The 61,626-nt window shown below is 42.3% G+C and overlaps 2 protein-coding genes across 4 annotated transcripts in view; both read right to left on the bottom strand.

The window, feature by feature from the left end:
• Window positions 1–1,217: 1,217 nt before the first annotated feature.
• Dmc1 (DNA meiotic recombinase 1) lies at window positions 1,218–35,922 on the bottom strand. 2 transcript variants are annotated; one of them, XM_050165751.1, is made up of 13 exons: window positions 35,872–35,922; window positions 35,227–35,271; window positions 33,728–33,874; window positions 30,160–30,242; window positions 24,971–25,023; window positions 23,174–23,215; window positions 20,972–21,044; window positions 17,098–17,189; window positions 16,548–16,621; window positions 16,312–16,426; window positions 14,891–14,951; window positions 2,472–2,588; window positions 1,218–1,287 (listed from the first exon to the last, which is right to left on the bottom strand). In XM_050165751.1, exons 1-13 carry the CDS (start codon window positions 35,920–35,922, stop codon window positions 1,218–1,220), a joined length of 1,023 nt encoding a protein of 340 aa, XP_050021708.1. The 2 variants fall into 2 exon arrangements, with proteins under 2 accessions (XP_050021708.1, XP_050021709.1); XM_050165752.1 differs by lacking the exons at window positions 17,098–17,189; window positions 20,972–21,044.
• A 13,594-nt stretch (window positions 35,923–49,516) lies between these two features.
• The window catches only part of Fam227a (family with sequence similarity 227 member A), a 40,802-nt gene continuing 28,692 nt past the window's right edge, over window positions 49,517–61,626 (bottom strand). For both annotated transcript variants that reach the window (XM_050165773.1, XM_050165775.1), the window contains exons 11-15: window positions 60,836–60,992; window positions 58,117–58,270; window positions 55,986–56,126; window positions 54,000–54,125; window positions 49,517–50,134 (exon numbers count right to left, since the gene is read on the bottom strand). In XM_050165773.1, coding sequence (XP_050021730.1) covers window positions 50,062–50,134; window positions 54,000–54,125; window positions 55,986–56,126; window positions 58,117–58,270; window positions 60,836–60,992 — 651 coding nt within the window. In that variant the 3' untranslated portion in view covers window positions 49,517–50,061. The remainder of the gene's footprint in view (window positions 50,135–53,999; window positions 54,126–55,985; window positions 56,127–58,116; window positions 58,271–60,835; window positions 60,993–61,626) is intronic.

Below are 61,626 nucleotides of genomic sequence, written 5' to 3'. Positions count from 1 at the left end.
CATTCCCTTCCCCAGTGTGCTGCTCCTTGAGGCAGGAATCACACCTTGTCTATTAGCATGTAGCATCTGAGAAACAGCAAATGACTTAACAGAAAATCAAAAACTTTTTTTTTTTTTTTCGAGACAGGGTTTCTCTGTGGCTTTGGAGCCTGTCCTGGAACTAGCTCTGTAGACCAGGCTGGTCTCAAACTCACAGAGATCCGCCTGCCTCTGCCTCCCGAGTGCTGGGATTATAGGTGTGCGCCACCATCGCCCGGCTCAAAAACCTTTTGTAGCAAATACCTTACTTTTAAGATTTTCATATAAGTTAACACAATAGAAAAGATCATCTGTAATGATTATAAATTAATATTTTAGTTTCTAAATATTCTCATATTTTAAAAACTAGACTTTATTCTGACAACCACATACACATGAAACCAATGTTCTTTTACAAATTTTGAGGGCTCTGTTCTAGATTTTATATTTAAATCATTCTAAAATTTTAAAACATGTTTTTATGTTCTACTCAAAATATAAAAACATGCTTTTTTGGATTCAATGTCATATAGCTCAGGCTAGTCTTAAATTCACTATGCAGCTAAAGCTGCCTCCCAAATATTGAGATTACAAGTGTGCATCACCATGCACAATTATCACAATGCATTTTTAAAAAGTCATTTCAACTTGACAAATCAAATGACTTAAAAGTTGGCTTACTGTTTCTCTCCTGTTGCTGTAAAGATGAATGTGCAAGCTTCCAGTGTGAAGACAAACAACTCCTTGGTGTACTCTAAACATTCCCCTTGCACATCTCCCTTTTGGGGAACAGCATCCAGTTCCATAGGTCACTGGTGCTGTTATGGGAAGTCTGGGGGAGTGGACACCTCTGAGCTCCTTGACTTTCTGTCTGCTCAGTGGCTCACTTTGAAAGTCAGAAGGAAGGGCACTGAGTACCTTTTCCCATACCCAACAGTCACATGTATGCAAATGTCTATCAAGTGATTCAAGAATATGTATGCATATTTCTGAATCAACACACTGTGTATATTTAGTTGGTTACATATCAGGCTGGAACTTTTAAGATAAATATAAGCTTTAAATCTTTTTCTGACTTTCCTTTAATAACACATGGGGGGAAAAACCAAACTCTTATTTCAAGATATAAATTCAAGACTGCTTTTCCATTTCTCCAGCTCCTAATAAGCACCAAGAAGCAATCTGTACCAATTCCCCACCTACTCCTTGGCATCCCCGATTCCTCCAGCAGTTATTGCGAAGGTGGCTTCATTTTCAGGCATCTCGGGGCTGCAGAATACAAGGGAACAGAAGTTTATAAAAAGCTCTCTTTCTATAAATACTGTGCACATGTCACAGTCGTCACGTTCCCATCAGTCTGAGTCTCCAGAGACACTGCAGTGCTGGTACAGCTAAATGTGGACTACAGCCCTTACCTAGCAGTGTTATCAACCCTCGCAAACATTTGTTAAACAACTCTATATAAAGTTTTGAATGTCAAGAAAAATTACCCCCAAACTTGGAAACAGGCAGGCAAATCAGGATAAACTGGGTGTTCTTTCAGGGTAGTTTGAGGCCTGTGGTGCAGATCCTATGTAGCTTGTCTGACTCTTTAGGCAGGCACCTTTCTACAGGCTCTGCTAACAAAGGGGGAGCTGCAAAAGGCTTTGAGATAAACTAGGAGAGTCCTGGGCACCTGCAATGGAAATCTGGTTGTCTAGCACATCCTTTAGTTACCTTGTTCTGTAAGGGCTCTATGCATTCTGAGTTGTCATTTAACTGCAAGCAGTGCAATTCTACCTGTTCACAGAAATATAAATTGTGAAGGTGGAATACCATTGACTACTGAACATTAATCAATGAAAAGTAATGTGACTTAAAGGTCTTTGATAGGGAGCTGGGCTGTGGTGGCGCACACCTTTCATCCCAGGACCAGGAGGCAGAGGCAGGCAGATCTCTGTGAGTTCAAAGCCAGCCTGGTCTACAAGAGCTAGTTCCATGACAGGCTTCAAAGCTACAGAGAAACTCTGTCTTGAAAAAAAAAGTCTCAGGTCCTCCATATGTCTAGAAATGAGCTGAAGCTGGACTATAGATGCATTTCCAGGACATTAGATAAAATCTAGTATTCCTCAGGAACTTGTGAAATGGGTTTTCCATTGGCAAAATGAATCTCTCCCCCCAGCTACTCTCCTCCTTATAATTCCTAGAACCTAACAGCCTTCAACTAAAGTAAATGTGATGTCATTGCTTGCTTCACTATATGCTCTGAATGTCAGAGACTGATAAATGTGACTATAGACTAGATCCCTAGTAGATAGTACATAGATGATACTTCCTGATCAGTGACATAATATTTAAGGAGGAAACTCAAGCAAATAGTATCTGCCAGGGAGTAAGTATAGTCTTTCAGGGGTAGCAATTTTGTTTAATTCAGATCCACAAGCACAGGATCTGAAGAATAAAGAAATATATACCTGTCATAAATCTTGGCAATCCTCAATTCTCCTCTTCCCTTTCGCAAGCTTATTCTTGTTGTTGAAGCATGAGCCAGAATGTGTCCACCAATGGGTTTTTTGGGATCTGCCTGGAAGCTGAATCAATAAAACATTTCTTCAGTTTCCATTTGGTTAAACAGTAATATTTGCAAGGAAGAGGTAGCCTCCATGAGTGGAATGGGAAGAATAGAGTGACTGTGTATTCTGTATGTGTGTGTAAGGATTTTAGAGGTCAACTTACGTGTGCCTTAGGAACCATCTACCTTATCTTAGAGACAGGCTCTCTCTGGAACCTGGTGGGCTTGGTGATTAGGCTAGGCTGGCTGGCCAGTGAGCCTGAGATTGGCTTGTCTCCACCTCCCAGCACTGAGATTACAAACTTTTGTCACTATGTAACTGGCTTTTTAGGTAGGTGTTGGGTATTAAATTCAGGTCCTCATGTTTACACAGCAAATACTTTACACCTGAGTGGTCTCCCTAGCTTCCAGATCTATATCATACAACAAACAGAGAGGCTTATTTGTAAACTGTGGAGGACAGCATTTAGAGCTATTAGCTCATTGCTATCTAGTTTAGGCTTCTGTGAGTCCCTGATAAATAGTTCCTTCTTTTGGAGTTTTTATTATCTATCTATCTATCTATCTATCTATCTATCTATCTATCTATCTATCTATCTGTATGCCACAGGCAATTGTGAGCTCGTGTGGGTGACAAAAATGGAACTCAGAGACAGGCGGTGGCACACGCCTTTAATCCCAGCACTCAGGAGGCAGAGGCAGGCGGATCTCTGTGAGTTCGAGGCTAGCCTGGTCTACAAGAGCTAATTCCAGGACAGGATCCAAAGTTACAGAGAAACCCTGTCTTGAAAAAAACAAAACAAAACAAAACAAAAGAATGGAACTCAGGTCCCCTAGAAGAGTAGGAAGTAATTGTAATTACTGAGCTATCTTTCCAGCTCCACAAGGACAGTTTGGGTGAAACTCTAGAAGAAAAAAAAAAGAAGAAAGAAAGAAAGAAAGAAAGAAAGAAAGAAAGAAAGAAAGAAAGAAAGAAAGAAAGACATCTCAATTGAATGAACTAGCTCTATAGTGTTTGCAGATCAATATCACATTTTTTTTTAAATTAATAATGTTGGACTCTAGCGTCCAAATACCGAGGAGGAGTCGCCCCCAGAGACCACCTCATACACCACAGCCAATGTAAAAGCATGAGGATTTTATTAATTCTGTCATGACAGGGTCCCTCAGCATTCGGGAAGCCGAGAGACCCCGAATAGATGGCACAGGCTACTTTTAAAGGAGAAGGCCACAGAAGCAAGGGGGGTTGTGATTGGCTTATTCAAAAGGGCTATTATCAATAATTGGCTGGAGAGCTGTTGCCAGATCAGATGAGGTAAGAGGTCATTTTGACCCCGTTTCCCAGGGGACCGAACCAAAACATACGTATATGGGTAATTGTTCAGGAACTGAGTACGTGCATGGGTAGCTGTTAGGTCCTTGGTTCCCAGGGGAGGAGGGGAAGCACTATGGCACAGAAGCTGAGAGGATTCAGAATTGTCAGAAATGGCTTCAGAATTGTCTTAAAGTCTTACAATAATTTTTTATGTACATTGGATTTTGCCTGCGCATATATCTGTGTGAGGATACAACATCCCCTGGAACTAGAGTTACAGATAATTGTCAACTGCCACGTGGTGCTGGGAATTTAACCCGGTTCCTTTGGTAGAGTGGTTGGAGTGGCCAGTGCTCTTAACTACTGAGTCAGTTCTCCAGCCCCAAGGTCACATTTTTTTTTTTAGAGGAGCACCTCTGAATTTTCTAGGACATATGGCATGTGGGTGGGAGGTATTTCATTGTCTCACATAAACCCTATGCTGCCGTACAGAGATGGTTCAGAAGGATTGATGTCATTCTTAACTGTGCTATGAGCACTGAACCTGCAACAATGATTTATACTTCTTTTTAGAATATATTACCCTGCCAGGCACTGGTAACACACACCTTTAATCCCAGCATTTGGGGGGCAGAAGTAGGCGGTTCTCTTTGAGTTCAAGGCCAGCCTGGTCTACAAAAGCTAGTTCCAGGAAAGGCACCAAAGCTACAGAGAAACCTTGCCTCGAAGAAAAAAAAAAAAGAAAAAGAAGAAGAGGAAGAGAAGGAGGAGGAGAAGGAAAAAAAAGGAGGAGGAGGAGGAAGAAGAAGAAGAAAAGAAGATATTTACCTCGATGGTGGTATTTAATCCCAGCACTTAGGAGGCAGAGGCAGGAGGATCTCTGAGTTTGAGGCCAGCGTGATCTACAGACTGAATTCTAGGACAGGTAGAGCTACATAGAGAAATCTTGTCTCAAAAAACAAAAACCAAAAAAGTATAATCTGTGTGTATCTTTGAAAGTGTATGCATATGTGTGTGTTTGCCTGTGGATGTGCAAAGGCCAGAAGAGGGTGTCCTCTATCACTTTCTGCATATTTGAGAGTGTTTCTCCCTGAATCCAGACTTCTTTTAGTTGGTTAGGATAGATTCCAGCAAGCCTAGTGAGCCTCCTGTCTTGTCTCCACCCCATCATTGCTGTTGTTACAGGCTTGCCTGGGACACCTGGCTTTTAATGTGGGTGCTGAAATCTAAACTAGTCCTTATAATTGTACAATATGTACTTGTAACAACTACATCATCTCTAGCCCCTGATTTATTTATATTCTGCCTTAGTAATATTATTCACTATATATAAATATTAGATAGGGTTTCTGTGTCTAGCTCTGGCTGTCCTAGAACTCAACTCCATAGACCAGGCTGCTCTCAAACTCAGAGAGCCTTGTGCCTCTGCCTCCCAAGTGCTGGGATTAAAGGCGTGTGCCGCCACCACGCAGCTAATTTTTTTGTAAAGATCTGTTTTAATGTATATATGTCTATGTGTGTGAAGTCATACCAGTTGTTTCAGTTATTTACTATAGTAACAGAAACCTAACAAACTTAACTAGAGTTGTACTCATTTTTACCTTCATCCAGATTTTTTTCTTGTTCAAGCAAGTCCTCTTATGCCTTGATGCCTTTGCATAAAACTTTACTTCTGAAATGAAAGCCCTCTCCCTTATGAGTTTAGTCAAGTAGATCCTACTCATCCAGTAGGTGCCTCCTACTAAGAACCTGCAGCTCTGTGGTCTCCTGCCATGCTGTGTATTTTCCTATTAGAGCATACTTGTGGTCTGGGGTGTAGCTCAGGAACAGAGTGCTTGCTCAGCATGTGCAAAGCATCCCAGCATCACAAAGAGAAAGAATCCTTCACTGTTACTTTAAATAATCCCTATTCATCTGATGTCTAAGTAAGTGTGTCATATGACAGTCTTTCATGAACACTACAAAGAACACTGAAGATACTTTAGCTCTCCTTTGTCTAGGTCTTTCTGGACACAGGCTTGTAACCTTTCTTTAAAGAAACTATACACCAAAGACTGTTTGAAACAGATTCTAAAAGAAATGCAAATATAAAGCTGGGCATAGTAACACACACCTTTAATCCCATAACTCTAGTGGCAGAGGCAGGTGGATCTCTATGAGTTCAAAGTCAAGCTGCTCTACATAGAGAGTTCCAGGCTAGCCAGGGTTACATAGTGAGACCCTGTCTCAAAGATAAAATAAAATTTAAAAAGAAAGGCAAATATAAAAGACACAGCTTTCCAGCTCTCCCAGTTGAAGTACCCCCCCCCACACACACACACTGGCTGTTCTGGAAACCTGTCTACAAACAGCAAAGTGGAGCTTCTAGATAAATAGTCAACATTTTTTCTTGGCAAATTACTGTTTGCTATTCCTAATGTGATCCCCTGCACAAGGGAGAAGAGGTACCATTGCCTGTCCTTGATAGTTCCAGGTGTAAAGGTTGAGTATTAACAATGTCATCACCACAGGCAGATGAGCTATATGGAGGGATTACTACAGGCTGTTCAAAAAGGCTGTGAAAACATATAAAAACACTATTATAGGGGCTGGAGGGATGGCTCAGTGGTTAAGAGCATTCATTGCCTGTTCTTCCAAAGGTCATGAGTTCAATTCCCGGCAACCACATGGTGGCTCACAACCATCTGTAACGAGGTCTGCTGTCCTCTTCTGGTCTGCAAACACACACAGATTGAATATTGTATACATAATAAATAAATATTTAAAAAAACACTATTATAGCTACAAAAAAGTTATCAAAATGATTCAAACCTTGAGATTGTATTTAATCAAAATAGACTATGAAATAATATCAGTCTTAACTTTGAATTTTAAGGCAATTTAAATTTTGTTTGCTTTATCAGAAATTCTGTGTACATTTGTGTATGGAATTTGTAGCCCTTAACATTTATTATGAAAGTCACCAACACTTTGACAATTTAATGAAAAATACAGAATCCCATCTAGCAAAATGAACACATATACACACACATGTAAAATTTTTATGTTAAGTTTAGGAGTGCCATTGAACCTCCCTCCTGACATATACAAATATGAATTATAATAATAAAGATTTACTGAGTCCTCAATGTATCAAAGACATTCTTTTAAGTCATCTATATTTCACTTTGCTTGGATTTAATATTTACTAATAATTTGGATTAAAAATTGGATTCTGCTAGAGGCCTATGTATAGGGAAATTACATTCACTGGTTATATGAACTTAAAATATAGTTATATTTTCCTTATCAGACTAGTAATCTGTCTTTTTTAAAAAAAATAGTTATTTATTATGTATACAATATTCTGTCTGCATGTATGTCTGCTCGCCAGAAGAGGGCACCAGATCTCATTACAGATGGTTATGAGCCACCATGTGGTTGCTGGGAATTGAACTCAAGACCTTTGGAAGAGCAGGCAATACGCTTAACCGCTGAGCCATCTCTCCAGCCCAGTAATCTGTCTTTTTGCCGAGTCTTATGAGCTAGCTTTATTTAAGTTTCCCCTGAGAGAATTTTCTGACCCAATCACATCTCTGCTTAAAGGCTAAGGGTCCTGAACAGTGGTCATTTCACTAGAATAATAAGTGTATCCCTGAAAAGTCTTTGGGAGTGGCAAGATACAAGTTTTCCCTCTGGCAGGTAGAGCCTAGTGTGTGTGTGATTTATGAATTAAATGTGAGTTCAAAGTCTGGTTTGTCAGTTCTGTGACCTCAGGAAAATTCTGTTTCTGACTCTTCGTGGACATAATAATGGTCCAAATGATAGACAACTGTAAGAATAAGATGAAACAATTCAGGTAAAGTGTTAGCCTAGTGACTATAGCTATTATTTATCTGCTTCTCTAATCTTGACTCAAACATGTACTACCTATTTACTTTACCCAGTTTCTTTCATGATAAAATGGGGAATAAGGTGGACATCTTACCTTTTAGGACTGTTGTGAGGACTCAAGATACTAAGAATGACTTATTGGGAGCTACTGTGTACTAGGTACCATGACTACTCATTGATACACATAGCTCTACCCTGACAGCAAACTTATCACTTAAGATATACTCAATAGGGGCTGGAGAGATGGCTCAGAGGTTAAGCACACTGGCTGCTCTTCCAGAGGTCCTGAGTTCAATTCCCAGCAACCACATGGTGGCTCACAACCATCTGTAATGAGATCTGGTGCCCTCTACTGACCTACAGGTATACATATAATAATATATGTATATTATGTACCCATGCACTGTATACATAATAAATTTTAAAAAGATAACCTCAATAAATGGTAGTTATTAAATAACCAGTTCAATTAAAACCGTCATCTTTCAATGAAACATAATCCAAGAAACTTTTCTTAGTGTCTGTACTTCCTGACTACTGCAGCAGTAACAGTCTTGAGGTGACGTACAAGAAGGTGGCATAGCACCCCGCATTCTTCCAGAGGGCTTTAATTTACATCTATTTCTGACCAAGTTAACAGCATCAGAAAGCCTCCCACGTCCCTCCTATAGCCTTTTACATTTTCTTCCCTTCTCTTTTCCTTTTTTTCTTGAGAGAATGAGGGAGCAGGTGGGGGTAGACACTAGGAATAAGGAGGAACAGAAAGATTTTTCCACTTTGGTTGAACAGGACATAGCATACTCTATCATTCTGATCTTCTTACTCCAAATTATCAGAGGTCATGAAGAATAGTTCTGAGACGAAATGAGATAGAATGGAAGAACACAGTGCGACTAAGAAGCACCAACTTCTTTTCTTTCTGGTTGTTTTGTTGTGGTGGTGGTAACACTGGTGGTGAGGAACGAACCCAGAACTTTGTGCATGCTATGTATGCCGGCTATTTTTATGTTAACTTGACACAAGCTAAAGCCATCTGAGAGAATGGAGCCTCAGTTAAGAAAACGCCTCCATAAGATCTTACTGTAGGCAAGTCTATAAGGCATTTTCTTAGTAATTGATGGGAAAGGGCTCATCCCATTGTGGGTGGTGCCATCCCTGGGTTAGTGGTCTTGGGTTCTATAAGAAAGTAGTCTGGGGCCGGATGGTGGTGGCACATGCCTTTAATCCCAGCACTCGAGAAGCAGAGGCATGCGGATATCTGCGAGTTCGAGGCCAGCCTGGTCCACAAGAGCTAGTTCCAGGACAGGAACTAGTAGTTCCAAAGCTACTGATGAAACCTTGTCATGAAAAAACAAGCAAGCAAACAAACAAACAAAAAAAAGTAGGCTGAACAAGCCACAGGGAGTAAACCACTAAGCAGCTACCCTTTATGGCCTCTGCATCAGCTTCTGTCTCCAGGTTTCTGAGTTTCTTTGAGTCCCTGTCCTGACTTCCTTCAGTGATGGACTATAATGTGGAAGTGTCAGAGAAATAAACCCATTTTCCCCCAACTTGCTTTGGTCATGGTGTTTCTTCACAGCAACAGAAACCCTAACTAAGACACTAGGCCAATACTCTTCTACTAAACTACATATCTCTGCCAAGGAGCATCAGCTTCAAAGTCAGAGATGTATGGGGCTCATATCCTGACTTCCTTAGTTTTAGTTGTATGACTGGGCAAACAGTAAATATTCTGAGCTGCCTATTTTTAAAAATTAGGAATATACATAATACCATCTTAAATTCTGTCAGGGTGTAGATCCAGGCTATAGGGCAAATCAGACAACGGGACTCTTGGTGCTTTAGATTTGAAGGGTCAAGGTGAAAATCTGCAAAGGGGTCCGTTGAGAAGATAAAGGCTGAATAAAACAGAATGAGGAAGAGGCTTTAAAATAAGGGAGACATGGGAAGAGTACATCCAAGATAGAATTTTAAAGAGAAGACTTGGTTTATTAAAAAGAGTATTGGGGCATGTTTTTAATCTCAACACTCAAACACAGAGATCTGTCTGCCTCTGCCTCCTCAGGCCAGCCTGGTCTACATAGTAAGTTCTAGTCCAGCCAGGGTTACATAGAGACAGACCCTGTCTCAACACATGTCCCTGAGTCCTGACCGAAAGAAAAAAAAAAGAATATGTTTAAGAAGTTTTGTGAGCCAGGCATAGAGAGACATGCCTTAGTTCTAGCATTCAGGAAGCAGGGGCAGGCAGACTGGTCTACATAGCAAGTTCAGGACAGCCAGGGCTTTCTCAAAAAGAAGAAGAAAAGAAAAGAAAGTAGAAAGGCGGAGAAGAAGGAAGTGGTAGTAGTTGCTATTATTAAGTGATATATCCATCCTTTCTGTCTGCTCCTAAAATATGCACGCACAAAAATTCAAAGCCTGCACCCTTCCATCTTTTGAAATTGGAGTTCTTGTTTGGTGGGGAAGGATAAGGAGAGGTGCAAATACATATTGAGACTGGCTTCATAGAAACTACAAGAAGGTGAAGAGAGTTGAGTTACATCAGGGTCACATGAGAATTACTTAAGTTTACACAGAATGGACGGGGTTCAAATAATCTAAACACTTTGCCTAAGATCACTATGCTAGTGACTCTAAACATATTACTTCTTCATTTAAGCTGACAATGTAAGCCATAGGTTGACATGTTTAATGAATAAGTTATACATTCACAAGACTGCAGATGTTCTGGATGGCTTTTTGTTTAAGAAACAAACATACCGGTGGCGGGCTAGTTGTCTTGGGATCTATAAGAAAAGCAAGCTGGCCAGGTGGAGGTGGCACACACCTTTAATCCCAGAATATGGGAGGTGGAGACAGGCAGATCTCAGTGAGTGTAGAGGCTAGCCTGGCCTACAAAGTGAGTTCTAGGACAGTCAGGACTGTTACAGAGAGAAACCCTGTCTTGAAAAGAAAGGAAGGAAGGAAGGAAGGAAGGAAGGAAGGAAGGAAGGAAGGAAGGAAGGAAGGAAGGAAGGAAGGAAAGCAGACACACAATAGTACATGGTGACATCATGGTCTCTCTTGGAGCTTCTTTGTCCTGGTGTGCAGCTTTCTTTTTTTTTTGTTTGTTTGTTTGTTTTTTGTTTTTCAAGACAGGGTTTCCCTGTGTAACAGTCCTAGCTGTCCTGGAACTAGCTCTTGTAGACCAGGCTGGCATCGAACTCATAGGGATTCACCTGTCTCTGCATCCCGAGTGCTGGGATTAAAGGCGTGCGCCACTATGGCCCTGCCGGTGTGCAGCTTCTTATGCTCACCTTCTGGCTTGTTATCTCTAGGATCCATCAACTGGATAGTGCAGTGCTAACGTCTGGAGCTGTAGCCTTATCTAGGAGCTGCTGCTCTGCTGTATCATACAGCCGCTCTTCGCCTCTATAATTTTGTTCTTTTTTAATACGATGTGCCATCAAGTATAATGCATGGGATACAAGCCTCAATTATTGTCAGTGTACTCAGGGATTCATACCAATTATAGTGATATTTCTGACAGGCTCCAGGCGAGCTGCAGCTTGGAGTTCCTCAACACCAAGAAACAAGATATTTTATTTATGGGAGGGTTTCTAATAGCATTTGAAATCCTTTAGTTTAAAACTGTCCCCTTTTTCATTTAGATGTGATAACTTTGTGCTTTATACAAAGACATGTATTTAATCTGTACTGTTATAATTTAATATACTTCAGAACATACTAATTATAGTGAGCCTGTTTCCTTACAGCTTGGCTAGGTGGAAGAGATGTTTCACAGCAGACTTACCCTGCAAAAATACTAGGCTTTGTTATCATCGCTGGCTCTCTGCTTAGCTCTCTTCATATAAATCTTTCCATTCTGCCTCCCCCTCCAGTTATTTCCTTTATGCCACCTCTCAAATCTTCTTTCGCTGTCTTACAGGAATAAGCTCAAGATGGTTTTACTCTTTTTTGAAATTTTTTACAAATACAAGAAAAAAGAACCTCTATCTGGCCTAATTTCCACTGATTTCTTTTACCTTGTAACTCTAGAGTGACAGTTTTGGCCTCCTCAGTGTTTTCTCCCCACACCTGAAGAGAGAACAGTGCTCTTTAACTTGTACTGTTTTATCTGAATGCAACCCACTTCCTCCCTCTGAGCCAATGAGTCATTTTCTCTTTTTAAAGCAAGCCTTAAAAATCTTCCATTTCTCTTTAGTTTAAAATTAATCTCTTTGTGAAGTACTTTATGTCCTGTGTAGAAAAGACACTTCATAGAGAAAAGATTGCTTTAAACACTAGAGGACTACACTACAGATGATGTGATGTGGGACATGGGCATACCGAGACTTTAAAAGCTTTAGTTAAATAGCAAAATCGATATCATTTATCTTTCTTCTTTATGGAAACAAAGGCTTTTGTCTCTTTCATTTGCTAATAAATTCTCAGAATCTTGTTACCTAGTAGATTTTCAATAAATATTTGAACTAATGAATGGTTGGTTTTCTTCTCAATCTTTTATATTTTGGAAGGGAGAGAAACTGGATGCACATGCTAAGTGCACATCCTACCACTAAGCTGTACTTTGTTCCCACAGTATTTTAGCTTTCTTTTTACTATTCACATAGATGATATTTTCTGCATTAGTTTTTCCCAATAACTAAGTAGAAAATACTCATAAAAGATATTGAAAAGCGGGAGATAGATCAAAATGCAAAAGATGCAGCAGTTTGCTAAAGTAAGCTTTTAAATGCCTGAAGAGGGCTGGAGAAAGCACAGTGGTGAAGAGCACTGGCTGCTCTTGCAGAGGACCCACATTTAGTTCCCACTGCCCACATGATGGCTCACAACCATCTGTAACTCCAGGTAATCTGGTGCCTTTTGTTGGCCCTATCGGGTACCAAGCACACATGTGTTGCACATACATACATATAGGCACTCAAACATATAAAGCAAATAAAAATGAATTAATAAATAAAATTTTAAATGTCCGAAGAGATGCACATTCATTTCAGGACAACTTAGGGAATTTGCATTAATGTATCAAGTATCTGTTAGTATCTATGCCTATGTTTCATTTTATATGCACCTAATAGAAGCAGTGCCTTGGTTTAATGCAAAATCACCTTGTTTTGCAACATTGAAGCAATGATTAATTTAGACAAGATTTATTGACAGGTGCTAAAATAAATGGTGAAATCTTATTGCAAAACATGGTATTACATAATCTGAATATCACCCACAAATTCCAGGACAGCCAGGGTTGTTATGTAGAGAAACCCTGCCTTGAAAAACCAAAGCCAACCAAACAAACAAAACCTAAAACATAAAAATAAAAACAATTTTTTAAAAAATTTTTAAGCCAAATCTCAGTATCATAAAAAATCTAACAAGATTGAGGAGCTGTTTTGATTAAAGGAGACTAGAGAGACTCAGTAAGTACGCGAAATGCATGCCCTTAGCTGAGGACCATGAATCTAAAACAACCTCTTTATAGCAATTATAAAGAACATGTCAGAACAACTAGAGAAACTTGGATATCAGATAGCATCACTGTTGATGTTAACCAGCATCTGTTAATTGTTCTGTGCTTATAAAGGAGAAATATGCTGAAATATTAAGTGGTGAACCATCAGTGTCTACAAATAATACTCAACAATCAGAAAAAAAAGCCAGACAATTCTCAAATGGTTCACACACAACAAATAGAATATATGCTGCCAGATGATGGTGGTGCGCGCCTTTAATTCCAGCACTCAAAAGGCAGAGGCAGGTGAATCTCAGTGAGTTCAACACCAGCCTGGTCTACAGAGTGAGTTCCAGGACAGGCTCCAAAGTTACACAGAAAAATCCTGTTTCAAAAAACCAAAAAAAAAAGTTAATATATGTCAATGCGTGTATTTATGGACATACAGGACTATATAGACCAGACAAAAATATTTCACAGATGTGCATGCCAGCATGCATGTTTATAAGAGAAAAGAGAGAGAGAGGAAGAGGGAAAGAGAGAGGGAGGGAGAGAAAGAAGGTGAGAGGAGGAGAGAGAGTGTGTGTATTGCAATGAAACAATACCCATTAGGGAATCTAAGAAAATGGTGTGTGCACTCATTGTGCTGATCTGTAAATTTTCTCTGGTTAAAGTTTTCTGAATAAAACACAGAAAAGCTTTTGAAAGTCATTGTGAACTTAGGGTTTTTCAGCTGCTTGTTCAGTCAAACATTCTAGATAGTGATAACAAACCTTCTTTCGAATTTTAAGCTTTCACAATCTTATTTTAGCTCTCTTTGCTTTGCTATTCCTTGCCATCTTTCAGAGAGCCATTGTACTCTTACATGTGGGCAAATACTTCAGTAAATTCTGAATATGTTTTGTGTGACTTACATTGTTTCTGAGTAACAGACCTTTCTTTGTGTGTGTGTGTTTTTAAGATGTCTCTTGTATATCTAATCAAAAGCCTAATTTTTCTTTTTAGTATAGCAGCCTTTCAATTTTTTTGGAATGTAAGCTTTATCTGCCTAAGATCATTTTCTTTTTTAAGATTTATTTTATGTGTACAAGTGTTTTGCTTGAATGTGTGCATGTATGGGCACCATGTGCATACCTAGTGCTTGCAGAGGTCAGGTGTTGGACCACGTGGGACTGGCATTATGAATAGCTGTAAGCTACCATGTCAGTGCTGGGACTCAAACCTAGGTCTTCTGCAAAAGCAATGCGTGTTCTAAACTGATGAACCATATCTCAAGCCCTTAAGTCCTTTGATACCCCCTTTGTCTTAGATCAAAGCAGGGCCCCTAGTACTGATGAAAATTGTTAAAACACTGCTTTATTCTATAGAGAATACAGAAAAAATAGGTTCTGAATAACAAACATTAAGTGCTATAGGAAGTAACAGTGCACTGTGTAATGAAGTGATCTGAGATACACTATGTCCTTATCAAGGCTGATTATTATTGTTGTTTAGAGACGAGGCTCCACAACATAGCCCAGTCTGATTTTGAGTTCACCATCCTCCTGCCATCATCGCCCAAGTGCCAGGATTACATGCATGAGATATCACACCTAGATAAGGTTGGTTATTTCTAAGTGATTTTATTCTATACTCTAACCTTTTGATAGTAATCTCTGCAAAATACAATACAGGGGCTTACGTCATTGTTGCTCCTGGATCTGCAGTCATTTGATTGGTCACAAAAACAGCAACATTATATTCTGCATAAAAATAAAATTAAGACACTAAGAGAAGGACAGTAAAAAATACAAAGTTCATTGTTTAGATTTCAGTTTAGGTTGGGTGGTGGTGGTGCACACCTTTAATCCCAACACTCAGGAGGCAGAGGCAATCAGATCTCTGTAAATTGGAGGCCAGGTTGAGCTATAGATCAAGTTCCATGATAGGAAGGTCTACACAGAGAAACACTGTCTTGAAAAACAAGACAAAAAGTAGATTTTGGTTTAGGAATCTTGCACCATTGAGTTTATTTTTTTAAACAAGCTCTTGTTTCTAGCTATCCTGGAACTCACTTTGTAGACCAGGCTGGCCTCGAACCCAGAGATCCACCTACCTCTGCCTCAACCGTGCTGGTATTAAAAGTGAGCCACCACTGCCCAATTTAAAATCAACCTCAAATGGAATTTTTTTTTTCAAGAGAAGGTTTCTCTATGTAGAGCTGACTGGCCTGGAACTCACTATGTAGACTAGGCTGGCCTCGAACTCAGAGATCTACCTGCTTCTGTCTCCCAGAGTGCTAGGATTGAAGGCATATGTCACCATGCCTAGCTTCCTATTTTTCATTAATAATAAAAAATACTGCTAAGCGGTGGTGGCTCACGCCTTTAATCCCAGCACTCGGTAGGCAGAGGTAGGTGGTGAATCGGTGTGAGTTTGAGGCCAGCCTGGTCTACAGAGTGAGTTCCAGGACAGGCTCCAAAGCTAACAGAGAAAACCTGTCTCAAAACAACAAACAAAACAGAAAAACAAGGCCAGTCAGTGGTGGCGCTCACCTTTAATCCCAGAACTTGGGAGGCAGAGGCAGGCGGATCTCCGTGAGTTTGAGGCCAGTCTGGTCTACAAGAGCTAGTTCCACGAAAGGCTCCAAAGCTACAGAGAAACCCTGTCTCAAAAAACCAAACCAAACCAAACAAACAAACAAACAAAAACCAAACGAAACAAAAAAAAACTTAAGGGCTGAAGAGATGGCTCAGTGATTAAGAGCACTGACTATTCTTCCAGAAGACCTGAGTTCAATTACCAGTACCCACATGGCAGCTCACAACTGTCTATAACTCCAAGATCTGACACCCTCACACAGACATATATGCAGGCAAAACATTAATGCACATTAAATAAAAATAAATAAATAAATAAATAAATAAAAGAAGAAAAATACTTAAATTCATCATTATTGTTATTTATATCAAAATTAGTTTTAGTTTAAACAATCATTTAGATTATCAAAGTAATTTAAAATGTTATGCTTCTGACATTCTTCTGAGGTTCTCTGCAAACACACTATCATAAACACAGTCAATAGATGCTATGTGACACTACTGTTTTATTTTAAAGATCTACCTTCTGAGATTTTTTGGAGTCGTGACAACATCTGGGCCAATTTTTGTTGCCTTTCAGCCAATTCCCCACGGCCACTGAAATCCACTCGAAAAAGTGCCATTATTGAGTCAACGATCTGCACAGGAGTAACATAAAACCAAACATGCATTTTAAAATAGAAGGAAGATGCTTGTTTATACAGAATAGAAAAATATGGTAAATAGCTCTGCCAGTGAACATTATTTAAAAGCTTGTACCAATAGTTTGAAAATGCCAGCTTCTTCATGAAACTTGGCTGCTACATAATCAAGTAGCTCCATCTGATGTTCACCTGATGGGAAACACAGAAAATGTTACAAAAGCCAGAAGCAGAGGCTAACTTAAGCTCGTGTTTGTGTTTTTCGGAAACAGGCAGATAAGAGTTCTTCTTTCCTCTCAACTATACTAAGTAAGGGCTGCATATTTCTGATTGAGCATTGTGGCAAATGGTACCTTAGCAAAAAAAAAAAAAAAAAGTTGCTCTGGGTGGCTTTAGTTCAGTGGTAAATCACATGCCTAGAGTATGTGAAACCCGGAGCCAATCCCAGCACTACAAGGGAAAATAGCTGACAGTTACTCTACATTTCAGAGAAAACAAATAAAGAATTTGAAGGTAGTTGAGTACCTTGAGGACTTAGCAGATGATACTATTTATGGACTAATTTGCAGAAAATTTAATGAAAACAGGTGAAAATGTTGTATCATCAGATGGTAAATTAGTGTTGTCACCTTTCCATAATCTAAGCGTAAAATGTACAGGGTTCTTACTAGTATAGGCACGGGCATAGAGTACATTGTCCAGTACTGCATCGTGGTCTACGTTAAAGCGATCAGCAATGTCACGAAGGCGATCTGGACGGCTGGAGTGTGGCAAGATTAAGGATCCAATAAACCAGTTCCGAAGAAAAGGTAGCACTGTGAGCAAGTAAAACAACTGAGACGTAACAAGTGTGTCCGCAGAGGCATTCTGAATGCTAGCCATCACTTCAGGACTCCCAGAGCCCCTCTCTATAAGTGTTTCAAAATATTTTAGGTGATGGTAGGAGATCACACATAATGGTAAAGCAGAAATTGAATATTAAGTTTTTAAATAAGTTTAGAAGCTAGTTGTGATGTCCTTATTTTATAAGGATACTGACAAAGAGTTTTGGCAAATAATTTAGGATGATGTAGCAGAATAGTTAAAAGGAAAATTAGAAACTAAGGTTCATAAGTCTCTTTTGTTCAGAGTTCTATAAAAATAGACTTATTCTAGAACAGTAATGTCACTGAGTTATAATTCAAGTCACTTCAAATTCTTCATTGGTTCAGAATGAAATAGTTTAACATTACACTAATAATGTATGGCAAAATAATTAAAAATTTGGTGATATGAAGTAAAGGGTCAAAAAGTAACCTCAAGAGTCTAAAAGGGATCTGATTTGATTAAGCAGGTTTTTGTTTTTGACTTTTATACACCTTCTAAAGAAGTTGGTAGTTTTCTGAAACTAGTACATTCTTGTATACCGCAAATGGAAGATGCTAATAATCACTAACAGGTAAACTACAGAGAAGATTTAATCAACACTTTATTCTCTGGCCTTTAGTGACTCTAACAGTGTTCCAAGTGGAATGAAAAACAAAAAATACATGTCTGTAGTTTCATTTCACTTTTATGTGCACTGTTTATAAAGCATTAACTATTGCCATGTGGTGGTGTTGCATGCCTTTAATCCCAGCATTTAGGAGGCAGACAGACCTCTGTGAGTTTGAGGTCAGCCTGGTCTATAGCGTGAATTCCAGGACAGCCAAGGCTATACAGAGAGACTTGGTATTGAAAAATCATAAATATAAAATAAAATAAAGGGGCTGGAGAGATGGCTCAGTGGTTAAGAGCACTGTCTGCTCTTCCAGAGATCCTGAGTTCAATTCCCAGCAACCACATGGTGGCTCCAAACCATCTGTAAAGAGATCTGGTGCCCTCCTCTGGCGTGTGAGTATAAATGGAGGCAGAAAGTTGTATACATAATAAATAAATCTTGAAAATAAAATAAAATAAAGCTGGGTGGTGGTGGTCCACACCTTTAATCCCTGTACTTGGGAGGAAGAAGCAGGTGGATCTCTGAGTTCAAGGCCAGCCTGATCTACAAAGTGAGTTCCAGGAAGGCCAGAGCAACACAGAGAAACTCTGTTTTGAAAAACAAAAACAAACAAAATTAAACAAAACAAAATCCCAAACAAGAGTTGAGTTTACACTGAGGGAAAATACAAATGAATCTCTAAGTACTTACTAACTGATTATCACATGGAATTAATGACCATATTACCCCATTATCAGTGCAGAGCATTATAGAAAACAAAAGTAATAAGAATTTATGTCCTAGGTAAGTTTAAAACTTACAAAGACAAAATATAAACGTAAGAAGAAAAATATCAAGAAACAGTAGTAAAGGTTGAGAGACCCCAAGAAAAAAAACATGAGAGATTTCCCTCCTGACTTTCCCCTTGCTCTCAACTATTTTCTTCCTGTTTTGATAAAGTCCAGATTGCTGATCTGCCAGAGTCACTCCTCCCTTTTGAGGAGCACTATTAGCCAATTCTTTCTAAAATTAGTGGAACTCCATCTGAGCCCCTCTTGCTGCAGCTCTAAGCATCCAATCCTCCTTTCCCAAGTCAGAAGGTTTCTTCAGAGACTTCTCATGCCCAGATTTCTCAGCATTATGAAAACAGTTCTTGGCTTATTTTTCTCTCATAGGAGTATTTTTGATAATAAATTCTACAATAGTTCAGGAAGGACAAGATTTTCTGAATTGGGTAGTTACAGAAAATCAGAAGGAGCAGGCCTTGATATGAGAGGCTTAACAATTTGTATGATTCAATAAGACTATGACATGGGGATAGAGGGAGCAAATCCCCTGTAGAATGCAACATGTGGATTTATTTCTCTATGACCAGCCAAGCTAACAGTCAAAAGAGAGCAAAGCAAAAGGCATTTCAGACATTTCAGATCTCTTTTTACCATCTTGATCACCTTTCTGAAAGCAGTACTTTCAGGAAACCAAAAGAAAGATGCTCTGGGGATGTAAGAGGCCTTAATGATAACACAAAAACCTTCATTACCTAAAGAATGTTATTGTATGTTTTCCAATTTTTAACATGTTTAGCAGGATGGGATTAGACTGGAACATTCTTATCTCTTTGCCTCTAATTCTGCTGAGAAATAAGCCTGGTGAAGCAGGTCGGGCTTCATTTAATGAACCTGTGCAGCTCTTACATCTTCTGAACCTGGTACCTCCTCAAACCATTGTGTAAATCCAATTACACATTGTCTCCCTCGCTTGCTGTTTCCTTGAGACTTCCATCACTCCAGATGCCACTGCAAATGTTCCCTGGAACTAATTCCCAACTCCAGTGATCTTTCTCATCTGTTCTCTTCTCTTCTTCACACTTCAGATTTGCTTGCCTTCCACAGGCAGACTTCCTCCTACTTTCTATGACTGTACATTCTTCATTTTAGTCCTCTTCATAAATACAAGCACATGTCAAAGTTACAAGTTCACTCTACCCTCTCTTTAGTTAATTCATCCACATCTCTGACTCCATCCTTTCCTCAGAATTTTCCACAGTTATCTGTACATCCTCTTGTCCCTCATGTTCAACACTCTACCAAGAAACATCAGTGTCTTCAGTACCATTCTGCTCCCTGCCTAGATGAGACTCAGGGTGGCCTCTCAGGCCAATCTCCTTTTTCTGCAGTTTCCCTTAGTAATGTTTCCCATCCTGTCCTTTTCTTTTCTTTTTTTTCCCCCTTTCATTTATTTGCTTATTTTTAGGGGCAGGGTTTCTCTATGTAACAGCCCTGACTGTCCTGGAATTTACTATGTACCAAGCTGGCCTTAAACTCACAGAGATCAACCTGCTCTTGCCTCCTGAGTGCTGGGGTTAAAGACATCCACCACCATACCCAGCTTCCTTTTTTTTTTAATATTTAATTATTTATTATGTATACAATATTCTGTCTGTGTGTATGTCTGCAGGCCAGAAGAGGGCACCAGACCTCATTACAGATGGTTGTGAGCCACCATGTGGTTGCTGAGAATTGAACTCAGAACCTTTGGAAGAGCAGGCAATGCTCTTAACCACTGAGCCATCTCTCCAGCCCCCCAGCTTCCTTTTGTGCATATTGCTTCCAACCTAGACAACATTCCCATTTTCTGAGATTTCTGAAATAAAAATATCTAATTGACATTCACCATCTGATTTCAAAGTTCTTCATGTCTTTGACCCAAATCACCTTTCTGGAATACTTTTATATCAATTAAACTGCCATACCCTCTGTGACACTATCACAAGCTTTGACCCTTTCTTTCCTTCAATATATTTAAGCTCCTCAAGTCTTTCCCTCTACTTGAAGCAAAATCTTTGGATATGAAGCTTTAAAAATGATTAAGATACAATTTCACCTCATGTATTTGCTTATCATTTTGCATCAAACCACGTATGCAGTGATGTGAGCATTTGGTCAGCACTGCTGTCCCCTTTACTTTTGTCATTATTGTTGTTACTAGGATCACTATGAAAATGATATATCAAGACACATTCTCTTTTGTAATAATATTACTCTACCACACTGCCTCAGGATTTGTTTAAATAAAAGGGTTACAAAGTATTTTCTGTATCAATGAAGATAATCTTTCCTCCTGAGTAGCCGCCTGCTCCTGGAAGTTGCGCTGTCACTAGGGAACAATTAAAAATTAATATTAACATGAATGAATAAACTTTGCGAAAACAAACACATAAGTTAACCTTAAGTTTATATTGGTTGCAATTTTAGTAAACTTAGCAAAGAACAATGACCCTTTGGCTTCTAAAAAGATTGCTGTAGTTCCACCACAGTAACCAATGGTAAATAAGTACTCTGCAAGGATAATAATTATTTAACTGAGAATTTTAATCTCTCTCACAATGTTTGTCAAAACCAATTTTTTAAATAAATAGAATTAGAATTTAAATGTTAGTTATTTTCATAATAACCACAAATATAATTTTTGCTAAATAATTCTAGTTATCTTTCAATTACTGTCCATATTTAAATGTATTTACTTTGCATGTATACATATGTATACTGTAGCAAGTGAACTGTTCCTATGTATGGGCACATGTGTGTCCACCGTTTGTGAGACAGCATCTCTTACTGAATATGGAACTTACTGATTGTGCTAGACTTGCTAGGCAGCAAGGCCCAGGAATCTTCCTGTCTCAGGCTCCCCAGAACTGGGATTATAGGCGTGTGGTGCAGTACCCAGCTTTTTACAAAAGTGCTACAGATGCAAACCTAGGTCCTCATAATTATATAGCAAGCGCTTTCCTCAACTGAGCCATTTCCCCAGATTGGCATCCAGCTTACTATATAGCCAAGGATGACCTTGAAATCTGATCCACCTCTCCAAACTGGTTTATACCAGGGCTAGGGATTAAGTCCAGGGCTTCATGTATGCTAGACTTAGTATCAACCAAGCTACATCCCCAATTCGTATGTATTGTATTACGATAGCTAACATAAAGAATTACTTCATACTAGGCGTTCACATTATTTCATTTACTTTTCAAAACTCCCCAAGATTTGGCACTATTATTATTTCAGTTCTATTATGAGGACAATTAAAGGGGTAAAGCAACTTGCACACACTCATACAGCTATCAGTGATAGAAACAAGACATTTTGATTCTAGAATATTGGCCACCTTTTCACTTTTTTCCTGTGTGTGTTTGTGTGTTGTGTTAGCATGTGTGTATGCATGTTCACATGTGTTAAGGTGCATATCAGACCTCCCCACTTTTTGTTTTTTTCAAGACAAGGTTTCTCTGTAGTTTTGAAGTCTGTCCTGGAACTAGCTCTTGTAGACCAGGCTGGCCTTGAATTCACAGAGATTCTCTTATTTCTGCCTCCCAAGTGCTGGGATTAAAGGAATGCGTCACCACCGCCCAGCTTCAGAACCCCCTTTTTTAATTACTTTTCTATATTCCTTTTATTTAAGTAAAAGAAATACAAATAGAATCTTTGTGCATAAGGAATTTCTTGTTTATTTTGTTTTAGAAAAAATTATATATTTACTTTTTAGGAAATTTATATTTGTCAGGTGTGGTGGTACATGCATTTAATACCAGCCAGCACTTGAGAGGCAGAGACAGGCAGATCCCTGTGAGTTCAAGGCCAGCCTGGTCTATACAGAAAGTTTCATCCACCCAGAACTATATAGTGAGCCCTGCCTCAAAACAAATAAAGACCCAAAATTATATTTACTCATTTATTTCGTTTAGGGGCACATGATGCAATGACATGTTTGTGGAGGTCAGAGGGCAACTGTGGGAGTCGGCTCTCTCCTACTACCATGTGGGTTCTAGGGATCAAACTCAAGTTTCTTCGGTTGGGAGGCAAGTGCCTTATCCACTGAGTCATCCTGCTGGGCTCCAAATTTAATTTTATGCTTCATTTTGGACAGAATACACCCACAGGCAGTAAAGTATTCTAGTCTTTAATAAATTTTATGTCATTGTTATGTTTTTTAAAAAGACAAAAAAGATGGATAGGAAGAATTTGATATACTGGGTACCACTCCTGCCAATTCACCATAAACCATTTACCTCCTCTATACCTTCATGCAGGTGTTCATAGTGCAGCATTGACAACAGTACTTCACACACACACTCCAAAACCATCCGTGCAACAATGGGCTGTCTACTTAACCTCTTGAGCTTTTGTTTCCTTGGACATTTTGGTTCAATCGCATAAGGTCATGTAAGATGCAGTAGAGATCTACTAAGTGAACGTTCTGACTATCACTGTTATGTTGTATGTTCTTACCACAGAGGGTATGAGACAGCTGAGTTTTTCCAGTACGAAATTCTGTAAAAATTTAGAAAAAGGAACTTTTATAAAAGTACAGTTACTATTATATATTTTCACTAAAGAAACAAAACTAACACTGCATTTGGGTTAGGAATGTTGCTTAGTGATACAGCACTTGTCTAAAATGCCCACAGTCCCGAATTCCACTTCCAGTATTCCCCTCCACAGAAGAACCTCACTGCTTTCTAACTGTCAAATCTCACTCTTAAAGGACCTCCTATCACGAAAGGATGCTGCATGTATGAATACCAGAAGTGGGAGACAAAACAAATTCACCCCCTCAACATAAGTACTGTTTAGGTTAAAGTTAATTTAAAGCAAATTTTCCGTAGGACTAGTCACACAAATGAGAGTTTCAGACCTGACCATAGAGAGGACAGCCAGGCTCTTTTCTCAAGGAAAAGCTGATGTGATCTTGAATAGCGCCATCCCTAGTTACCAGCAGAAGCAAATGTTTTCCAAAGGAATACTTCCCTAATCATTTAGGTCCACTGAACTCTCAGTTTAAATTTTTAAAAAGCTCGGGGGCTGGAGAGATGGCTCAGAGGTTAAGAGCATTGCCTGCTCTTCCAAAGGTCCTGAGTTCAATTCCCAGCAACCACATGGTGGCTCACAACTATCTGTAATGGGGTCTGGTACCCTCTTCTGGCCTGCAGGCATACACACAGACAGAATATTGTATACATAATAAATAAATAAATAAATAAATATTTAAATAAATACATAAATATTGTATACATAATAAATACATACATACATACATAAATACATAAATATTTAAAAAGCTCATAAATATATTTAAAAAGAATATATTTAAAAAGAATATTGTATACATAATAAATAAATACATAAATATTTAAAAAGCTCATATATAAGAGGAGAAATTGCTAAGATTGAATCAATAGAAATGAAAATCAGATTTACTTCTTCAAGTCAATAGAAATAATGACAACAAAACATTTAGTTCTCTCTTTTTTTAAAAAAAGATTTTTAAATTTAGTATACCGTGTTCTGTCTGCATATGTGTTTGCCAGAAGAGGGCACTAGATCTCATTACAGATGGTTGTGAGCCGCTATGTGGTTGCTGGGAATTGAACTCAGAACCTCTGGAAGAGCAGCCAGTGCTCTTAACCTCTGAGCGATCTCTCCAGCCCACATTTAGTTCTCTAAGTACAAATATTGGATTGTCAGATTCAGCATGTAAAACAGCTATTACACGAATTAATTGTTAAAAATGATAGCATATAGGCTAGGTATGGTAGTGCTGGCCTTTAGTATTAGTAGTTGGGAGACAGAGGCAGGTAGTTCTTTGTGAGTCCCAGGCCAGTCAGGGCCATACAATAAGACCCTGTACATATACATACGCACACACACACACACACACACACACACACACAATATATATATATATATATGCTATAAAGTGAAAAAATTTATTCTCTATATTCATGAAATATTCCTAAACAAAAATCAACCTTATTATTGAATTACCTTTTGAGGGAATAAGAGAAAAAATTCAATTTTTTAATTTTTTTCTATAGCAATCAGAGGTAACAGGAAGAAAAATGTCAATAAGAAATATGCTGTTAGTATATGTTTTTATTTTAGCTTAGAATAGTCCTGTAGTATAATAATTGATACTTCATCAAATATTCTCAAGCAGGAACTTGTTTATTATTTATTGTTTAATTACACACGTATCCGTATATTAACAAATGTCATTTTATATAAAACTATTAAGGTTCTACCTACCTCCAAAAGCTTCTGTAATTGCCATACTTTCAATGCCACCTCCTAGTAATTTACTGGAAACAGATAAAAAATATTGGTGACAGAGTATAAATACAGATTAAAAAAAAATAAAAAAGATGCGCTAGGTGTGGCAGCGCATGCCTTTAATTCCCAGAACTTAGGAGGCAGAGCCAGGGGGACCTCTGTGAGTTCTAGGTCAGTCTGGTCTATTGAGTGAGTTCAGGACAGCCAGAACTGTGTAGAGAGCGACCCTGTCTCAAAAATAAAATAAAATAAAATTAAATTAAATTAAAAAAAGGAGATGAAGTTTGTATCATTAGTAACATATCATCTATATATACAACAAGAATGGGAATTCATAGTTGAAAGAAATGACACTCACTGTTTAAGTCACAGGTTCTATTGTGGATTAGCAAGAAGATTAAACAAAGTAATTTATAAGTCCCATTTTTATTTCTGAGTATCAATAGTAAATGTGTCCGTAAGGCTTTATGTCCATTGCTCTTCTGAATTGGAATTAAAAGATTCGTTAAGCTAGATGGTGGTGATGCATGCCTTAATCCCAGCACTTGGGAGGCTAAGGGAGGAAGATCTTTATGAGTTTGAGGCCAGCCTGGTCTACAGTGCTTATTTGAGGAAAGTCAGGGCTATACAGGGAAACCCTATCTCAAAAAACAAAAGAACCACAAAACAAAACAGAAAACAAAAAGAAAGAAAGAAAGAAAGAAAGAAAGAAAGAAAGAAAGGAAGGAAGGAAGGAAGGAAGGAAGGAAGGAAGGACGGACGGACGGACGGACGAACGAACGAACGAACGAACGAAAGAAAGAAAGAAAGAAAGAAAGAAAGAAAGAAAGAAAGGGAAATGAGAAAAAGTGTTTATTTTGTGGTGCTAGGGATTGAACCAGGGTCTTGCATACATATGCTAAGAAAGCCTGAACTACACATATGCAACCGTCTTTATTTATTTATTTATTTATTTTATTTATTTTTTTTGGTTTTTCGAGACAGGGTTTCTCTGTGGCTTTGGAGCCTGTCCTGGAACTAGCTCTGTAAACCATGCTGGTCTCGAACTCACAGAGATCTGCCTGCCTCTGCCTCCCGAGTGACCACCGCCCGGCTTGTAACGGTCTTGTTACTAATCAAATTTCTTAAACTGTGCATAGATAATGTTTCTAAAAGTTATATGAATAGTTAACTGAATATCCAATTTTTTTTCAGGTGCATCTTTCTATGTAAGCCAGGCTGGCCTGGAACTCCCTATGTAGCCCAAGCTGGACACAAACTCAACAGAAATCCACCTGCCTCTGCCTCTTAAGTGCTTGAGTTAAAGGCATACACCACCATGCTTTAATTTTTTTTAAATATTTATTTATTTATTATGTATACAATATTCTTCCTGCATGTATGACTGAAGGCCAGAAGGGGGCACCAGACTTCATTACAGATGGTTGTGAGCCACCATGTGGTTGCTGGGAATTGAACTCAGGACCTTTGGACAAGCAGGCAATGCTCTTAACCCCTGAGCCATCTCTCCAGCCCCCCATGCTTTAATTTTTAATATGCTCAGGAACATGTGAAAAACAGAAATTAAGAGAATCCAGTGATTGCCATTGTTGGTTTATCTCACATAAAACCAAATTTTAGGCAGACCCTATCAGAGAAGAAAATGTTCAAAGATAGTATGCTTGTTGTTTTTTTGTCATCTTGATACAAGCCTAGATAAATTGGGAAAGAGGAAATCTTAACAGAGAAAATGTCTCCATCAGATTGGCCTATAGGCAAGTCTAGAGGGCATTTTCTTGATCAATGATTGATGTGGGCCTACTGTAGGCTGTGTCATTCCTGAGCAGATGGTCCTGGGTGTGATAAGAAAGCAAGCTGAGTTAGCCAAGGGAACAAGCCAGTAAGTAAGAAGCATTCCTCCATAGCCTGTTCCTGCCTCCAGGTTCAGGCCTTGAGTTCCTGCCCTAATTTACGTCAGTGATGGAGTGTGACCTGATAGTTAGGAGAGTAGGGTGTTGTGCACATCTTTAATACTAGCACAGGAGAGGCAGAGTCAGGTGGATCTCTGTGAGTTCAATGCCAGCATGGTCTACAGAATGAGTTCTAGATCAGCAGAGCTACACAGAGAGACCCTACTTTAAAAAGTCAAAGAGAAAGGAGTGAGGAGAGTTTTAAGACAAAATACACTCTCTTCTTCCCAAGTTACTTTTGGTCATAGTGTGGTGTTTTATGATAGCAATGGAAACCCTAAGACAAATAGTATATACAATGTTAGCAGTTAGAAGAAATCTGCCAGGTTTTGACAGCATATATTTAATTGGTAACACAATGTTTTAGTGCATTTAATGTTCTTACTATGAGAAGAACTAAAGAAATTATGATCTCATTCATCCATTCATTAAATGCAGTAAGTAAGTGTTATTGTGCTGAGACCTGGTAGGAGCACTTAAAAACCCTTTGTCGTTTCTATTAGCATGTCTTTGGGGATGCAATCACAAATTAGACAAAGCCTTAAGGGAATAGATTTATTATTTGCCTAAGTAATACAGCAATTTAAATGCAAATTGAAGCATTTTGAGGTCTCTGCTGACTTCAATTAAGAAAAGAAAAGAGGTTAGAGAGTTGGCTCAGTGGTTAAGAGTACTTGCTGCTTTTGTAGAAGGCTGAGTTTGGTTCCTAGTACCCACACGGTGGCTCACAACCATCTGTAACTCCAGTTCTAGGGGATACAGTAACTTTTCTGGCCTCTATGGGCTAAATACACACACATAAAACAAAATAAGTAAAAGACACTGGCATGTATAATCTGAGAAGGACATTGACTACAAAATCATTCCATGAGGAGCGCAAACCCTTGAGAAATCTTATAAATCAGGTGACTATTAAAGAATTTTCATGCTACTTTTCATCTTGAGAAGAGTCGCCCTGAAAATGTATAGTTTTGGAAAATAATAGTCAAAATTTCTGGCATTTATGCAATGCTGAGAAGCTAAAGAAGTAACCCCAAGACTTCTGTGAAACCAGCCTAAATTATTTGAAACAAACAAAAAAAAATGACTTCCTAGCCATGTGGTGATGATACACGCCTTTAATCCCAGCACTTGGGAGGCTGAGGCAGGTGGGTCTTTGTGAGTTCGAGGCCAGCCTGGTCTACAACAGTTAGTTCCAGGACAGCTAGCACTGTTACATAGAGTAAACCCTGTCTCAAAAAACCAAAAAGAAAAAAAAAAGATTTCTTTTGTAAAACGTGGGAACATTTAGAATTAGGTGCAGAAGAGTAATATTTTAAATCTAACAAGATTTAACAGATACAAATCAAACCTACATAATACTATTTGGTGTTTGAGAGCTTTCAAAGTATGGGAAAATTTGGCTTCCTGATAATAATAGAATAGCTCTTGGAAAGTTGTGGTATTAGATCTATAGTTTTGAGGTTGATAACTAAGTTTATAAATAGTAACTGAACATTTATAAATAGCTAAATCTCAATACACTTCTATGATTATTAGACTTAAAAAAGATATGTACCATAAGGAAAGATCTTGCTTTCTTGGGTGACTGAGGATTGAATACAGAGCCTTACAACTGCTAGGTGAGCACTTGATCACTGGGTCACATCTAGATCTTGGGAAGATTTTACTAATTAATAATTAGATAAATAGCCAGGTATGGTGATACATAGTCTGTAATTTCAGCATTTGGAAGGCTGAAGCAGAAAGATGACAAGTTCAAGTCACCCTGGAAAATGTTATAAGACCCTAAACACACACACACACTCACACACATCATTCATGAGCTCTCTGGGAAGATAACTGATGACAATTACTAGTTTTAAGTACAATAGTGGTGATAGTATTAAAAATGAGAGTCCTGGGCCAGGTGGTGGTGGCTCACACCTTTAATCTTAGCACTCAGGAGGCAGAGGCAGGTGGATCTCTGTGAGTTTGAGGCCATGCTGATCTACAGAGTGAGTTCCAGGACAGCCAGGGCTACACAGAGAAACCCTGTCTCCAAAGGAAAAGAGAGAGAGAGAGAGAGAGAGAGAGAGAGAGAGAGAGAGAGAGAGAGAGAGTGTCTTGGCTGGGCATTTAGCTTAGCATTCATTTGGGTCTAATTAGTAGCTTAGACTTCATAGACTTCAGCCTTTGATCCTAAATCTACTCCTCCTACAAGTCCCTTATTTGTGATCTATATTTTCCTGACTTTCAGACCTAAAACCTAGACGTCATCCTTGGAGAAAAATCTATAAAGTAACTTTTTTTTTTTTTTTTTTTTTTTTTTGGAGATAGGGTTTTTCTACCGTCATTTTCCTGGAACAAGGTCTGTAGACTATGCTGGCCTTGAACTCACAGAGTTCCACCTGCCTCTGCCTCTACCTCCCAAGTGCTGAAATAAAAAGTTCACCATCACCACCCAGGATAATTAACTATTATAAAAAAAAATAATAAACTTTTTTTTTTTTTTTTTTTTTTTTTGGAGATAGGGTTTTTCTACCGTCATTTTCCTGGAACAAGGTCTGTAGACTATGCTGGCCTTGAACTCACAGAGTTCCACCTGCCTCTGCCTCTACCTCCCAAGTGCTGAAATAAAAAGTTCACCATCACCACCCAGGATAATTAACTATTATAAAAAAAAATAATAAAGTTGGGCTCAGTATCCCTGGCTGTTTGGAAGCAGGAAGGTCACTTGAGCACCCATATTTAACATCAGCCTGGATAATCCAATTTGGGGGAAAACTCATAATCAATTTCGGGAAATTAACAATACATGTCAGAAAACATGAGAGTAAATGAAAAGGGATGCTAGAACCACCCTTGTTGAGGAATAAGTCCTAGATAGTTTCTTCTAAAATATTCAATCTAACAACTAATTTAAGTAAACACAAAGTGGGAAATGAAATTTTCTTCATCAAGGGAGATGGAAAGTAATGAAATATAAGCTAATATTTCAAGTCATGGATAAATAAAGGCTAAATTACAAATTATTTATGATTATGAATTCCTTGGAAGAAATGTAAACTGTCCAACCTGGAATTTGCCTCACGTTCATTTTGGAACAAACATTACAAACTCCTTCAAAGTAGGAAGCTACTTTTTCCACAAGAGTGGAAATCATGATGAGATAGAGGAAAATAAAAATGGACTCCAAAGGTTGTACTTAGTGGTAATAAAAATTGAGATACACACTCAAATTCCTGACTCCCAGTGGTGATATGGAAAACCATCTTCCTCTTTTCGCTGTACTCAAATGCAGTTAGGAATCCTGGTTCCTAGAGAAAGACAATGGACAAGTTAAAAAACAGTGTAAGATGATTGGAATAGCAACTGCTTCCCAGCACTACATGTTCAGTCATCAAGCTCATCATCTGTGTATGCTCCTTTTGAAGACTGTATCAGAAAATAGGCAAAAACATAGGCTTGGGATTAGAGATATGACTCAGTAGTTAAGATCTAGTAAAGTGCTCTTGTAAAGGACTTGGGTTCAGTTCCTAGCACCCACATGGTGGCTCACAACCGGACTTCGGTTCCAGAGGATCCAATGCCCTTCTCTATTTCTTATGGACACTGCATGCATATAGTGTACATACATACATACATACAAAACACTCATACATATAAAATAAAATTCTTTTTTTTTTTAAAATAAAAGCCCTAGGGGGGAAAAAGACCTTAGAGTCATCTCACATTCTTTTTTTTAATTAATTAATTAATTTATTTTTAATTTTGTGTGCATTGGTGTTTTGCCTGCATGTTTGTCTAATCTTGGAGTTACAGATAGTTGTGAACTGCCATGTGGGTGTTGGGAATTGAATCCAGCTCCTCTGGAAGAACAGTCAGTGTCCTTAACCACTGATCCACCTCTCCAGCCCCAACCTCTCACATTCTTATTAGGTAGCGTGATATAGGGATATCTGGTGCAATTCCAGAATCCATTTTTGAGTCTAGAATGGGTAAAAATACTGTGCCTTTAGAGGATAGTCATGCAGAATAAATGAAATACATCCATGGCACAGAACAGAATAGTATTTTACTGATGATGCAGGTGATCTCATTCAATAGCATCACCTCCCTCCAGCTCTAGACATTTTAAGGATCCCAGAAATAGTAGTGTTCACTACTCATGTGACAATGTCTTTACATGGCAGATGCATCATTCATTTGCTGAATTAATAAGCTACAGCTGATGTAGTGATGAACAGTGAAAATGGACTCTAATGCAGGTAATTATGTTTCTCTGTTGTTCCAGTAGTTCAACATGAGGGAGGAAAGAGTAAGCCCAGACCTAGCTTCAGTTAAGAAAAGATAAGATCTGGATGAAGAAAAGGTGTTCTTCTGTTTTTCCTTGAATAAGAAAATTTATGGCTGAGTAAGAACACTTGTTATGTAGGCAAGAAAACTGGAGTTCAAATCTCTAGCAGCTATGTAAAAAGCTTGGTATGGTTGTTTGTGCTTGTAACCCTAGCACTGGGGCATGGAGAGAGATGGCTCCCAGGAGCTCACTGGCCAGACAGCCTAGCCAAAACTAAGCCTCGGGTTCTGCTAGAAACCTTGTCTCAAAAACAAGGTGGAGGGGCTTGAGAGATAGCTAAGCAGTTAAGAGCACCAGCTGTTCTTCTGGAGGACCTTGGTTCAATTACCAGTACCCATGTGGCAGCTTATAACTGTCTGCAACTCTCCCTCCAAGTGATCTGACACCATCACACAGACATGCATGCAGACAAAATACCAATGCACATAAAATAAAAATAAATAAATCATTTAAAAAAAAAAAGAACAAGGAGGAGAGTAATAGAGGAAGACATAGGATGCTTCTGCATGCACAAGCATAGGCACTTGTACACTCACACAAAACATGTATATATACCACATATAAATATGAGATTTAGAGGCTAGAGAGAGAGTTCAGTCAGTAAATTTTTACTTTGCAAGCACAAGGACCTAAGTTCAGTCTCTGGAACTCAAGTAAAGAAGACAGGAAGTAATGCAAATGTGATCTCAGCTGAAAGTGACAGACAAGGTGGATCCTTGGATCTCACTGGCCAGCCAGCCTAGCCAACTTCATGAATCCTAGGATAGTAAATGGTGCCTGAAGTTTCCACCCATGTGTACACATATGCATGCACACCTGTACATACATACAAAATAATGAGATTTAGCGTCTAAAGATAAGAAGACTATGGAGAATGGTAAAATGACTCAGTAGGTAAAAGTGATAGCTTTAAATTTGACCTTAGTTCAATCCCAAAACCTAATTAACAGTCAAAGTAGAGAGCCAACTCCACAAAGTTGTTCTCCGACTTCCACATGTGTGCCATAATTCCAAGTCTTACCCCTATACATAACACACACAGACACAGACAACTTTTTTTTTTAAAAAAGATGTGTAGAAGCAACTAGGTATCACACACCTTTAATTCTCAAGTAGAGGCAAGTGGATCTCTGTGAATTTGAGGGATTGAGGCCAGCCTGGTCTACAGAGTGAGCTCCAGGACAGCCAGGGCTGCATAGAGAAACCCTGTATTAAAAAACCAAACCAACCAACCAACCAAATAAATAAATAAAATAAATTGGGTGGTGATGCATGCCTTTAATCCCAGCACTTGGGAGGCAGAGGCAGGTGGAGCTCCGTGAGTTTGAGAGTTTGAGGCCAGTCTGGTCTACAGAGCAAGTTTCAAGACAGCCAGGGGCTACACAGTGAAACTCTGTCTCAAAAAAACAAACAAAAATATGTGTAGGAGCTAGAAAGTAGTAGTTTGCCAAAATCTGGGCACTACTGTAAGACTTTCTAGATACTCTGGCGGTTGAGGAAGTGACTTCTGGATACATTGCCTTAGTGGGTCTATGAATACCATGGTCACTGGGTCCTCTCCAACACAGCCTCTTCTGGTCATGAGATTCCTCCTCCCTCCCCGCACAGACACATGAGAAATGAAAAAGTCTTGATCTTCAGTAGAGAGGGATACTTGGTGACTACTTTTCTGTACATTTTTCTATTTATAGACTAAAATAGGGGTCCTCTGATGATACCCAAAACTCTATAGGAGAGTTTAAGTCTAAGGCTATATGCCTTTCCCTGCAGCCTGACTGCTTGCAGCCCATGGTGCCACTGGAAGGTATGAGTTATGAATTCAGTTACCTCAGTGGACATGGGCATGGTTATATCTATTTCAGCTGCACACACATAGACCCTAGCTGATATTAGTCTTTTTCTAATCCAGGGCTGTCTTCCCAGGTGGCCTATACCAGGAAAGAGAAAATTCTTTAAGTCTGAGCTTCAGAAAAGCTATAGGTATATTTGAGAAGATGAGACCAAACTAAGGAGGGGACAGCTAAAAACAAATAAATGGCAGAACTAAAAGTCAAAGAAATATAAAGAAAAGTTTTGGTAAAATAATTGCCTTCAGTAGTATTCCAAGTATCTTAAAACAAAACAAAAAACAGGTTTTCTTTTTAGATTTTAAACTTTAACTGTATGTGTGTTATGGGGTACATGCCTATTTCTATCATGTGGGTTCTAGGAATGGAACTCAGGGCGAGATTATGTTCTAGGTATATTCATGCTCACCTCAGTCTTCCAGGAAACTAATTGTTGTGGCTTTGGGACTGAAGGAATAAGTAGGTAACATGGGGACTATAATATATTGTGATCTATCTACAAGAACTTAAAGTTGCTACTGTAGTTTCTAATGTTCATGAGAAAGTCTGCAAAGGCAACTCTGCTAAACTAAAACAGCAAAGAATGAACTTGGCTTACAATAAGTTTGTTGGCTGCCTCTTTAATCTTGTCCACTTTGGCTTCTGAGAGTCCTTTGACATTGCAGAGGGCTCTTCTTGTTGTCATTTGTATCCCTTTAACGGTACAGATTCCTACAGACTTCAGTTTCTTAATATCAGCCATATTCTGAAATGAAAGAATGGGTGTAGCAGATTGATAAAATGCCAGCCTAAAAGGCCCCTCTACTATATCATGAGCTTCGTGTCCATCTCCTTCCATCATGATGCTAATTTTACACAAGCAACCAGGTGGAGCCCACCCACTACCTAGCCAAATGTTCTGGAAATATCAGAGTAGAACATACCCAGCAGGTTGCCAAATGTTCTGGCTGTGCCCCGATTTTCCCAAGAATGTTAGTGAGACCATGGCAATGTAGCAAAAAATTAAAAAGAAAAGTCTGTTGGTGGAAAAGCTAGCAAATTTATCACACATTCACCCCCTCAGTTCAGCTCCTTCCTTCTACAGAACTTCATTACCAATATGTTCTCTACATTTTTCAAAGTTGTTTTTTTTTTCCCTTCTGCTCCTGAAGAACACAAATAACTACATCACAAAAAGACTGGGATTTTCTCCCTCTTCTATTTTCTAAAATTGATGGAAAGAGATTACTATCAAGATTTCAAAAGACAACCTCAGCAAACTTTTAACACCAAATGATTGCTGTTGATATCCACAGATTTTGACAGTCTACATTTCTGCCACCATGATTCACCCTGGTTATTGGACAAAATAGAATTTTTTGTAAATGAAAGCATTATCTATCTAATGTTAAATCTAGAGAGACAAGTGGTGGTGGTGATTGCTTAGAGATGCTCCAAACACCTCCAGCTGAATCAGTGGTTTTTAATCAATGGGACTCCTCAACAGTGTCTAGAGACATTTCTGGTTGTCAGAGGCAGAGGAGTACTACTGGCATTAAATGCATGAGTAGAGGCCAGGTGTATGAATTCAGTTTGATGTGACTATAGATATTTGTGAGTTGTAACTCCACGACACTAGCTGGTTGGTTTTGGGATTTTTCCCCTATATATTTTCCAAGCATACCATAAACAGACAAACCACTAGAGTTTTATTATTACCAGGTCTGAAGTGTGTCTCTTTGATATTAGCTTAAGATCAACCAGGCTTATTCTAGCTTTGATGAAGTCACTTTTATGTTAGCCAATATATCCTAACTCAACTTGTGGGGATCTGCTTGGGCTTGCTGCCATTCAGAGCTACTCTTCTGTTAGTAAGTTCCCCTTATTTATGTTAGTACAACTCTGGATTTGACTGCTTCCTTGCTTCAATCTCCTGGCTCCTGGGGGTCAGTTCTCATATACTGGAATTAAATTATTCTGGAACACCAAGCATGTTGCTGAACAACTGAAGACAGACAGCTCCCCTTCACCACACAATAAAGAATTTTCCAGGGTTGGTCAGGACAAGGCTGAGAGAATGGAACAGACCATTTAATACAGTACTGAAAAGTTACTCACAATTCCATGTTTCTGTAACAGGTCAATGTCTTGAAACAAAGATTCCTAAATGAAATGAAACAAAGAATGGATTTTAGACAGTCACATCTAAATAAATGTTTCACATTTTTGGGAGTGACTAATTCTGACTCACTAGTCATTCCATAATACTTCAGTTCCACTTATCTAAATACTGAAGTAGAATCGATCACTTTTTCAAACACATTGTTACATATTTAGAAAACAGACCAATATGGGTGCTGAGAATCAAAACCTGGCTCTCTAGAAGAATAGCCAGCCTAACTATTGAACCATCTCTCCAGCCCTCATTTGACCTATATTATTTAGTACTTTTTCAGGACCAGCGTGCATAGATAGCAGTAAGTTCTTTTAAGCTACTTTCATTTAGGGCTGGAGATGTAACCAATGGAATAGCATGTGCCTACCAGAAAGAAGAATTGAGTTGGAGCTCTTCTATTGCAAAACAAACAACAAAAACTTTCATACCAGTTGCTAAGTAGCTAAACTTAGCACCCTTTGCCAAAGAAATTGTTACACATTTATGTTTTCTACTTTTAGTTCCTAAAAACAGTTGCTAAAAAACATGAAATTTGATTTTTGTGGAAAGACTGAACATTGCCATAACTTTCAACATTCTAATAATACCTCCTCATCTTGGAATCTCGATTCCTCCTGCACAACTTGATCTTCTTTCATGTTGAAAGGGAAGCAGCAGAAAAATAATCAATTCTGGGAAAATAAGAAATATTATTTAAGATGTAGTTTTCCTATTTTGCTTTCTATTTTTGTGATAAAACATGGATAAAGGGCTGGGGAGATGGCTCAGTGGTTGAGAGCACTGACTGCTGCGCCGGAGGTCCTGAGTTCAGTTCCCGGCGGCCACATGATGGCTCACACCCATCTATGAGATCTGGTGCCCAGAACACTATATACATAATAAATGGATTTTTAAAAAAAATGGATAAAATCAAAAGCAACTTGGGGAGGAAAGGGTTTACACACCCCAATCACAGTCTGTCACTGAGGGAAGCCAAAGGAGGAACTCAAGGCAGGAGCCTGGAGGCAGGATCTAAAGCACCAGCTGTGGAAGCAGGCTGCTTACTAGCTAGTTCCCCGTGGCTTGCTCAGTCTGCCTTTCTTTCCTTCTTTCTTTCTTGTGGTGGTGTTTGTTTTTTCTGTTTTTCGTTTTGGAGACAGGGATTTCTCTGTGTAGCCCTGGCTATCTTGAAACTCACTCTGTAGACCAGGCTGGCCTTGAACTCAGAGACATCTTCTTGTCTCTGCCTCCTGAGTGCTGGGATTAAAGGAATGTGCCACCATTGCCTGGCTCAACCTACTTGCTTATATAACTTAGGACCACCTACCCAAATAGCATGCCCACAGTGGGGCTATGCCTTTCCTCATCAACCATGAATGAAGAAAATGTTCCAGACTGGTTCACAGGCTGTCTGATAAAGGCAATTCCTTGGGGTTCCCTCTTCCTAGAGGACTTTAGCTTGTTTCAAACAAAACAACACAGCCAGAACAGCAGTCATAGTTTGTACAGTAAAAATTCTCTTGCATAGAAGCCTCTGGTATAATTTCAAAGTCAACAAAGATCAGGAAGAACCAAAACATTTGCATGCAAAAAAATGGCTGTTCAATCTTTCTGCTGGGCTTGTGGTATTTTTTCCCATATGTAATCATCCTCATCTTTTTTGCTTGTCTTTTTGAGACAACATCTCACGTAGTTCAGGCTGACCTCAGTTTGTAGCTGAAGAGGACCTTAAACTGCTGACCTTCTTTTCTCTACCTCCCAAGTACTGGATTAGTCATGTGCCACCACACACAAGGCTACTTTCTATCACTTTCTGATTTCATATCATACAATCATTACAAATGAAGATATCTTTATTGTTCTTCTGAATGTTAGACTTGTTAATTGCAGGCTTATGTTTAACAACACTCTAAGAACTTTATATCATTCTTTACATCTTTCCTAGCATATCAAATTTACCATAACCTTGGTAAAGGATTTTATTTTTCCCATACCTGATGAATAAATTCTCAATTGCTGGTTGTGAATTGGTACACGGGTAAACTGTATCTTTGTTTCATAAAACTATATATTCCACAGTACTTACTAGTTTAGTAATTTTGTAAATGTATGGTAAATACCTGTCTGAGTTAGGGTTTTAGTCCATCATTGAAGGAAGTCAGGACAGGAACTCAAACATGGTACGAACCTGGAAACAGGAGCTAATGGAGAGCCCATGGAGGGGTGCTGCTTACTGGCTTGCTCATCATGGCTTGTTCACCATGATTTCTTATAGAATCTAGGACCATCATCCCAAGGATAGTACCTCCCACAATGCCCTACAGCTGGGTCTTGCAGGAGCATTTTCTTGATTGAGGATCCCTCCCTTCAGATGACTCTAGCTGGTGTCAAGTTGATATAAAACTAGCCAGAAAAATACCCAATGACAAGTTAGGAAAAAAAAAAAAACCAAGAAGCTATAGACATGATGGTGTACATTAAATAAAATGAATACTCTTGTTCTTGGTCTATTCTGTTTCCTCATTTAAGACCAAAATCAGGTTTTGAAGTCCAACATAAAGGAAACAAACTACTAAGGCAGCAGAGAGTTGGGCACAAAAGAGGGAACTGTCTGAGTAGGCTCCTCTGGAATATTGTTCCTTTTTTCAGTCGTGAGAGATGGTTTTGCTTGTATTGTCCTGGAACTCCATATGTAGAACAGACTGGCTTCGAACTTATCACGAATTTCCTGCCTCTGCCTCCTGAGGTAGGTGCATCTGTGTGAGTGCTTGTGTGCGTGTGTACGTGTTTTACATAGCTTACCCAAGCTGGCTTGGAACTCTTGGCTCTCCTCTCCCACCTCCCCAGTTCTGGGACTACAGATGTACACCGCCATGCCCGACTCTTGGCTATATTCATGATTAGTTCATATTCTAGACTATTCCAGAAAAGCAAATCTATTGGCAGACTCCTCTCTCCTTTTGCACCAGGCTCTATTAGACTCACAGGCCATGAACTCAGATCTGCCTTCTTCTGCTGAGATCACCAGTGTGCCCACCCCCACCCCATGATCTGAAGCAGGGCACCTAGCCTCAGTTTCAGGGGGCTGAGGGGTAGCAGGGGAAGGGGTTACTGGGGACTTGGGGGTGGCTGGGGAAGGGGTTTCGGGGGACTGGGGGGCGGCAGGGGAATGGCTTTCAGGGAATGGTGAGACGGAAGGAAAAGGGGTTTCAGGGGACTGGGGGGCAAGGGAAGGGGTTTCTGGGGACAGAGGGAGCGGCAGGGGCAGGGGTTTCGGGGAACTGAGGAGCGGCAGTGGAAGGGGTTTCAGAGGATGGAGAGATGGAAGGAAAGGGGGTGTCAGGGGACTGGGGGACAGGGGAAGGGGTTTCGGGAGACTGAAGAGTTGCAGGGTAAGGGGTTTCGGGGGACGGGGCATCAGGGGAAGGAGTTTCGGGGGGCTGGGGGCGGCAGGGGAAGGGGTTTGGGGGGACTCGGGGGCAGCAGGGTAAGGGGTTTCAGGGGATTGCGGGCAGGGGAAGGTGTTTCAGGGGACGGGGGCAGTAGGGGCAGGGGGCAGTAGGGGCAGGGGTTTAGGGGACTGAGGAGCGGCAGGGTAAGGGGTTTCGGGGGACAGGGGGCGCGGCAGGGGAAGGAGTTTCGGGGGACTGTGGGGCAGGGGAAGGGGTTTCAAAGGGCTGGGGCGGCAGGGGAAGGAGTTTCGGGGGCGCGGCAGGGAAGGGGTTTCGGGGGGCGGCAGGGGAAGGTGAAGGCGGTCAGCCCGTGGGCTCTGAGGTTCAGTCAGCGCCCTGAGGCCTACATTATCCAGGCCCCAGTTTCCTCGTGAGGCGGGGAGGCAGTCAAGACTCAGGTCGGACTTATTTCCACGAGGCAGGGAATGTCTCAAAATCCCTACACGCCTCAGGGCCGGGGTGGAAGGCGACAGTCACCAGGCCAAGTCCAACAATGACCAAAAATGACCACAGAAGGGCACGGAGAGGAAGCGCTTCCTCAACGCTTCGAGTTTTCCTCAGCTTTTCCCGCCCTTCCTCTTTTCACCACTCACCACCCCCCACCTCGAGCCCACAGTCTCCCCGAGATTTTCAAGGTGAAACCCTTACGATTCCCACTCAGGCTTTCCGGTCTAGTCCAGGATTCTAACTAGGGCCCAGAACGCTGCGGCCGACAACCCAGTCGTCGAATTTCTACGGGTTTGGCGCCAAACGAGGACGGCTACAGCGCGCCACCAATGTGGGCGGGGCTAAGACCACGGGGCGGGGCTAAGACCACGGGGCGGGGCTAAGGCTGTGGAGCAGGGCGGGGCGAAGGCTGACGGGAGGGGCGAGGGCCCTAGTGTGTGCTGCCCGGTGGGACTGAGCAGGGCTCTGCTCTGTTTGGGTCTGAGAGGAGAATCCTTGGACAAAGGGAAGTGCCGGGTCAAGGAGAGAGAACTCCAAGTTGTGGCGCTGAGTCGAGGCGGCTGACCAGGGCGGGAGATGACGATCTAGAACTGTTAGAGGGTCGAAAAAGGGGGTCCTTTTCCCCCTGCCCGCTCGGGGCTGCTTTCACTCCAAGCTTTCCGTATTTGGCTGCGTACCTCAGACTTCCCATTCTCCTGTCCTCTGATGATTTCGCATTTGCTGCCCTCTCATCTGGGATGGAGAGTAATTCTCTTTGTCCTAACGTGGTTCTAAGTAGTCAATAGAAAACCAGCAGATTTTAGTTCCGATTTATTTATTTATTTGTTTGTTTGTTTATTTATTTATTTATTTTGGTTTTTCGAGACAGGGTTTCTCTGTGGCTTTGGAGCCTGTCCTGGCACTAGCTCTGTAGACCAGGCTGGTCTCGAACTCACAGAGATCCACCTGCCTCTGCCTCCCGAGTGCTGGGATAAAAGGCGTGCGCTACCATCGCCCGGCTTTAGTTCCGTTTTAAATAGAAACCCGGGCCAGCCATAATGCCAGAGGGGCCATTTCTCCAGACTGCCTCCTTTCCCCCTTAAATGGAAACTGTTGAGACTCATAAAACACTTGAAAGACCGTTGACTGATGAGGTAGCTTGGAAGTGTCTTGGATGACCCAGCAGTACAGGGCGACCTCTATTTTCTTCTGAACCTTTTTGATAGAATAACTACCAAAACAACTGGCATTTTGAAGGACACCCTCTCCCGTTGATAAAGAGCCAACCAATGCTTTTCAAACACCCTTATTTTCCAGAATCGTGGCCTGTCTGTCTTTTTTAATGGAAATTGTCCATTTGAGAAGGATTAATAATGATGGCCGGCTTTCCTTCTGAATCCACCTAAAATACAGCAACTTTTGAGCGACTTGAAGACATCAGCAGGGGACCGGAGAGCTGCAAAGAGCACAACGAGATGGTTTAGGGAAATCTAACATATGTAGTTTGGTGTAGTGACAGCTGGGAGAGAGAAATGTTCATAATATTTGAAGGTTGTGTGCAGTACACTCAAGAAAGAAACCGAAATGAGCTTGGCAATGACAAACTCACAAAGTGAGACGAAAGCCGTGTTAGGACACCAGACTGGCGGGTCTATGCAGCTTTTCAAATGCTTAAAACCAGCCACAAACAGGGAGCAAAAAAAAAAAAAATGCACTTTCCAGTCAAATGGTGGGGGGAGTCACATTTTGTAAAAATTCTGAGTATCATGAGGGAGCTGTTTCAAGTTGGTGAAGAAAATGAGTTAGTTGAGCAAATGGCATTGGAATGACTAGGTAACCATCTGGAAGGAAATAAAATTGGAACCATACTTCACACCTCATACCAAAATAAATTCCAGATAGATCAAACTGAATATTGTAAGAAAAGCACTAGAAGAAAACATAGGCCATTTATTATTTTATAAAACAAATGGCTTTTAAATAAATCTAACACTTATTTCATGTGTCTGAATGTTTTGCCTACATGTACACCACATGAGTGTCTGAGGCCAGTGAAGAAGAGGGTATTGGAATCCCTTGGACTAGAGTTACAGATGGTTGCGAGCCGCTGTGTGGGCGCTGGGAACCGAATCTAGGTCCCCTGCAAGAACAGGGCATACCACAAAACTCAGAAGCCATAGCAGACTGCTGAGATTATCTTATGTGTATGTGTGTGTACCTGCATGTAAGCATGTGCACCTGTGTGCTACTGCTGTTGAGACGAGAAGAGAGCATTGGATCCCCTAGAACAAGGAGCACGGGTAGTTGGGAGGTGCTCTTAAGCACCAAGCCCCCTCTCCAGCCTCCGATAAGACTGTATTTCATAGAAGTGGCGAATGTAGTGGCACACACCTTTATTCCCAGCACTCAAGAGGCAGAAGCAGGTGGTCGACAGAGCAAGTTCCAGGTCATCCATGGCTACACAGAGAAGTCCTGTCTCAAAAAGCCAAATGAGAAAGAGAGAGAAAGAGAGAGAGAGAGAGAGAGAGAGAGAGAGAGAGAGAGAGAGAGATCAAGTATGACAAAATGCTATTTTCCTATTTAAGATACAAAGAAAAAAGCAAGCCACTCTGCGCCAGTTAGTGGCCAGATAAAATAGTCAATTGTGTGTATGTGTGTGTTTGGGGAACCTCAGGAGTGCCACAATTTCCCTATACATTAAAAACTGTCATTGTATAAAGAAATATGAAGTTGGATGGTGGTGGCACACACCTTTAATCCCAGCACACGAGAGGCAGGCTGATCTCTGTGAGTTCAAGGCCAGCCTGGTCAACAGTGAGTTCCAGGACAGCCAGGGCTATAGTGAGAAACCCTGCATTGAAAAAACAAAAATCAAACAAGAAAAGAAAGAAAGAAAGAAAGAAAGAAAGAAAGAAAGAAAGAAAGAAAGATAGAGAGAGAGTTAGTAATTATAGATAGAAATTTAATGAAAGAAAGAAAGAAAGAAAGAAAGAAAGAAAGAAAGAAAGAAAGAGGGAAAGAAAGAAAAGAAACAGGAAAACAGGCAGTGGATTCTGAACAGGACCTGAGTTTTGAACCATTACACTGTACTGCCCCTCTGTGGACATTCACCTTATAGCCAGACAAAGGCTCATATCCCTGTCTGGGGATCTTCACACCAGGAGTCTGGAGTTTCAGGAGCATGAATTTGAGGAAGATTTTGGTTGAGAACTAAAGAAAGAAGGTTCATCTCTCTCACACACAATAATCTACCTTAAACATTAGTGCATTTAGATAGTGAGCCTTGATTTCCTACTGTGCCAGGCACTGTGCTGGTAGAGATTCAAGGAAAAGGTACCCAGGCTATTGAGGGCCGAGATGAAAAAAACTCAGGCAGTTATGATGCTACGGTAGGACATAACCCTCAAGTCTGCCTCTCCCTGTTGCATAATTTTCCATGAATAGTTTCATCTTTCTGCAGAATGTGAACCTTGTGACTGAAAAACATTTTTAGAAACCAAGAAGCGAGTCACTTCGGAGAGTAATTTAAAAATGTGTCTTCTCTGAGGCCATTTGCTCACACACAAAAAGCCATCAAAAACTCCTCTCTTCCTGTTCCAGGACTGAGAAAGCAGTCAGGGTCCTTCCTGTCTGGAGGGGAAGAGCGGCAGGCATCGCTATCCTATCTGAACTCTGGCTCTCACACTCGAAGGTTCTAGAAACCATATACAGGTAGCCATGTGGTGGTGGTGAACACCTTTAATTCCAGCGCTCAGGAGGCAGAGGCAAATGGATTTCTGAGTTCAAGGCCAGCCTGGTTTACAGAGCAAGTTCCAGGACAGCCAGGGCTGCACAGAGAAACCCCGTCTTGTTCAACAAATAAAAAGACAGCATGCATAGGTGACCAGTCATCCCTTATTATCCCCAGTAAGAACTGAGTGGGAGTAAGCCAGGGCTAAGGTGCTCTAGCCCAGTGGCTCTCAACCTCCGTAACTCTGCGACCCTTTATTGTTGTGGTAACCCCCATCATAAAATTATTTTCATTGCTACTTCATAACTGTAAGTTTGCTACTGTTATGAATTGTAATGCAATTTGTTTGTTTGTTTGTTTTGAGACAGGGTTTCTCTGTAGCTTTGGAGCCTATCCTGGAACTAGCTCTTGTAGACCAGGCTGGCCTCGAACTTACAGAGATCTGCCTGCCTCTGCCACCGAGTGCTAGAACTAAAGGCGTGTGCCACCACTGCCCAGCTGTAGTGTATTTGTGTAGACAGAGGTTTGCCAAAGGGGTCTCAACCCACAGGTTGAGAACCACTGCTCTATAACTGTTCTAGATACACATGTGTAGGCACGTGCACCCACCAGACAAAATGCTTCCGCTAGTGTTTTAAGTTTTTGTGTTTTTTTTTCTTGAAACAGAGTCTCACTATGTAGAGTTGGTTCTCCTGAAACTCATGGAGATCAGCCTGCCTCTACCTCCTAAATGCTGGTATTAAAGGCCTGCACCACCATGCTCAGTATATTGCATATTTTGGAAAGTGGAAGTCTTTCTAAACCATTCTTGGAAGTTCAGTAATACTCCCTAATTCTCCCTTAGGCCTCTGAGTCTATCTTGTTCTCCTGGTTCTCCCTGGTGCCCAGTGCATTTCCCTAGACATCACTCAGAGGCTGATGAGACCAGGCTTTGGCCTACGCCTTTATTCACCATATTGTCCCTCAAGGCTGACAGGTGCAACAGATTGTATTGAAACATTAAGAGTATAACATGTACATATGGTAGCCTGTTTTTTAAATTAATGTTCAGTTGTGAGTGGTGGCCACACCTCCAATATTACCAGCCCTTGGGAGGAGTAGCTAGGAAGATGCTACTCCTTCCGAGGTTACATGGTGTCTCCCTTACTCCGCCTTCTCTTTTTGCTTGGATTTCCTGCCTGGCACTATTCTGTCTGGCTACTGGCCAAATCAGCTTCTTTATTAACCAAGGGTAATAAGACATTCACAGTCTATAGAAGGGCATCCCACATCACGCATGTGCACTGGGGGGAGTGGATGCAAGCACAGGTAACACAGTATGAAGAGGACACTTGTGGGAGTCGACGCTCTCCTTCCACACGTGAGTCACAGGGGTTGAACCCAGGGCGTGTACCTGTACCTGCTAAACCCTGTCACCAGCCTCAGAAACACTTTTCAAAAATTGAATGCCAGCTGTAGTGGTATATGCTGTTAGTCCCAGTACGGAAGCAGGTGGATCTCTTGAGTTGGAGACCAGTCTGGTCTACACAGCAAGCTCCAGGCCAGTTAGAGCTACACAGTGAGATCCTGTAGTATTGTTTCTTTTTCTTTTCTTTTTCTCTTTTTTTTTGTTTTGTTTTTGTTTTTTTGAAAGAGGGTTTCTCTATAGCCTACCCTGGAACTAGCTCTTGTAAACCAGGCTGGTCTTGAACTCACAGAGATCCATCTGCCTCTGCCTCCCGAGTGCTGGGATTAAAGGCATGAAGGCATGAGTCACCCCCACCCAGCTTTTTTATTTTATTTTGAAACAGGGTTTCTCTGTGTAACAACTCTGGCTGTGCAGGAACTCCCTTTGTAGACCAGGCTGGTCTTGAACTCACAGAGATCTGCCTGCCTCTGCCTCCCTAGTGCTGGGATTAAAGGCGTGAGCCACCACTGCCCAGCAGGAGATTTCTGAGTTTGAGGCCAACCTACTCTACAGAGTCTTCCAGGACAGCTAGAGCTACACAGAAAAACTGTCTGGAAAAAAAATTAAAAATAAAATTAGAGATTACTTTTTTATGTGTATGAGAGCATTGCCTGCATTTCTGTGCACTGTGCACTGTGCACAGAGGCCAGAAGATGTCGATTCCCTGGATGAGAGTTAGGACAGTTACCAGCCACCATGTGGATGCTGGGAATTGAAATCAGGTACTCTGAAGAGCAGTCAGTGTTCTTGTTTTATTTTGTTTTCAAGACAGGGTATCTCTGTATAACAGCTCTGGCTGTCCTGGAATTTACTCTGCAGACAAGGTTGTCCTCAAACTCACAGAGATCTGCCTGCCTCTGTCTCCTGAGTTCTGGGATTAAAGCCATGCACCACGACTACCTGGCTTTTTTGTTGTTTTTCTTTTCCCTTGTTTTCCCCTTTTTTGATTTTTCAAGACAAGGTTTCTTTGTAGCTTTGGAGCCTGTCCTGGAACTCTAGACCAGGCTGTCCTAGAACTCACCGAGATCCACCTGCCTCTGACTTCTGAGTGCTGGGATTAAAGGTGAGCACTGCCACACACCCAGCTGTTGTTGTTTTTCCAAACAGGCTCTCGCTACAAAGCCTGGGCTGGGCTCAAACTCCCAATTCTCCTGCCTCCCCTTCCTGAGTGCCAGGATTGCAGGCATGTACCACCATGACCAACTGTATTTCCAAACTACTGCCTGTTTGAATAGGAAAGGTCCCTATGGGCTCATATATTTCAATGCTTGGTCCTTAGGGAGTGGTACTACTTGACAGGGACTAGATGGTGACATTGTTAGAGGAAGTGTGTCACTAGGGGTGGCTTAGGGGCTTCAAATGCTCTAGCCAGGCCCAGTAGCTCTCTCTTCCTGTTGCTTGTCTGTGGATCCTGATGTAGAACTCTCAGCTCCTTCTTCAGCGCCATGTGTCTGCATGCATGCCACCATGCTTCCTGCCATGGTGATAACAATTAAGCCTCGGAACTGTAAGCAAACCCCACTTAAATGGTTTCCTGTATAAGAGTTGCTGTGGTTGTGGCGTCTATTCGCAGCAATAGAACAGTGACTAAGACACTGCCCCAAACAAGTGGGAACTCTTTTTCTCAGTCTCCCAAAGATGATTACCACTTCTTAGACAAAGTGATCCAAACCTATGAAAGAGGATTTTCTCGGGCTCTTACTGTTGTGTGACCATCCTGTGAGAACAGGATAAAGCCACGACTTCACAGTAATGAAGAGAGAACCATGTTCCTATGCTTTTACTCTACTTTCAAATCACAATCCTTGGAGAGGAAGGCACAGGCTGGGGGAAAGCTCAGTAGTAGGGGCTTCACTTAGGCTAGGACTCTGGTACTGATTCCCAGGATTAGCAAACAGGTCCATGCAGCCTGTTCTGCCTCCCGCCCCCGTACATGCCTGCCGCTCATACACAGCCAGGTAAGCTCTTAACCTGGGATCTTATTATTCTTCTGTTGCAAGAATACATTTGGGGCTCCATGGTTAAGAGTTAAGGGTTTTTTCTAAAGGACCTGAATTCAGTTCCCAGTACCCACACTAGGTGACTCACAACTGCTTTAAATTCCAGGGGATCTACTGCCCTCTTTTGGCCTGCACACACAGGTTATGCACACACACATACACACAAACAAACAAAGAGAGAAACAATCTTAAAAACAGAAAGAAACACAGGATGGCATGGAAACACACACAAGCACCTGATCTGTCTGGGGAGGGAAAATGTGTCATTTAGGCTGAGCCCGAGAGACTGGCAGGATAACAAGAGGACAGTGTATGAAGCTGGAGGCCGATAGAAGGGACAGCACCAGCTTGGGCTCCAAGCATCTCCAGGCCTGCCTTCTGCTCTTGTTCTAGTTCCCTTTATGTTGTGCCCAGTTTCAAATACTGTGCTTATTACTGTGGGGAGGCATTGTGACAGACTGTCTTATGTGTACATATGCACCGATCTAAGGACTGCCTACAGTTTTAATGGGGGAGAGGAACAAAGAAAATATCATCCAAGTTTTAGAAATTAAAACCAAAATAAAAACAATTGGTCTTTACTGAAAACATTAACAAAATTAAAACCGGCATACTCGACAAGCACTCTGCCCCCAGCCACATCCCTAGTCTTACTTTTGCATTTTTCACATAGCTTTTAAATGGCTGCACAAAATGTCTGTTAGTAATGAGCATCCCATTTTATCAGAGGTGACAGATGAAGCATCTTCTGCATTCCTTCTTTCCTGATGACAGATAAAGCATCTCCTGCGTGCCTTCTTTCCTGATGATGTCATCCAGAGGTGACAGATGAAGCATCTTCTTCATGCCTTTTTTTCCTGATGATGTCATCTGGATGTGACAGATAAAGCATCTTCTGCGTGCCTTCTTTCCTGAGATTTTCTTAGGTAGATTTCCAGAAGTGTAGTTGGCTTACGGGGCAGGCATAGTTTCAGGGACCTTGAAAGGCATCCTAGGCTCCTGGAAATGTTAGGTTGTACCAATTCCCATTCCCAGAAAAGAAGTGTGGGACACTCTGGGAGCCACAGCAGGGACGACACATGTCAGACAATACGAAGAAGTGCAGGATTTAAAGGAATGCAAATATCTAGGCTCAGACTTATTTCTACCCCTTTAGTTTAAGCTTCTTTCATGAGTGTGCCTCCCACTCCCCAAACCATGCAGTGGCAGGCAGCTGGGCCCATAGACGAAGACAGGAGACTCACAAGCTCAAGGGTGGCCCAGGAAACTTAGCAAGACCCCGAAATGTGAAGGAGTACTTTGCTAGGAAAGTCCTTGCCAAGCACAGGCAAGGCCCTAGGTTCCATGTCTAATACTGCAAAGAAAAAATTTAAACTAAAAACACATGAATAAACTTATAATATATGCTAACTTAATATAGATAACAGATGGGCCTGCCCCAAATAATTGTGTGTGTGTGTGGTGTGTATAATTGTGTGCGTATCACATACATTTTAACATACATGAATGAATGAATCTATGAAAATATTTTAATATATAGACATAAGATATATTCAATATACACATGGAAGTGACTCATCATATGTTTTGGACTTTCTCATTTGTTCATATTTCCCAAGGCGAAAACCTTTTAACCTCAAATACAGACGTCGGAGGCAAACCTGTTACCATGCGCTGCATCAGCATTCACCAGACACTTCTCAATTCAGTTCTCCGCTGGATACAGAGATAAAGACAGACACCTGCCCTAAAGAAGCAGCGTCTCACTGGGAAGCTAGAGACAGGGGGTGGGCTACATGGAGCCATCTGAGCATCAGGCAGGCCACTGGGAACCAAGTACAGCTGTTCCTGGGGAGCTCTTTATTTGCATTGGACAGGAAATGGTTGAGGCCTGGCCTGCCTTACAGGGTGGGAGACAAATCCACCAAGAATTCTTCAGGGAGGGGAAAGTAGTTCTTTTGCAGTGTCAGCCTCTGGAGAGAAAGCCGGGTTCGGGTGCAAAGGAAGAGGCCACCTGGCCACGTTTGTGGAGCACGCACGAGCTGGATGGCCAGCACCTTGCAGAGCCCCTGCTGGACTGGGCTCTGCTCTGTGTTTTTCATGAAGTATCAGCTTCAAACAGACACGGTGGGGCAGGGTCTATCACGACTACCATTTCCACACTGCATTGGACTCACAGCTGGCTCAAGTCTATGTGCTCTGAATCAGTGGGGAAAACCACTGGACACCAGCCTGGTGTGTTCATTTAGAGGGAATGCTATCTCAAGCCACAGTCCGGGGCTAGAGGTGGGGGCAGCTCAGTGATAGAGCACTTGCTTAGCACTGGGGAAGGGTACCCTGGGTTGCTATCAGCTTTTATTTCTAGGTTATTTCAGTGGACAGAATTTGGAAATATCTATGTTTATAATTTGTTTTCTTTGTTTTGAGACTAGACTTTGTCTAGTAGGGCTCAGGTTGGCTTTGAATTTGAGATGTGGTGGAAGCTGGCTTTGAACTCTTGATCTTCCCTGTCCCACCTCCCAGGTGCTGGGATTACAGGCATCTACCATCGTGCCCAGCTGACACGTGCATTTGTAAACAACAGCCTGAGGTGTAGCTAACACAAGAACATACGCGCCTTTAAGGTAAATAACGGATGTGGATCTCTCACCACTGTCAAGACAGTGAACATGGCCCTATAAGTTTCCCTGGGTGCTGCCTAATTCTTTCCATCCTCCTTCCCCTGCTCTTCCTAGCCACTTCTCCTGGCCTTCAGCAGGCCGTTTGTTTGATGAATCAGAATAATCAAATGTATTTATTTCCGTAAGTTTGTAAAATAGTTCACATCATGGACTTTTAGTCCATTCTGAGCTCCCAGGAGAGGCTTTGATAACTGGAGAGGTCTCAGTACTTGTAGGTGTAAGCAAATTGAAAGCCTATTCCAGACACTTAAAAGATTCATTCTTATATTTCTGTTGCTGCACAACCACTTCTGGTACCATCAGCATTCTCCAGAGTAACAGAACTTATAGAATGGATCTTTTTGTTTTTTTCATTTCATTTCATTTTTCTTTTCTTTCTTTCTTTTTTGTTTGTTTCTTTTTTTTTTTTTTTTTTTTTTTTTGAGTTTTCGAGACAGGTTTTCTCTGTAGCTCTTGGAGACCAGGCTGGTCTCAAACTCACAGAGATCCACCTGCCTCTGCCTCCCAAGTGCTGGGATTAAAGGTGTGCGCCACCACCACCAAGCTCAGTTCCCTTCTAATACTTCCTGTTTACTTTTTTTTTTTTTTGAGTCAGGGTCTTGCTATGTTTCGTAATGATGTGTTGAATTGTGTGGTTATTATTTTTTTTAAATATTTATTTATTTATTATGTATACAATATTCTGTGTGTATGCCTGAAGGCCAGAAGAGGGCGCCAGACCTCTTTACAGATGGTTGTGAGCCACCATGTGGTTGCTGGGAATTGAACTCCGGACCTTTGGAAGAGCAGGCAATGCTCTTAACCACTGAGCCATCTCTCCAGCCCCCTTGTGTGGTTATTATTAATAAGTGAATGAAAGAATGCATCAGTAAATGTCTGAATGGATGAGGTGAATCACCTTCTCTCAGCCCTCACTTTGGCTCATGGTAGATGAGCACTTTAATATTCTTTATCCCGTGGACTGAGGAAGACTCAGCATGGCCCTGGCTGCAGCAGAGCTCTCACTGCCATCCGACAACACAGGCAGGCACCACCTCTGCAGTCCGAGCCTATCCTTGGCGTTCATTCCATGGAAGTCGTTGGGTGTCTAAAGAGCATCTCCTGCTTGATTCTGAACATATTGGCGTTGCGCTTGCTGTGGAGGAATGAAAAAGACACAGACATAAATGGCGGGAACTTCTTATGACCAAGACGACAGCAGGCTAGAATCAAGCACCTGGGGGAAGCAGGTCAAAAGGCCAGCAAACAACAGGTGACAGGGACATACATGCCATGAATGTACGAGGACAGGGGGAGATGTATACAACCAAGGAAGAATCTGGGACTGTGGCAATACACAAGAGGAAGAGAATCAAGACAAGCAAATTAAAACAGACAGCTAGGCTTAGCTCTCAGAACAAAAACACCTAGGAATAAGTGAACAGAGGCCTGGCTCGTTGCCAAGAGTGTTGAATGAATCCTACTAGGGACCAATGAAAGTGACCGCATCAGCTCACAGGCTTTGGGGAAGAAGAGGAAGGAACCACCACAGCACCTGATGTTAGACGCGCCGGGGAGAAGGAAGTGCCAAGAGCTGCTGGGAAGTGGGAAAGGGGCACAGCAGTGTCTGACAACAGCTATGCAGAATGTTTGCTTCTTAACTTAAGGAGCATTGCTAGGGCAGGGCACAGTGGCACACATCTGTAATCCAACACTTGGGAGGCTGAGGTAGGAGGCTCTTCAGTTGGGGACACTCTGGAATACTCGGTGAGACCCTATCTCAAACAGTAACATAATGATGATGATGACGATACACTTCCATCACATCTACTTTGCTTGTGTCAGGCACTGTGTTCTGGGCTTTACAAAGAGCTGGCCGATTCATTCTGCACATCAGCCCTGGGCCATAGGTACTATTATCATTCCCATTTTACAGAGAAAGAGCCTGAGAATCAAGATAAGAACCATATAGGGCCGGCGGTGGTGGCGCACGCCTTTAATCCCAGCACTCGGGAGGCAGAGGCAGGAGGATCTCTGTGAGATCGAGACCAGCCTGGTCTACAAGAGCTAGTTCTTGGACAGGCTCCAAAACCACAGAGAAACCCTGTCTTGAAAAACCAAAAAAAAAAAAAAAAAAGAACCATATAGGGTCATAGAACCAGGGGGTTCTGAGGGGGAGCACTTTAAAAGCTCGGTGATTGAAATCGCTGCCTCTCTATTTAGCCCTTAAAAGATGACTGTGTCCAAGCCTGGCCATTGATGTGGGATTTCCCTCAGGGTGCTGTGATTACCATTGATAAATAAAGGAACTGCTTTGGGCCTGTAGCAGAACTATAGGGGAACAGAGCTACGTGTAGAAAACTAAGTTCAATGCTGGGAGTCAGAGAGAAGCCATGGAGCCTCCACAAGAGACAGATACTGGGAACTTTACCCAGTAAGCTACAGCCACATGGTGATACACAGATTAATGGAGATGTGTTAAATTAATATGTAAGAGTTAGCCAATAAGAAGCTAGAGCTAATGGGCCAAGCAGTGAATTAATTAATATGGTTTCTGGGTAATCATTTCAGGGCTAAGTGGCCGGGAACCAACAAGCGGCCTTCTGCTACAGGCCATGGTGGCACATATCTTTAATTCCAGTACTTGGGAGGCAGAGGCAGGCAGATCTCTGTTTCTGGGGCCAGCTTGGTCTACAGAGCAAGTTCTAGGACAGTCAGGGCTACACAGAGAAATCCTGTCTTGAAAAACTGAAGATTCAGAGAGATGACTCTGCCTTGCTTCACCCCACTTCAATTAAAATACCAACTAAAGTTTCCTTTTCTTAGTTTTTTTTTTTTTATTTTATGTGTATGAGTGTTTTGCTGGCCATGTACATATGTGCATCACGTGCATGCCTGGTGCCCTTGGAGGCCAGAAAAGGGTATTTATTCGATTCCCTGGAATTAGAATGGAATTAGATGGTTGTGAGCTGTCCTTTGGGTTCTGAGAATTTAACCCAGGTGCAGGGCCCAGCAAAAAGGAGTCCTTTTGGGTCGAGCCTGGCCAGGACTCCCAGCCAGGCATGCTCCAAGACTTCCTGACCTAAGAGGTAAGGACCACAGAGGTGGCAGCAATGGTTCTCTGACACTTTCGACAGTTGCCACACCTGGACCTTTTCTGTGCGGTAAACCAAAAGGGAAGCTGTTGGCCTGGTTCACACCCGGGGTCTTTCGGCAGCAGTCAGCTGATGCTGGTGTTTTGCTGGTGTTTATACCATCCTTTTGTGTGTGTGCACGGGTGTATGATATTTGGGGGGGACACGTGTGTACTACGGCACATGTGTGTCAGAGGACGACCTTGGGTGTTGGTCCTTGTCATCTACCTTGTTTGAGACCATCTTTTTGCTGTTATTTACAAGATTAGCTAGCCCACAAGCTTCCGGGAGTTCGCCTGCCTCCACTTCCGCTTCCATCTCACTGCAGGAATACTGGGATTACAGGTGCAGGTTGGGCTCCAGAGAGCAGGTCCTCATGACTGTGTGGCAAGGACTTTACTCAGTCAGTGCATATGTGCATGATCCTTTGAAAATTCTGATTTTTTTTGGTTTGTATTTCACAGCACACGGAATATAAATACACACATTTTTCTGAGACCTCCAGAACTGTAAGCTAAATAAATCTTTTTGTCATGAACACTCAGTCTTGTGCGTTTCATTACAGCAACAAAAAGAACTAATTCACCAATTAGATCCCCGTACTTGTTCTTTTAAAATCCTTGGCCTCAGCTTCCTAAGTGCTGCAATTATAACCTCATGCCACCACTTTCTGCTTGTAAACGGTTTCTTTCTTTCTTTCTTTCTTTCTTTCTTTCTTTCTTTCTTTCTTTCTTTTTTTTGTTGTTGTTGTTGTTTGTTTTTCAAGACAGGGTTTCTCTGTGGCTTTTGGAGCTCTTGTAGACCAAACTAGCCTTGAACTCACAGAGATCCGCCTGCCTTTGCCTCCCCAGTGCTGGGATTAAAGGCGAGTGCCACCACTGCCAGGCTGTAAATGGCTTCTTAATTAGCAATATGTTATCAAGGACTAGTTTCTGAAATATTTTTCTGAGCCAAGCTTGAGAAAGTCTGTGGATTCCTGATTGGGAGGTATATACAGGTACCAAGTTCAGACAAGGATTTGCAGGACCCTTTACAAGTTCCCCCCCCCCCCCCACCTGCCACTGGGTTTCTGAAAGCCAAATTTAATAAGTGACATACCCTTGCTGACCATCTTCCAGCACTTCCCATAACAGAATGTAAAGGACTTCATAAAAACCTCGCTTGTCCAGAGACAGCCTAAGAGTCCCTGACGTCCTGCCCACACCCTGCCCCCACCTCCTTCCATGTGGTGCCCCGCCTCCATCCTGAGCTTTTCCCCACCCCTTGCTCTGCCCGCCTCCCAGGCAGTGGTCCCTACATCTGAGTCTTCACCTCTGGCTCTGCTCTCCTAGCTTCTGCCTCTTTCACATCCCTGCCTCCTTCTGCCGGCAAATTCTGTCACCTGTGCCAGACAGTCACATCACTTCTGCACGGCTCCTGGAGCCCTGCTCCATCTTCCCAGGTGCTGTGGGCATTTAATTTGCTGATCTATTTGCTGCCCTTCACTCTTCACTGCTTGTCAGCTGGGGCTGTGGGGACCTACTGCTGGATTCCCACAGGCGCCTATGGCAGCCGGCTGTAACCTGTGTCTGTGTTTGGGAACCCGTGACTAGTCCCTACCCTCAGGAAAGTTTAACTTTCATATGTGGTCATGTTTGTGCTGGGCTTATTTTCTCAATGTTCAGCACAGGGTAAACCATTGGTAAATGGAGCTGCCATTTTCATCCGACAATGTAGCACTATTATGACAATACTTCAAACAGCGAGGGGAAGCAAAATATCTGAAAAGATGCAGTGGACCTGCACGGAGTTCCCCTGCCAGGTAGGTCTCTCGGGCAAACCCTGAGAGAGCTAGGCTGGAGGGTAGGTACTTCCTAGTCCCTTCTTCCCACTGTTGGCCCACCTCACCTGGAACTGGAAGGAGGTCCGATTCTGTAGGGGCTTTGTAGGCCCAGGGAGTAGTTATCGAGACTTACTAATGAGAAAGGGGACTGGAAACCCCTCCATTTCTCTTCCGCCTCTTTCTGTTTCTTCCTGTGTGGAAGCAAAATGGATGTCAATAAAACTAGCTCAGAAATTCAGTGTGGTTTCTCGGGAAGCAGCTCTCCTGGCACCTTGAAACACATGGGAAGTTACATGAGTTGGCAAGGCTGGCAAAGGGAAAGGAAAGTAGAGCCAACACAAGGCCACTCCCCCTCATTAATCTTCCAGCAGCAGCTTGAGGTCCAAGACTGAACGAGACTCTGGGAAATAGGGGTTATTTAAATGCAGGGCACCTGCTCCACAGTGTTTCCAGAAAGCAGCCGGCCAGGCATCAGCCCACAGAGAAAGACTCTTCCCTCCCCAGCACAGAATGGTCCTGAGAAAAGGTGGCTTGCTTCCCTGTCACATGAAGGGAGGAGCCCCAGCCATCAGGGTTGGCTCCTATGGGCTTTTTGGAGCTTCCCCAAAGAAGCCGGAGAAGACGCCTCAGGGAGATGGAAGCAGCTTCAGGTCAGAAGAAAAGCGTAGGGTGTGTGGGGGAAGCAGCTTCAGGTCAGAAGAAAAGCGTAGGGTGTGTGGAGGATGTCTGCGCAATCCAGCGAGGGGTGGAAATATTGCATGGGAGGATGAGGATGCTGTCTCATACTGCCTTCTTAATCTCTTCCACCGCTGGAAGATTACAGTTATTATTTCGTATTTTATCACATTCTCAATAAATAACCATCAGTATGTGGTTTTCTATTTGTGTTTGTTGGTTTGTTTGTTTTGTTTTGTTTTGTTTTGTTTTTTGAGACAGGGTCTCACTACGTAGCCCTGGCTGTCTGGGAACTTACTCTGTAGCCTTGCTGGCCTCAAACTCACACAGACCTGCCTGCCTCTGAATGCTGGGATTAAAGGTGTGCACATTTTTTTTTATCAGTGCAGGGGTCACATTTCAGGGAACACGTTATACACGAGTGGCTCTCAGGGGTGAGCATGTACACAGCTTTCTTGGCTCTCACCCTTGATGAGGCCGTGGGTGAGTGTGACCATGTTACTATTATTTAGACCTTGTAGCTTTCATTTTGTAAAATTTATGTCTTTCAGGATATATTCAAACAAAACCTTTTATGACGCAGGGATGGCAGCCCCCTCCTACTGTAGGCTTCCGGAGGTTCCTCTCCAACCAACAGACACACGAAAGCTGTGAAACGACTGACCACTGGGGCTGGAGGGATGGGCAAGCAGTTAAGGTCACTGGCTGCTCTTCCAGAGGACCTGGGTTCAGTTCCCAGTACTCACAACTGTCTCTAACTCTCGTTCTAGGGTCTCTGCTATCTTCTTCTGACATCTTGAGCTCCTGCATGAATGGGATACCTACGTCTGCATGCAGTCACACATAGAATTAATTTCTTTTAAATCCCTTAACATCCCCATCCTATTCTGGGAGCATAGGTCTCAAGAAAAAGCTGTGGCAGGAAGGTGGGGATGGAGAAAGGCGTTGTGATGAATGATGAGGAGCAGGAGAGGTGGTGAGCAGGTAGACGAGCAGGCGAGAGATGCCAGCTGGCAGAAAGACTGGAAAACCCTCCTGATCGTGGCTACCAGTGACAAAACAGAGCTCGTGGGAGAAGAGCCCCAGGACCCTGGGTCATAGAAGGTGGCGGTGCGTGAGTGACCCCAAATGACATCTGAGGCTCCTGACTCTCTAGTCCACCTCTACCCTCAGAATTAGCCCTTTTCCTTCCTTAATAAATCATCTCTATTACAATCTATCCACCCCTGGGCCAGTTCTCTATTCTGAGACACGAGACTGGGGAAAGCTCAGCGGGTGCCCTTCGAACCCAGACAGACACCTGCACACCTGCCCCACCTGGTGAGAATTCTCCCATTTCACACTGGACATTTTCTAAGGCTTCTGTTTGAACAAACCTTGAGAGAAACGTCGTTTCTCGGTGGAGGGTTCCTTTGGATTTCTTGTCAAGCAAGTCATCAATCAGAAAGGAGGGCGAGAGAAAGGCATGGTTGGCCCTTTTTCTTTCTGCTGCTTTTTGATCGATAATATTCACCTCCCTGGGGGATAAGATGACAAAAGACATATATTGAAAAGAATTAGTCAGTGTCATCTTTTCTTTTTCTTTCCTTCTTTCTTCTCTCTCTTTCCTGAGACAGGGTTTCTCTGTGTAGCTTTGGCTGTCCTGGAACTCATTCTGTAGCCCAGGCTGGTCTCAAACTCACAGTGATCACCCTGCTTCTGCCTCCTGAGCGCTAGGATTAAAGGTGTGCGCCACCACCGTCCGGCTGCAATGCGATCTTGTCAGATAAACATCTACATTAGTCTGCCAGGAAACAGCTAACCACATAGGGGTCACCACATCCCACATACAGACCACACGGGTTTTATGATAGATATAAAGTGAAACCACAGAAGAAATAAGGGCTCCACCATCTTAAAAGCAGCCTCGTCTACGCATAGTTTCAGAAGGAAGCTGGATTCACTGGGCCTCTGCTGCCTGCTGTGTGACCCCGGGGAAATGACTTTACTTCGCCATGTTAGTGTGCTAGTGTGTTCACAGAGCTCCCTAGATTTGTGGTGAGGCCAAATGTTCAACAGTGCCAGGTACACAGGAAATGCTCGGAAAGTGTTGGCAGCTGCTGCTACTGGAAGCTTTCGCTAGAGTGTGTTCACAGGGCACATAATGGCTTTGCTGAACTGGGTAACCCTCGGCTGACTTCCGAAATGCAAGTAAACAATTACTTGACGAAGATCACACTATGAGTATTCAAAGTCAACAAAAGAGCCATTCGTATATGTTTATGTGAGTTAAGATGTTGTCACAAGGGGCTGTATCGATGGCTCAGCAGTTAAGAGCACAGCTTACTCTTAGAGAAGACCCACACCCAATACTCAGCACCCATATGGCAGACAGCTCACAACCTTATCAGTATTCCAATTCCAGGAGATTCAACAACCTCTTTTGACTTCTATGTAGGTACCAGGCATTAAGGTGGTACACATACACGCAGAAATGCAAGACACACACATAAAATAAATTGACATGGATAATAAGACAGAGTCTGCTCAACATCAGAGCCAATGCTCTGGACCTGTGTTCTATTAGAGAAACAAGTAGTAATGTCCCTAAAGCATCCTAGCCCGCCTACGAGTCATCTTCCGCATGGCCACTTTCATTCCAGCTCTGGCCGTCATTTAAAAAACAAAGCAGAACACCATTTTGCTATTTAGATATTCAGGGGTCTAGGGACATACCCTGTGTGGTAAAGTGCTAGCTGTGAGAGCCTTAGGACATGAACATAGCTCCAGCATACGTGTAAAAGCCATGTGAGATGTGCCTGCATTCCCAGTGCTGGAGAGGCAGAGACAGGAGAGTCCCTGGAGCTCGCTCAGATTCAGTGGGAGACCCTGTGTCAGAAGTCAGATGGCAAGAGGGTTGGAGAGATGGCTCAGAGGTCAAAAGCCAGAGACTCATAAATTGGGGATCAAAACCAGGTGGATTTCTGGGCTTGCTGCCATAGGCTTAGCAAAGGGAACACAGCATGAGAGACGCCCTCTCCTAGCAATATGCACATCCCAGGCCAGGTCTATCCAGAGCCCAGTTAGGCTCCAAGTTAGGAGGCTTCTGCCTCTCAGTTTTTCGAGTGCTGGGATTACCGGCATACACTGTGATGTCAGCTTTTAACTAAAGAGCTTTTTCTTCGTGAGCGTGTGTGTGTGTGTGTGTGTGTGTGTGTGTGTGTGTACATAGGCTCCTACTCTGTAATTCATAACTTGAGGTAATTTTGCCTCAGCCATCCTGAATGCTAGACTTACAACTGACAGCCACCACCACACACAGTGGGGAAACACACACATACACACACATTCTAAAGAAGGGAGCTAGGCTCTGTCAATGAGCTGTTTCTCATCCGGCTGAGCACAGGAAGGCTGACTGTATTCAGTGAAGGCAGAGAGCAAGCTAGCAGCCCCACCGCACTGCAGCTAAACCCTGCTGGCCGCTGCAGTGGACAAGTGTCCACGCCCACACCCTCCACACCCTCCTACCTCTCGAAGTTCTCCTGCAGCTCCGTCAGGTAGTTGTTAAAATAGGTCCACTCATTCTCGTGCAGCTGATACAGCCGCTTGAGCTTTCTCTTTCGAGTCTCCATGTTCTTCATGACCAGTAAGATGATGTCAGCGTAGGTCATGGCAGAGTCAGTGGATTCTGCTGTCAAGGAAAGGCCCACTGTATTGCCCCCACACACACACTGTTAGTGGCTGAGACCCATGCTTAAAAGAAAAACAAAAAACAAAAAACAAAAAACAAACAAACAGAGGGCTGGAGAGATGGCTCAGTGGTTAAGAGCATTGCCTGCTCTTCCAAAGGTCCTGAGTTCAATTCCCAGCAACCACATGGTGGCTCACAACCATCTGAAATGTGATCTGATGCCCTCTTCTGGCCTGCAGGTAGACACACAGACAGAATATTGTATACATAATAAATAAATAAAATATTTAAAAAAACAAACAAAAAACAAACAAACAAACAAACCCAAACACCAAACCAGAAAACGAGATGAGTGTCTCGTGCAGCTGGCTGCAGATGGAGCGGGGAAGGACAGTGTAGACTGCACAAAGGACAATGTTGGGTGCTCTGGTGTTCTGGAGGGAGTGACCTGAGGTTGGCTAGGGCTAGCCTGGGAATGAAGAGAGCTGTCCTGTCTGTGGTCAGGCAGTGTCCACCTTGTCATAAGGCCCCCCTTTGGCCCTGTCCATGGTAGGGAGGCAGAAAGTACTTCCTTAGATGTCTAAAGAAGGAGGACAGCAGCACCCACTGCTGGGCAGTGCAGCGCTGTTTCCAGAGGGTTCCCCAGCATCACCGGTTCTTTGCAGCTGCAGGCCACCAGTTTAGTTCCGAGCCCAGCTGAATAGTCTGGACTTGGAGTCTGCCATCACAACGATAAAGGGGAGGGGACTCCAATATCCCTCCTTGGAGGCCTGATGACTCCTCTCTTGTTTTCTGGCTTGGCATTTGGGTTTGTTTGTTTGTTTGTTTTTTAAGATAGTCTTACTGTGTAGACCAGGCTGGCCTTGAGCTCACAGACATCCACCCACCTTTGCCTCCTTGAGTGCTGGGAGTAAAGGTGTGCACATCAAGCCCAGCTGGATTTCGGTTTTTTGAAACAGGATGCAACTATGTCTCAAGTTAATATCTAGCCTCCTGCCCCTCCCTTGAGTGCTGGCAGTATAGGTGCATACCTTCACACTCAGTTTCATCGTCCATTTCAAGTCTAATGCTGAAGAGGCCCCTCTTTCAGTTAGGTGTGGTGAGGCACACCGGTAATCCTAGCACTCGGAAAATAGAGTTAGGAGGATCAAGTTCGAGGACACAGGGAGTCCCAGGCCAGCCAGAGTTGCAGGTTACACCGAATCAAACCACACCTCTCTCCTCTGCTGCACTCCAGCCCCTGGTTAGAACCTCAGCTGCATTTGTGACAAGCTTTGGAACCTCTGCTGTCACTCTCTGTGTCTCCATTTATCTATCTATGAAAGGGGATAACAGCCAGGTCTGGTGATTTACACCTGTAATCTCAGCAATCACGAGGCTGAGGCAGGAGGATTGCCCTGAGTTTGAGACCAGCCTCAGCTATATGGTCAGACCCTAACTTAAGAACCTCTCAAAAAGATCACCCTTCCTTTAGAGGATGGTGACAACAGCAATGGCATTTAGTGCCAACTACACACCACCCAGTCACAACACCGCTAGCTCGGTGGGACGTCTCCACTTAGGGAGCTTGGAGGGTGACTAGCCAGCCAGCTGCTGCCTCAGGAGCCACAGTGACCTAAAGGACAGGGTGATGCTGGGACAGTTTGGATTGTGTTGTTTAGTGACAGCTGTCACCATCCTTCAGAAATCTGTGTCATGGTCTACAGGCAGAAGAGGAAAAGGTCTTCTGCTGCCCTCCTGCCCATGAGCCTGGAGTACCAGCTCTGTGCTGAGCACCCTCTACTGCTCTGGGAATCAATCTGCAAAAGTGCCCCTGAAGCTGGGTGTGGCGGCACAAGTCTTAAATCCCAGCACTCAGGAGGCAGAGGCAAGCAGATCTCTGTGAGTTCAAGACCAGCCTGGTCTACATACACAGTAAGTTCCAGGCCAGCCAGGACTACACAGACAGACTTTGTCTTAGAAAACAAACAGCACTCCTGAGGTGGAAACCCTTATTCTGATTTTACAGATGAAAAAAGTGATGCCCACAGAGAAACCGGGATGTTTCCAAGGTCACTTGGCTGGCTAGTGTAGCATTAGTTCCAGAGTCTGGAGCTATTTGAACAAACAGCGCAAACTGATTCCCAGTAGAACTCATGCTCTAGCCCCAAGGCATGTTGTGAGGGCTCAAAATACCAACGCATGCTGTACCTGTTTCCCACGAGCTGAGCTTTTTACCGGCTCCAAATGGAGCTGGGAAGGAGGAGGTTAGATGAAACTCTCACATGGATGCCAAAACTGATGGGCCATACACTCTTGGACCAGTGAGCATCTAGCTATGGTACCTAAGTTCATGCTGAAAGATGAAAATGCATGCCTAGGGTCTACTGGCCAGCACCCAAGGTCTAGACTTGAGACTCACCTTAGCACACAAGCAAGACTCTACCCCTGAAGCACATACCATGGCTGCTCCTACCAAGTACACACTGTGTGCCAGGTTACGCACAAAAGCCTGGATGCTTCCCCTCAAGCCCCGCTTCTGCAAAGAGGTGGCAGGAGTCTGGTGAAAAGGATATGGGACGACATTGGTCTTTTCTCTCCTGCTGACCAGCACATCCTGGCCATTCTGCTGCAGCTTGGAGTAGTTGAGGAAGAAGTACACGATTAGCGGGCTCTTCCCATAAAGGTTGAATTGGTTTGAAGTCAGCTTGGGGCTTTTGCAGGCATGGTGGGACTGGGGGAAAAGGAAGGAAAGGATATTGTCACGTGTGATGCAGAGTGTCATCAACTTAACAGGAATTAGAGTCACTCAAGGAACAAGTCTCCAGACATAAAAATGAGGGATTATTTAGCTTCTGGGCATATCTGTGAGGGAGTATCTTGACTGATCAAATTGGAAGATCCATCTTCCCTGTGGGTGGAGCTATTCCTGTCTGGCTTGGAGAACATGAGCTTAGAGCTAGCATCCATGGCGCTCTGCTTCCTGAGTGTGAACACAATGTGGCCACCTACCTCAGGTCCCTGCTGCTGTCCCCTCCCCATTTCCATGGTCTGTACCATGAGTCCAAACAAAGCCTCTCTCCCTTAGCTTGTTCTTCTCCGGGCATCTTATCACAGCAGTAGGAACAGCAATGGACATGCCATGTTTCCAGCATCCATGCCTCTGGCCCAGCAACTCCAGCTTAAGACGCCTCCTCAGGGAAGGCCAACACAAAGGAAAGGTTCTGCATGCAATAACAAAGAGCCGTGTCCCTTGTCAGAAATAACTGGACAATGCGCAACACAGGCTTAGGGGCAAGTGAATTCCAACTGTATGCTTTTCTTGTGAATCTAATGTATGTGTTTTGTTCTAGTAATTCCATTTCTCT

The sequence above is a fragment of the Alexandromys fortis genome, unplaced genomic scaffold (genome assembly GCF_014885135.2).
Source record: "Alexandromys fortis isolate MF-2015 unplaced genomic scaffold, M_Fortis_MF-2015_v1.1 scaffold_157, whole genome shotgun sequence".
NCBI classification, from domain to species: domain Eukaryota; kingdom Metazoa; phylum Chordata; class Mammalia; order Rodentia; family Cricetidae; genus Alexandromys; species Alexandromys fortis.
Note: the sequence above shows the minus strand (reverse complement) of the source record. Positions and strands in the feature narration are given on the sequence as shown.

Excerpts from the sequence above, each read along its gene's own strand:
- Dmc1 (XM_050165751.1), bottom strand. The coding sequence starts at position 35,922 with ATGAAAGAAGATCAAGTTGTGCAGGAGGAATCGAGATTCCAAGATGAG. Across the intron at positions 17,190-20,971 it reads ATTGATACAGAAAATACTTT|CCGTCCAGATCGCCTTCGTG; the intron begins GTAACCCTTTTA and ends GCCACACTCCAG. Across the intron at positions 16,427-16,547 it reads CTGGCATTTTCAAACTATTG|ATCGTTGACTCAATAATGGC; the intron begins GTACAAGCTTTT and ends ACTCCTGTGCAG.